Below are 72,089 nucleotides of genomic sequence, written 5' to 3'. Positions count from 1 at the left end.
GTGCAGAGCACCCCTGTAGCTATTCCCCTGAATAATAAGTTTACCGTCCTGGATACCATTGGCGAGGACAACCGACCAGGTGTTACCCACGGTGGCAGGGCCTCTGGCACTGAGTCCGACGCTGTGGTGCAGAAGGATGGGACGGAGAAGAGGAGAGCTGTCGTCATTGGAGACTCAATAGTCAGGGGAGCAGACAGGAGATTTTGTGGACGTGAAAGCGACACCTGCATGTTTTGTTGCCTCCCAGGTGCCAGGTTCCGGGATGTCTCTGACCGGGTGCATGACATCCTGCTACGAAAGGGAAAGCTACCAGAAGTCGTGATACATGTTGGTACCAACGACATAGGCAGGAAGAGGGATGAGGTCCTGAAGTGTGAGTTTTGGGAACTAGGAAAAAGGCTGAAGAACAGGACCTCAAGGGTGGCGTTCTCAGGATTGCTGCCAGTGCTACCTGATAGTGATGGTAAGAATTGCAGGAGATGGCAGTTGAATGTGTGGCTGAGGAGTTGGTGCAGGGGGCAGGGTTTTAGATTTTTGGACCATTGGGATCTCTTCTGGGGAAGGTGGGACCTGTACAGATTGGATGGGTTGCACCTGAACTCGAGGGGGAGCAATATCCTTGCTGGTAGGTTTGCTAGCATGGTTCGGGAGGGTTTAAACTAATTTGCAAGGGGGATGGGATCCGGAGCGATAGAGCAGTGAAAGAAGTGCATAGAGTAAAGCCAGATCTAACATATAGAGAAGCTTTGAGGAAAGAGAAGCAGAATAAAGGGTATAAAAGCAGTAGGTAGAAGGGCTAAAGTGTGTGTACTTCAATGCAAGAAGCATCAGGAACAAAGGTGATGAACTGAGAGCTTGGATACATACATGGAATTATGATGTAGTGGCCATTACGGAGACTTGGCTGGCACCAGGGCAGGAATGGATTCTCAATATTCCTGGATTTCAGTGCTTTAAAAGGGATAGAGAGGGGGGAAAAGGGGAAGAGGGGTGGCATTACTGGTCAGGGATACTATTACAGCTACAGAAAGGGTGGGTAATGTAGCAGGATCCTCTTATGAGTCAGTATGGGTGAAAGTCAGGACAGGAAGGGAGCAGTTACTCTACTGGGGGTATTCTACAGGCCCCCTGGTAGCGGCAGAGATACCAAGGAGCAGATTGGGAGGCAGATTTTGGAAAGGTGCAAAAATAACAGGGTTGTTATCATGGGTGACTTTAACTTCCCTAATATTGGTTTGCATTTGATTAGTTCCAAGGGTTTAGATGGGGCAGAGTTTGTTAAGTGTGTCCAGGATGGATTTCTGTCACAGTATGTTGACAGGCCGACTAGGGGGAATGTCATACTAGATCTAGTATTAGGTAACGAACCTGGTCAGGTGACAGATCTGTCAGTGGGTGAGCATCTGGGGGACAGAGATCACCGCTCCCTGACCTTTAGCATTATCATGGAATAGGATAGAATCAGAGAAGACAGGAAAATTTTTAATTGGGGAAGGGCAAATTATGAGGCTATAAGGCTAGAACTTGCGGGTGTGAATTGGGATGATGTTTTTGCAGGGAAATGTACTATGGATATATGGTCGATGTCTAAGTATCTCTTGCAGGATGTTAGGGATAAATTTGTCCCGGTGAGGAAGATGAAGAATGGTAGGGTGAAGGAACCATGGGAGACAAGTGAGGTGGAAAATCTAGTCAGGTGGAAGAAGGCAGCATACATGAGGTTTAGGAAGCAAGGTTGAGATGGGTCTATTGAGGAATAAAGGGTAGCAAGAAAGGAGCTTAAGAAGGGGCTGAGAAGAGCAAGAAGGGGGCATGAGAAGGTCTTGGCGAGTAGGGTAAAGGAAAACCCCAAGGCATTCTTCAATTATGTGAAGAACAAAAGGATGACAGGAATGAAGGTAGGACCGATTAGAGATAAAAGTGGGAAGATGTGCCTGGAGGCTGTGGAAGTGAGCGAGGTCCTCAATGAATACTTCTCTTTGGTATTCACCAATGAGAGGGATCTTGATGATGGTGAGGACAATATGAGTGAGGTTGATGTTCTGGGGCATGTTGATATTAAGGGAGAGGAGGTGTTGGAGTTGTTAAAATACATTAGGACGGATAAGTCTCTGGGGCCTGATGTATATTCCCCAAGCTGCTCCACGAGGTGAGAGAAGAGATTGCTGAGCCTCTGGCCAGGATCTTTATGTTCTCATTATCCACGGGAATGGTAACGGGCGATTGGAGGGAGGCGAATGTTGTCCTTTTGTTCAAAAAAGTTAGTAGGGATAGTCTGGGTAATTATAGACCAGTGAGCCTTATGTCTGTGGTGGGAAAGCTGTTGGAAAAGATTCTTAGAGATAGGATCTATGGGCATTTAGAGAATCATGGTCTGATCAGGGACAGTCAGCATGGCTTTGTGAAGGGCAGATCGTGTCTAACAAGCCTGATAGAGTTCTATGAGGAGGTGACCAGGCATTTAGATGAGGGTAGTGCAGTGGATGTGATCTACATGGATTTTAGTAAGGCATTTGACAAGGTTCCACATGGTAGGCTTATTCAGAAAGTCAAAAGGCATGGGATCCAGGGAAGGTTGGCCAGGTGGATTCAGAATTGGCTTGCCTACAGAAAGCAGAGGGTCGTGGTGGAGGGAGTACATTCAGATTGGAGGGTTGTGACTAGTGGTGTCCCACAAGGATCTGTTCTGGGACACCTACTTTACGTGATTTTTATTAAGTTTGCAGACGACACAAAGGTTGGTGGTGTTGTAGATAGTGTAGAGGATTGTCGAAGATTGCAGAGAGACATTGATAGGATGCAGAAGTGGGCTGAGCAGTGGCAGATGGAGTTCAGTCCGGAGAAGTGTGAGGTGGTACACTTTGGAAGGTCCACTCCAAGGCAGAGTACAAAGTAAATGGCAAGATACTTGGTAGTGTGGAGGAGCAGAGGGATCTGGGGGTACATGTCCACAGATCCCTGAAGGTTGCCTCACAGGTAGATAGGGTAGTTAAGAAAGCTTATGGGGTGTTAGCTTTCATAAGTTGAGGGATAGAGTTTAAGAGACGCGATGTAATGATGCAGCTCTATAAAACTCTAGTTAGGCCACACTTGGAGTACTGTGTCCAGTTCTGGTCGCCTCACTATAGGAAGGATGTGGAAGCATTGGAAAGGGTACAGAGGAGATTTACCAGGATGCTGCCTGGTTTAGAGAGTATGGATTATGATCAGAGATTAAGGGAGCTAGGGATTTACTCTTTGGAGAGAAGCAGGATGAGAGAAGACATGATAGAGGTGTACAAGATATTAAGAGGAATAGACGGAGTGGACAGCCAGCGCCTTTTCCCCAGGGCACCACTGCTCAGTACAAGAGGACATGGTTTTAAGGTAAGAGGAGGGAAGTTCAAGGGGGATATTAGAGGAAGGTTTTTCACACAGAGAATGGTTGGTGTGTGGAATGCACTGCCTGAGTCAGTGGTAGAGGCAGATACACTAGTGAAGTTTAAGAGACTACTAGACAGGTATATGGAAGAATTTAAGGTGGGGGGTTATATGGGAGGCAGGGTTTGAGGGTCGGCACAGCATTGTGGCCCAAAGGGCCTGTAATGTGCTGTACTATTCTATGTTCTATGTTTGTTCCTGCAGTCTCTCACTCCTTGTTTAACACGACACAGGAAATTGAAATTGAAACAAATGATCGTGAAATGCAGGTGCTGGTTCGGTTGTGGTTGGATGTTGCAGGAGTGGCAGTTGATGGCCCAGGCTGTGAATGGTGTGGGGATGTTGAAAAATTGTGTAGGTTCAGGTCAGGGTGAGGATCTGGAAAAGGAACCACAAGTGGAGGGTTCAAGTGAGCGTAGATTGGTGGAAGGAGGTTGAAATGAAGTTGAATCTAGATCTGAAAAACAGAAAAAAGAAACATATTATTGGCATGATTGAAGACTTTACTTGACAAAAAAAGATACTGTCTGTGTTGCCTAATGAAAATTATGGTATTAGAGGCTGTTAATACAGGTGTTCCGGTGGAGATTTTGATCAAAGAGGTTAACTCTCATTTATTGGGAGGCAGGGTTCAGGATGTAAAAAGATTGCAAGTAGTCAGAAATGGGAAAAGGATGGATAAATTATCTGTATTGATTTATTTTGATGAAGTGAAGCTCCCTGATAAAGTTAGTTTGGGGTATGCTAGTTATAATGTATGAGCCTGTATTCCACACCTGCTTAGATGTTACAAATGTCAGAGGTTTGGGTATGTTGTGGCAAACTAAGGTGTGGTAAGTGTGGCGGGGAACTTAAGTATGAAGGTTGTGAAGGTGTAAAGTTTAAATGTAATTGTTGAGGAGAACATAGTGCAGCTTATAGAGGACGTGAAGTGCTTAAGAAGGCAGCTGAAATTCAGTGGGTTAAAGAATAATTGGGTGTGTTTTATGCAGAGGCCTTGCAAAAAGTTAAGCCAAATGTTGATAAAGCATGACCAGTCAGAGAACAGGATGTGAAGTCAAAGTCTATTTTTCAGCATCATACTCCTCTTACTAAAGATACTTCACTGGTTAATTGAGGAAGTAGAGATCACTATACCATCGACATCCGGCACCACCGGCGAGATGGGTTGTGTGGTTAATGGCCCGCAGGTCCTGGATGAAGCGCCACTCCTCAGGCCGCCCGGGTTTCGGCACTGGCCGAATATTGAAGGGGCTTCCTCTCGCTCAGGGAACCACTTGCTGGAGTAGCGTCACCACCACTGGTCTGATTCCTAACAAGGCTTCTGGCTACAGGCAGTCCTGTCGATGGAAGGCAGGCGGCAGTTTCGCTTCTGGACTACTTGCTGAGGGGCCAAGCTCTTGAGTACTTCTTTTTGTGTTTTGCCCGAAGTTCCGGATTTACCTAAGATCTGCTGGCTCCATCCACTGGCCAGGGGCTGGGGGCTGCCGGCACGAGAGCATTTCCTCTCCCCCCAATAGTTGTCACAACGATTCCAGAATCTACACTGAGGAGTCTGGGAGGAAGGGATCGGCCGGGCGATATGCCAGCTCGCACTCTCTTTACCATAGGCCCCAAGTCTTCGGGTGAGAAACGGGGATTTCAGAGTGAGTGAAGTCCTCCTGGTTTCCTTGGCTACGTAAATCTAGGGAATACACATTCGGTCCCGCCAAACCCGAGGGATCGAGACGGCTCTCGCACCCCGAACCGCGGGATCGTGTGGATGCTGCATAATTTACAATTCAGTGCCAAGAAATAACTGATAGCACACTGTACAGGGTTAAAGGATTTTAATTGTGAAAAGCGGCCATTATAATCAAGCAGTCAAACGTGCACAAGGTAGAGGTCAACTCTTCCCGAAATTCATATTCACCGATCCTCAGACGACCTCGGCACCTTGTTCCACCGAATCACGGTCCCCCCACCGGTCGCCTCCCAGGACCGGTTCTTTCCAGCGTCTTCTCTCATCTCCCGCCGGACAAAGGACCCCAGCTCACCCCGCTGTCAGGCACACAACACACAAACCCGCTCCCTGGATTGGATAGCTCACACTCCAGAGCACCCGTTATCTCTAACCCAAACACTGCTTCTACATAAAGACCATTACGTTAGCAGTGAAACTTTTTCCGAACTTTTGGGGAGTGCAGCAGGGGGACTTGCCGGAATCAATCGGGATAGATAGTCTTTTGTCTGCTATTTCAATTTCCAGGAGCGGGTCCTCTCTTGGATTTTCTAACAGCGATCATAGCCGCCGGGATCGTGACTGTCCCTTCTTGGCTGCTCTATTGGGGTCCGAAGGGATTACGGGGGGGGGGGGGGGGGGGTAAAAGAGATACTCTGTCGTGTATTGCTGTGATCTGGGCCCTCAACCTGGCCCAATGTCCCCTCTTTCCAGACTTGCTGCAAACCCCCTTTCTGTAGGCCGACTGTCCTCTTCAGCCGCACCGTCTGCGCTGATCCTGCGACCCGTTTCGGGTTCTGGGTCGGGACCCAAACTCCGTCTCCTGACTACCGGTTCTGTACGCATACTGCCTCCTTTTCACAGTCCCTTTAGAGAGTCCATTGCGCTCCATATTAATCAGATTTGGGTCACCCGGGGCCAGGTCTGGGTCTGCCAATTAGGAGTAGTTAAAGAAGTGAAGTCTCGGGTCTGGGGCAGTTTAGAAAAGTCTGCTCTGCCAGCTGGGCATTCTGAGAGTCTCGGGGTATGCCGGCATTGGACTCCCAAGCATCCGCAAAACGAGCTATAAAGTCCGCAAGGGATTCTCCTTTTTCCTGTAGACATTGAATAACCTCGCCAAAATCCCCATACTGTCCACTGTCAGTGATGCACCATCAATAACTCACTCTGAGACGTAAAAGCGAGGTATCGGCTTTTATTTTTTTTTTAAATTTTAGTTTCCATATTTATTCAAAAATTGTTGGATACACAAATCAGTAGGCGACAGCATAATGAATAATTCCACCCACTTCAGAGCACTTGTCTTTATATATCATTATTGCAGGATACAGAGGAAAATCTCCCCAGAAGTGGTTGTCTTTTGATGTTCTGCATGTAGTCTAGTTGTGTTTGCTTCCTTTCAGAACTCCCATGAATTCCCTGTCAGCGCCCAACCAAGTTTTTTTTTCCAGAAAATACTAGTTCAAAGCTATTAAAGTTAATAAATTAATTATTGTGCATTTTCTTTCATATAGGGTTTGGCAACGTTTTGATGGAAATCGATTACTTTCTCTAAAGCCACTGCAGGACTTTGGATAAAAATGGACTTCAGAGCCATTAGTGCTTTTGATTAGCTTGACTCTTGGGTCAAAAAAAAAATGACATTCATTGACTCCACTTCGAGCATCAGCCTGTGGAGTGGGAGGAAATAAGCTAATTAGTGAGGAACAGAGAGGAAGAAACAGCAATGAGGAGAAAGAAAAGAACCTGACAGTTCGACTTAGCTTGGTTCATTAATGAGTCTTGTTTATGCATCCAATATGGTAAGCACTTCAAATGTATTACTGTCAAACATGCCACAATTTCTAAATTGTTCAAGATATCTTTTTTTAAAAACTTTTTTTATTGTTTTTAAATAGTTACAGAATAAATGTGGGTATCGGCTTTTATTGACTGGAAGAAGGAACGAGCAGTGAGTGACCACCATACTACATCCTGGAGACTGAGAGGCCGGGCTCAGACTTCCATCACCTTTATACAGGGGTCTGTGGGAGGATCCACAGGGGCAGTCATCAGGGGGCGTGTCCAGACAGGTATATGTCGTTCACCACAGTCAGTAAAATAGGTTTCCTAACCTCAGCGACCCACAGTTACATCGCCCTCCTCTGGTAGTTTCCAGTCGCCTTCAGCGGTCTGTCTGGGATGGGGGAAGCTACTCTCTGTCCCTCCCCGTGGTTCTGTATATAAGCCTGAGCGGTGCGCGCAAATCCCCGGGCAGGGGATAGACATTTGGCAAGACTGTGTGATCCAATGATGGAAAGCCGCTGGTTTTCTTAGCGGGTCAGGGGCATCACTAACCATATTCCGTACCTCAGCCAGGGTCCAGAGCTTTAGAATCGGGATTTCCCCACCATTATTGGGGAAACTGACTGATATCTCCCCCGGTAGAGCTACCTGCCTCTTCAGCTCTTATTCCCTTTGATTTTGTTGCCTGCCGTGCAGGGCCCGATTAAGCTAGTGCGGGGCCTATAGCATATTTTATAAAGGGGCCCTAAGTTTTAAAAAATGCACATACGTATTAAGACATAAATTATTTACTTGCATAGTAAAGTAATTCATTTTTTTCATTTGCTATACAGCCAGATAATATGACAAATGTCTGACACTTCAGTAATGGTATTACTTATATATAGGTATCAATTTCAAATGTCAAAAGTAACAAAACTACAATTTGAAAGTTAGATTTTATAGATTTAGCATTAGCAAATTTGTTGATGGTACTGGAAATGTCTATTTCACACAGAAATTCATGTTCAACGCTCATTAGAGTGAGATTGTTCAATCTGTTTTGTCCCATGGTGCTCCTTTGTTCATTTTTAATCTTTTACAGTTTTGAAAATTTTGAAAATTTGAAAATGCGTAACCGAGTTCCGCAACTGGATCCCGCCCGGTATTTGTGGTAAACCATGTCTATCTGTCTGGACACGCCCCTCTGCAGACTGCTTCTGTGCCTCCTCCCACAGACCACAGAATAAAGGCCACTGTGTCACTGCTCCTCCCACTGTCCAGGGCGGACATCCAGCATGGACGTGGATCCGTTTTGTTGTTAATAAAAGCCTTTCAGTATTTACTCTACTTCCAGTCTTTTAGAGTAATTGATAGTGCAGCCTTTACCCGAAATGCAGCTCCGAATCTCCGACCGCTCCGGGTGCGTGCGTACACCGTCCCGCCTACTGACACACCTCAGCCAATGAGAACATTCCTCTCCCAGCAGTACTCGCTGATTGGCTGTGCTTGTGTCTGAGGGCGGGCTGCTACCGGGAGCTGGATCTGTCAGTCTCAGTTTATTCTCAGAATTAAAGGAAATTCCCCGAAATTCAAAGAGCGAAGTAAATGTTATCATCAGGATGAAAATGGGTTCACAGCTTTTAGGAAATGCATTGTTATGAACTCAATCCACAGTACTTTATCAAAGAACAGAAGACTGATGGCTGAAGTCATTTCTTTAAGTGTAAATGAATCGTCTACCCAAAACTCACTCGAACAGTCGTGAGAATACGGTGAGATTGCCGATTTCACCAGACTGCAGCTTGCAAGCACTTAGTGCGGGCGGAGCCCTCGAAAATGCGGGTCCTGTAACATATGCTACTTTTGATACTAGGTTAATGCCGTGTCGTCGCCGGCTAATAGGTGTTAACTCGGGGAACCGTTCAGTCCCGGCCCCTCCAGCGCGGAAATAATAGCCGACGCAGAGGGCACCCCGGCAGGTGGTTGTCGAAGCCGCTGTTGGACGGCTGCAGGTACTTCAATGGCCTCTGAGAGGTCCTGAGATGGATTATATGGGGGGGGTCTGAGAGAGCACAAGGAGTCGGCAATTGTGAGTGCTGACCTCTGGCGGTTCGCGGAGCCGCGGCCATCGGTGTCATGGGTTTTGTTTTGTTACAAGTAGGGTTTTAGGTGGTGGATATCCTTGGCCATCAGATAGGAGCAGAATTAGGCCATTCAGCCCATCGAGTCTGTTCCGCCATTCCATCATGGCTGATTCCGGATCCCACTCAATCCCATACACCTGCCTTCTCGCCATAACCTTTGATATCCTGATCGATCAGGAAATGATCAACTTCCGTCTTAAATATACCCATGGACGTCGCCCCCACCGCAATCTCTGGCAGATCATTCAAGAGATTTACTGCTCTCTGGCCAAAAAAAAATCTTCTTTTCCTCTATTCTAAAAGGTCGCCCTTCAGTTTTGAAGCTGTGCCCTCCAGTTCTAAGTAAACCCAGCATAGAAAACATCCCCATCCATATCCACCCTATATAATACTTTCAACATTTGGGAGATTTCAATGAAATCCTCCTGCATTCTTCTAAATTCCAGTGAGTACAAGCCCAAAGCTGACAAACGTTCCTCATATGTTAACCCCTTCTTTACCTGAATCATCTTCGTGAACCTCCTCTGGACTTTCTCCAATGATAACTCATCCTTTCTGAGATGTGGGACCCAAAACTGTTGACAATACTCTTTAAATGCAGCCTGACTAGTGTGTTATAAAGGCTCAGCATTATCTCCTTGATTTTATATTTTATTCCCCTTGGAACAAGTCAAGAAAAGTCACTTTTATTGTCATTTTGACCATAACTGCTGGTACAGTACATAGTAAAAATGAGACAACGTTTGTCAGGACCATGGTGTTACACGACACAGTATAAAAACTAGACTGAACTATGTAAAAATACAGCACAGAGAAAGCTACACTAGACTACAGACCTACACAGGACTGCGTAAAGTGCACAAAAACAGTGCAGGCATTACAATAAATAATAAACAGGACAGTAGGGCAAGACGTCAGTCCAGGCTCTGGATATTGAGGAGTCTGATAGCTTGAAGAAACTGTCACATAGTCTTGTCGTGATAGCCCGAATGCTTCGGAGCCTTTTCCCAGACGGCAGGAGGGAGAAGAGATTGTATGATGGGTGTCAACATTGCATTTGCCTTCTTTACTACAGACTCAACCTGTAAATTAGCCTTCTCGGAATCTTGTACGAGGACTCCTAAGTCCCTCTGCACCTCTGATGTTTGAACACTCTGCCCATTTAGATAATAGTCTGCACTATTGTTCCTTTTACCAAAATGCATTTTCATACATTTACCAAAACTGTATTCCATCTCTCAATTTTTGCCCATTCTTTCAATTTGTCTGTCATGCTGCAATTACATTGCTTCCACTGCACTACGTACCCCTCCACAAAGTCGCTATCAACTCCTTTATCTAAATCATTGACAAGCAATGTGTAAAGCAGCAGTCCTAATACTGATCCCTGAGGAACACCACTAGTCACTGTTAGCCAGCCAGAAAAAAACCCTTTTATTCCCAATCCCTGCCTCCTGCCTGTCAGCCATTCTGTTATCCATGCCAGAATCTCTCCTGTAATGCCTCAGGATTTTATCTTGTTAAGCAGCTTCATGTGTGGCACTTTATCAAATGCCTTCTGAAAATCAAAGGAAATGATATCCACCACCTCTCCTTGTTGTTACTTCTTCGAAGAACTCTTAACAGATTTGACAGGCAAGATTTCCCTTTACAAAAACCATGCTGACTTTTATTTATTCTATCATTAGTCTTCAATTACCTTGAAACCTTAATATAGACTCCAACACTTTCCCAGCCTTTTGATATTTGCCCTCACATTACATCTTTTCCCTTCATGTAGTTTTTCAGTTGCCTTTTGTTGGATTTTTAAAGTTTCCCTATCATCCAACTTCCCACTCACTTTTGCTACCTTACGTACCCTTTCATTGGCTTTCATGCAGTCCTTAACTTCCTTTGTCAGCCACAGTTCCCTACCCCTGCCATTTGATAGAGCTGTGGGACTTATCTCTCTTGTGCCTTGTGAACTATTCCCAGGAACTTCAGCCATCTTTGCTCTGCCATAATCCCTACCAGTATCCTCCTCCAATCCACCTGGGCAAGATCCCCTCTTATGCCTCTAATTCCCTTTATTCCATTGCCATACGGATACATGTGACTTATGCTTCTTCCCCTCAAACTGCAGCATGAGTTAAATCATATTATGATCACTGTCTCCTAAGGGTTCCTTTACATTAAGCTCACTAATAAGATCTAGGTTATTACACAACACCCAATCTAAGATAACCTTTCCCCGAGTAGGCTCAAGCACAAGCTGCTCCAAACAGCCATCTCATAGGCATTCAACAAATGCCCTCTCTTGTGATCTGGCACCAACCTAATTTTACCAATCCCCTTGCATATTAAAGCTGCCCATTACAAGTGTGTCATTACCCTTAATACATGCCTTTTCCAGTCCCCTTTGTGATCTCAACCCCACATCTTGGTTACTATTTGAAGGCTTGTATATGATTCCCATGATGTTTTTTTACATTTGTAATTTTATAACTCCACCCACAAAGATTCGACAATCTCTGACCCTGTCACCTTTTTCTAAAGATGTAATTTCATCTCTTACCAACAGACCCATATCACCGCCTATGCCTTCCTGCCTGTCCTTTCAATACGAAGTATATCCTTTGATGTTAAGCTCACAACTTCTTTCAGCCACGATTCAGTGATGCCCACAATATCATACTGACCAATCTGTAATTGCACCATGAGTTCATCCACCTTTTTCCGAATGTTACACGCACTTAAGTACAGTACCTTTAGTCCTGCATTCTCGGCCCTTTTGAATTTTGCCTCTGAGGTACAATTTAACTCTTTGCTCTGTCTGCATTTGACCCCAGTCATTGGATTGTCCTTCCTTATGTAACGGGGTTTTTTTTCTTTTTCTTTGTTACTGTGTATGTAATCAAAATGGCGTCTTTGTTTGTTACAAGTAGGAATGCTGGCGCCTGTATTAATAGTAGGAATGCTAGGTTCTTTGTTATGATAAGTGCTGGAAGCTTGTTTGGGACTGTAAACTGATTGTTGGCGGGGCTTTTGGGGAGTCGGCGCGATGGAGTGAGAGAGAGAGGACGGGGTGCTGGAAGCTGGGCGACGGTACGGACCCCGAGCGGGGGTCCCCGGCCCAAGGTTTTCGGTGATGAGAGGAGACGGAGACAGAGGAGTGTGGAGCGACTGGTCGACCACCGTGGGGGTCCCAGGAGGCGGGTCGAGGAGTTCGGAGGGGGATCGAATACCAGAAGACTTCAGTAATTGAGCTCCAACGGTTGTGCACGAAGTGGTTTGGACTTTGATAAGTTTGGCGCCTTTTCTTTTTTTTCTCTTATTCATATATACTGTATCGTTAGTAATCGCTTAGTTATAGTAATCTTTATAAATTGTACTCATTTAATCGCATAAGGTGTACTGTCTCTTTTTGGGCGAGGCGGGGACATCACACAGCATCCACACCAGCTGATTACCCAGTTTGGCAGGGCCGAAGGCTGCTCCCCCTAGACTAGAACGAGTTTGAGCGATGCCTGAGGTGACCCAGGGGTTACACTTACATTCATGTTGCATCCGTCATCTACTTGTAACCCTGCTGGCTCACCCTCAGCTCTATCATCCTGGTTCCCACCCAAATGCCATATTAATTTAAACCACTCCCAACATCTCTAGTAACTCTGTCTGCGAGAATATTGGTCCCCCTCAGATTCAAATGCAACCCATCCTTTTTGTACAGATCCCAATGATCCAGAAAACTGAATCCCTGCCCCAAGCTCCAGTTCTTCACCCACACATTTATCTGCCACCGTATTCTATTCCCATCCTCACTGCCATGTGGCCAGGAAGAAATTCCGAGATTAACACCTTGAGGTGTTGCTTTTCAGCTTCCTTCCTAACTCCCTATATTCTTTTTTCAGGATCTCCTCCCTTTTTCTTCCTACGTCATTGATACCAATATGTACCATGACTTCTGGCTGCTCACCCTCCCTTTGCAAGATATTGTGGATGCGTCCAGAAACATCTCAGCCCCTGGCACCTGTGAGGTAAACTACCATCCGTGTTTCCTTTTTGCATCCACAGAATTGCCTATTTATCCCCCGACTATAGAGTCCCCTCTCACTGCTGCCATCCTCTTCAGTATCCTACCCTTCTGAGCCACAGGGCCAGACTCAGTGCCAGAGGCACAGCTGTTTTTGCCCCCAACAGTACTCAAAATGGAGTACTTATTGTTCCGGGGGACGGCCACAAGGGTGCGCTTTCCTATCTGACATCCCCCCCCCCCCCCCACCCCCACCACCCTTCTCCTGTAGCCTTGGGAATAACAGATTCTTCCCATTTATTAAAACACCACATCATATAATCCAGGTCGCAAGTGGGATCCCTGTTACCTGAATCAGTCGTTTCCAATGTTTGATTTTAACCTCCATAAGTACAATCCCCTTGACTCCAACCATACAAATCACTAGAAAATGTAACAGAGTACCCGCTGCCCTCTGTTTCCAACCAAACTGTATTCACTAGAAAATGTAACAGAGTACCCGCTGCCCTCTGTTTCCAACCAAACTGTATCGGCGGGCGATCCCGGAAAACCAGCAATTTCTTTGTCTTCTTTAACTTTTCGATTTTAGAATCACTGGAACGTCACCCGTAAGGCGCTGTTCTCATCGGTTTACCTGTAGACGGGGCTGCCAACTTACCAGGATGGTTACCCCTCTTTTTTCCATCTTAAATCTTATTTATCAGATGTTAATGTATTCCTGAGCCCCAGCTGATTATGAGAGTGAACATCTGGGTTCCAAAAAAATCGGTTTTATTGTAATGCAATTTTAAATTTCAAGATTCCTTGGCCCTTCTCCCACTTTGTGGCTTGTTTTTACCCGAACTCAGGAACACTAGTCATTGGCTCAAGAGGTTTTAGCAGTTTTGGCAGTTTGATTGTGCAATGAAGTCAATCAAGATTTGCATAGCTTAGACTCAGCAGAAAGCAGCTGATTGGGCAATCGAAAATTGAAAAGCTCAAATAAATAAAAAGAGGGGTAGCTCAAGCAGAGTGGCCAGTGAGTGAGTGGAACTTTGAGGCTTTGACTCGAGAGGCTTCGGCAAGAAGAGGGGGAGGATGTGCTTGCTCCCAGTGAGGTAAGGCTAGGTAAGTTTCTTTAATTAATTTAATTAACTTAGGAGTTGGTAATGGAGGCAGTAGATAGGGCAGTCCAGTGCTCCAATTGTAAGATGTGGGAAGTCAGGGACAGCAGAATTGTCTCTGATGACTACACCTGCAAAAGGTGCATCCAGCTGCAGCTCCTGACAAACCGAGTTAGGGAACTGGAGCTGGAGCTGGATGAACTTCAGATCATTTGGGAGGCAGAGGTAGTAATAGATCGGAGTTTCAGGGAGACAGTCACCTGTAAAAGTCAGGAGACAGGTAACTAGGTGACTGTTAGAAGAGGAAAGGGGAATAGACAAAACGGGCAGAGCGCCCCTGTAGCCATTCCCATCAACAATAATTATACTGTTTTGGATACTGTTGGTGGGGACGACCTACCAATAACATAACTTGTCCCTGGAGTAGGGATGAGGTCCTGAAGAAGGAATATAGGGAGTTAGGATAGAAGTTAAAAAGCAGGCCTTCAAGAGTGGTAATCTTGGGAATGCTGGTGTGCCACGAGACAGAGAGGGTAGGAACAGGAAGTTATGGCAGATGAATGCGTGGCTGAACAGTTGGTGCAGGGGGCAGGAGTTCAGATTTCTGGATCATTGGGATCTCTGCTGGGGAAGGTCTGATCTGTACAAAAGGATGGGCTGCACCTGAACTGGAAAGGGACCAATATCCTGGCGGGCAGGTTTGCTAAAGCTGTTGGGGAGGGTTTAAACTAGTTTGGCAGGGGGGTGGGAATCAGAATGTGAGTGCAAGGATTAAGGTAGAAGGACAAGGGTATGATGCTGTGTGTTCTGAGTTGGTGAGGAAGGACAGTCAATGGACAAAACATAAATGTAGCCAGTTAGAGGGGTTGAAATGTGTCTATTTCAATGCCAGGAGTATTAGGAATAAAGGGGATGAACTTAGAGCATGGATTAGTACATGGAACTACGAAGTTGTGACCATTACTGAAACTTGGCTAGAGGAAGGGCAGGATTGGCTGATGCAGGTACCGGGGTTTAGGTGTTTTAAAAGGAATAGGATGGGAGGTAGAAAAGGTGGGGGAGTAGCATTACTGGTCAGGGATAGTATCACGGCTATAGAAAGGGAGGACGTTGCAGAGGGAGTGTACACTGAGTCAGTGTGGGTGGAAGTCAGAAATAGGAAGGGATCAATCACTGTGCTGGGAGTAGTCTATAGACCCCCAAATAGCCCTCGGGACACCGAGGAGCAGATAAGCAGGCAGATTTTAGAATGGTGCAGGAAATACAGGGTTGTAGTTATGGGTGATTTCAACTTCCCTAATATTGACTGGCACCTCCTGAGTGCAAGGGGGATAGATGGGGCTGAATTTGTCAGGTGTGTTCAAGAAGGATTCCTGACACAGTATGTTGACCGGCCAATGAGAGAAGAGGCTATACTGGATCTAGCTCTGGGTAATGAACCTGGTCAGGTGACAGACCTCTTGATGGAGGAGCATTTCAGTGTGATTGACCTCAACTCCCTTAGCTTCAGCATAGCTATGGAAAGGGATAAAATCAGACAAAATGGGAAAGTGCTTAACTGGGGAAGGGCTAACTTTGAAGGGATGAGGCAGGAACTAGCGAGAGTAAAGTGCAAACAGATGTTCAAGGCTGAAAGCACAGAAGTAATGTGGAGGAAGTTTAGGGACCACTTCTGCTGGGTTCAGGATATGTTTGTCCCACTGAGACAAGGAAAAAACGGTAGGAAATGGGAACCATGACTGACGAAACACGTGAGGCAACTTGTCAAGAGAAAGAAGAAAGCATATGTTAGATATAAGAAGCAGGAAGCAAGAGAGGCTCATGAGAAATACAAGAGTAGCCAGGAAGGAGCTTAAGAAAGGACTTAGGAGAGCACAAAGGGAACATGAGAAGGCCTTGGCATGTAGGATTAAGGAGAACCCCAAGACGTTCTATGTGTACGTGAAGAACAGAAGGATGACCAGAACGAAGGTGGAGCTGCTAAAGGATAAAGAAGGCAACATGTGCCTGGAGGTGGAGGAGGTTGGGGAGGTCCTAAATGAATACTTTGCTTCAGTATTCACAAGTGAAAAGGACCTTGATCAGGGTGAGGTCGAAATAGAACAGGCCTGTGTGCTGGACAATGTGGAGATCAAGGAAGAGGAAGTGTTGGATCTTCTTAACAACATCAAGATTGATAAGTCTTCAGGGCCGGATGTGATATATCCCAGGTTGCTGTGGGAAGTAAGAGAAGAGATTGCTGGTGCAGTAGCGATGATCTTTGAATCCTCTTTGGCTGCAGGGGAGGTGCCAGAGGATTGGAGAATGGCAAATGTAGTTCCCTTGTTTAAAAAGGATAATAGGGAGAATCCTGGGAACTATAGACAGGTGAGTCTTACATCGGTGGTTTGCAAGCTACTGGAAAGGATTCTTAAGGATAGTATCTATGAGTATTTGGAGAACAGTCTACTCAAAGATAGTCAACATGGCTTTATGAAGGGAAGATCATGCCTCATGAGCCTAATTGAGTTTGTTTTGAAGAGGTAACAAAAGATAGGATAGTTCGGAAGGCATATGGGATACTAGGCTTCATTAATAGGGGGATTGAGTTCAAGAATAGAGAGGTCATGTTGCAACTCTACAAATCTCTGGTGAGACCACACTTAAGAGTTTTGTGTTCAGTTCTGGTCACCTCAATAGGAAGGATGTGGAAGCTATGGAGAGGGTGCAGAGGATTTGCCAGGATGTTGCCTGGATTGGAGAACAAGTCATATGAAGCAAGGTTAGCAGAGCTGGGACTTTTCTCTTTGGACCATAGAAGGATGAGAGGGGACTTGATAGAGGTCTACAAGATTATGAGAGGCATAGATAGAGTGGATAGTCAGTACCTGTTTCACAGGGCACCAATAACAAACACCAGAGGGCATATGGACAAGGTTTAGGGAGGGAAGTTTAAGGGAGACATCAGGGATAAGTTTTTTTACACAGAGGTTTGTGGGTGCCTGGAATGACTTGCCAGGGATGGTGGTGGAGGCTAAAACATTAGGGATATTTAAGAGCCTCTTGGACAGGCACATGGATGAAAGAAAAATAGAGGGTTATGGGGTAGTGTGGGTTTAGTACTTTTTTTTAAGGATTATATGAGTCGGCGCAACATCGAGGGCTGAAGGGCCTGTACTGTGCTATAGTATTCTAGTGTCCAGTAACCCAAACATTGCTGCTACAGAGAAACCATCTCTGAGCACACAGCCAGCATCTAGTCTGCAGCTCCCAATGTTCCGTGTTCTTCTGCAAAGCCTCAGACAGGGGCACCAGCCTTGAATCAGCCTGTCTACAGAGCTATGAACAATCCTCATAGAGGGATCTGAAGTGGAGAGAATGAGCAATTTCAAGTTCCTGGGTGAGGACCTAACCTGTTTTTGATGCAGCTATAAAAAAGGCAAGACAGTGACTGCATTTCATTAGGAGGTTGAGGAGATTTGGTTTGTCACCTAAAATATTCAAAAACTACTGCAGATGTATCCTGGAGAGCATTTTGACAGGCTGCATCACCATCTAGTATGGTGGGGGGCGGGGGGGGGGGAGCGCTACTGCACAAGATCATAGTAAGTTGCAGAAAATTGTAAAATTACTCAGCTCCTTCATGGGTTGAGCCTCTGTGGTATCCAAGACATCTTCAAGGTGCAGAGCCTCAAAAAGGTGGCATCCATCATTAAGGATCCCTGCCACCCAGGACATGCCCTCTTCTCATTGTTACCATCAGGACGGAGGTACAGAACCATGAAGGCACACACTCAACAATTCAGGAACAGCTTCTTCCCCTCTGCGATCCAATTTCTCGAAGGACATTGAACCCATGAACACCACCTCACTACTTTTATATTTTGGTTTTTGCACTAGGTACTTATTTTAACTTTAATAGACATACATATACTTACAGTACTTTACAGATCTTTTCTATATTCATCATGTATTGCATTGTACTGCTGCCGCAAAATTAACAAATTTCATGACATATGTTGGTGATATTAAACCTGATTCTGGATACTATTACAAGTATAATGACTGAGATAAGAGAGCTGATGGCTAAGAAATAAATGTAAGAAAGGAAATGTACAGAAGAGGGATCTTTTATAGTGATTATATTTGAGATCTCAGAAAATGGCTGTCAGCTTGACTGAATGCTCAAGGCACTTAACAGTCTTCAACCCTCAGCCTTAATTTATTCACATCTCCTCTTTGCCTATATTTTTCAGGATTTTCCTGGAGTGATTTCTTAACAAAGCTTCTCCTCAAACCAGCCAAATCAGCTCAGAATCGTTTTCAAACACTGAAAAGGATCACACTGTACAAGATGGACGTTCAGTATGAGCCAATGCATCATTAAAAAAGATGTGGCAATGGAGAGCCGACCATGGCCCACCTGGTTTGCCTGCATGTGCTGTTTCACTGAGAACTTCTCAGCTAGTCATCAAAAAGAACACCCAGAAATGGTGTACCTCTACTGTAAATGCCACCCAAAATGCCAATCAAGGGTCCCTTCTGAGATCATTAATCAGTCCAGCTCTTCAACTCTACCAACTTAATATTAAGGGCAAGTGTAGATCAAACAGAACATTCACACTCTTCTAGAAACACATTCCTGACCATAACTCACAGCAGATGGAGGTTAAACACGAGGAAATCTGCAGATGCTGGAAATTCAAACAACACACAGATGAAGGTCGGTAATTTATACTTAATACACACAAAATGCTGGGGGAGCTCAGCAGACCAGGCAGCATCTGTGGAAAAGGGTAAACAGTCATCATTTCAGTCCAAAACCCTTCATCAGCACTGGAAAAAGAGATGAGAAGTCAGAGTAAGAAAGTTGGGTGAGGGGAGGAAGAACTACAAGGTGGTAGGTGAGAGGTGACACGGGGTTGGGGGAAGGGGTGAAGTAAAGAGCTGGTGAAATAAAGTCAATCGATGAAAGAGTTAAAGGACTGGAATCTGATTGGAGAGGACAGAAGGCCATTGAAGAAGGGAAGGGGGGAAGTATACCAGAGGGAGGTGATGGGCAAGTAAGGAGATGAGGTGAAAGAGGAAAATGGGAATGGAGATTAAGTCATTAGCAATTATATCAGTGTCTTGCCAGTATGTTTTAATAATACTTGGTTTTCCAATCTCCCTTTCATTTTATTGACATTTTCTGTTCCTTTCTGCCAGCAGTCAGACACATTTTCACTAAATTCCCTCACACAAATGCAAGCTTTGGGAGTTAACAGTTTTCATTTAAAATCTTTACTAAGCTATAGAAGTGACTTTAATTTAATTCAGAATATTGTCTTCCATTATTGACAATCTATGGGCTTTGGGGGTAATTTCTTTTTCATTGGCTAAATTACTGTACTAGTGGGGGTTTTATTCTCTAACTCTACACACCACACTCCAGTCCAGTTGATGGTGGTTATGCACCTTTAAATTGGACTGCCAGCCTCCATTAAAAGTCATGAAAAGAAATGTCCATGTTCGCTAGCAGGCAGATTAACCATAGTTAAGTATCAACCTGAAATAGTTCTGACTGTGATTAGATCAGTTATTGGTTATGGTTGTATTGCTTATGGTTCCATTGCCACGGCAGTACCTGAAAAATTAGACACTGTGCAGTCCAAAGCACTTAGACTCTATGGTGGAGCTTTCTGAACAACATCAGTCCCCGCATTATGTGTGGAGTTGGGAGAAGTGCCTCTACAGTTAAGATGACTTAAGTTGGGCCTGCAGTATTGGGCAAAACTAATTGGCTTTAATCACAGCTGTCCATCAAAATTTGCTTTGCAGGAGATGTCGGAGCGCCAAAGTAAAATGAAAAGATATCCATTTTCAGAATTAGTTAATAACTCGGCTGTGAAGTTGAAACTGAGGAAGACATAGCTGACCAAATTTGCTTGCCACCTATTCCTTTTCGGCTTTTGCCAGAACCAGAAGTAGACCTATTCCTCCTTTTTCAGCTTCAAGGAAGCAGAGCAATTTCAATGGTGTTGATCGTAAACGAATAAATAAATAATAAATAGGGATCTTATCTGAAGATTTTTACTGATGTCTCAGTGGACCCGGAGAGCAGTAAGGCAGGATTTGGGATGTACGTGTCTCAACTTGGAGTTGAGATTGGGCACTGGGTTTCAGATGGTGTTTCTGTCTTTGCAACAGAATTATTAGCAATCCTCTGGGTCTTATGGTGAATAGAAGACTCTCGGCCATGCAGAGTTATCATCTGTTTGGATTCTGCTGCTGCCTTAGAGGCTATAAAAGGGAATAAATCAAAAGCTCATCCTGACATAGTTATTGAGATTCTCTTAGTTTTGTTTAGAGTGGGGAAGGTGGGCTGTGAAGTCAGACTTACATGGATACCTGGGCATGCTGGGGGGCAGGGAAATGAAATTGTGGTGGCATTGCGAAGTCTTCTTTACAGACCGGGCAAGTAGGAATTAGAATACCCCTAGGCAGAGCAGAATTGAGAAGCAAGATAAAAAAGGTATAGAGAAGGAATGGCAGGAGGATTGGAAAAATTAAAGGGAAGGCATTTCTTTTCTAGTCGCCCACTAGTTAAAAAGGTCTCAAATTGTTACTCTTTAAATCATAGAGATATGGTGAAATCAACAAGACTTAGGTTGGGGCATTGTGGGCTAAACTATTACTTGAAGATAATAGGAAAACATCCTACTGGATTATGTGACTGTGGTAGTCAAGAGACAGTTCAGCATGTTCTGCTGAGGTATAATCGATGTAAAGTTTAAAGGAGCATATTGTTCAAGGGGCTGTCTGACTTAAATGTATTTTGTTTTTCTATTAAAGCTTTGTTTGGCCACCAAGAGAACCACCATCTGATTGAAGAGTTTATTATTCAGTTTCTACGTGCGACTGGTTTATACTCGAGAATTTGAGTGTTTTGAGATTCTATAATTAACTTTACATCCTGCGGAGGGCAGTAATACGCCTAGATGCGTCTCAGCTGCCGGAAATAGAAGAAGTTCTGACCATGTGCAGTTTTACCGTTTGCCAATCGTTCTGAGTTCACTCCACATCACTCTCCTCCACTTCCCGCTGGTGAGCTCCGTGACCCGGTGTGCGGACTTTCCTCTGCTCTCTGTCCGCCAGCGAACGGGGTCAGTATCCCGGAGCAGGTCCGGCACCGATCGGTCGGGATCGGATGAGCGTCGGACCCAAAAATCGTCAACCCCGGGTTGAGAAGTTTATGTCGCTTCTCAGTCTCCGGATATTTTCACTCGTTCACCTTTTCTTGCTTCTGCTCCAGCTTGGTGTGGTCGGTGCCGAAGGTAAGGGAATGACTTCAGATGTGAATCCGAGAGCCACAGTCTCCATTTCCGCGCTCGGAGACTGTGCTGTCACCACAACAGATTGCTGACGGAACAAGTTTTTTTCTTTTGGGGAACTGCAGCTGAAGTCTGTTGTCCGAGGCATAAGTATACAGAGTATAAATAAATGACACGGCCATTAGATTTTTAACGGTACAGTACATTACAAACATGACAAAGATGTTCACTTTGTTCACGTGACTGAAATGAAACACAATAACCCACATCTGCTCTCACCCCATACGCCATTCGATGATCATCTCCATCTCCTCTTCCTCCTCCTCCACCACCTCCACATCACACCAAACGAAACCAAACAATAAAAAGCTTCACAGACTCTCCCCCAACCCCCATCCTGTGCAGTTTCATTATTAATCCTTCCTTCCACATCATATCATAGGCTTTTTCTATGTCAAAAACACTGCAACTACTGATTCTTTATTTGCCTGGGCCTTTCTTATTTCAGTCTCCAACCTTCTCACTGAGTCCATGGAATTCCTTTCCTTCCTAAAACCACTCTGATAACTTGCCAGCATTCCCCTCTTCTCAAGATCATATGATAACCCTTCTGTTATCATCCTTTCCATTATCTTACATATATTTGATGTTAATGCTATTGGCCTGTAGCTCGTGGGTTTTGACGGATCCTTGCCAGTTTTCCTCATTGGAATTACTACTGCTTCTTTCCATGCACTTGGTAATCTTCCCTCCTCGCACACTCTGTTATAAAAATGCAGTAACTTCAAGAGTGCTCCTTCTCCTAGATTTTTTAGCATAACATAGCATATTAGATCTTTCCCTGGGGAGGTTGGTCTCAATCTCTTTATTGCTCTCACCATTTCTGCCAAAGTAAATGGATCATCAATTATATCATGTTTCTTCCCTCCTGTTTAACACACCTGTTTAACACTCATTGTTCTTTCCCTTCTCCTTCTCCCTTCTTCAGACAAATTTTCTGAACTATGTATCTTTACAAAGGACTTGGCCATGATCTCAGCCTTATCCCTGCTGGAGACTGCTGTTTCCTCCTCAGATATCATTACTGGATATTCCCATTCCATTCTATCTCCCCCTATCCCTTTAATCATTCCCCATACCTCTCCTACGGGCGTTGTTCTTCTTATTTTGTTGCAGAAACTCCTCCAATTTGCCCTTTTAGCTTGACGTATAGTTCTTCTCACTACTGCCTGTGTCTTCTTATATTGAATCAAATGCTGCATATTATGGGTTCTTTTAACTAACCTGAATGCTCTATTTCTGTTTTTTTACAGCCTGACAACATTCCTCTGTCCACCATGGTACCAGTTTTCTATTCATCCTATTTTTACTCCTGAGTATAGATCCTTCTGCTGCCATAATAATTGCTGAAGGCACCAGACTGTTTAATTCATCTATATTTCCAGAAATGTCAATCTTTGTCAATGCTTCTTCACTTAACTTCTGGAACTTACCCCAATCTGCTTTTCCAAACACCTACTTTGGGACTCCACCACCTGGTCTTACTTCAACTCTTTCACCCACTGAACATAAAACTGGGTAGTGATCACTGCCTACTGTTGAAGCAGTCCAAACTCCCCAGTTACTAATGCCAGCCAAGACATTAGACACTAACATAATATCTAATACTGACTCAGTTCCTGTTGTTGTGTTTATCCTTGTTCCTCTACCATCATTCATACACACCAAATCCCTTTCTTCCATCAAATCTTTCATTACTGTTCCATTTGAATCTGTAATCGGATCACCCCATATTGTGCTGTGAGCATTGAAATCTGCACACCACACTACTTTATGTCTGTTTTGTCCTTGTATCCTTAATAGGCTGTCCAAATCCAACCTTTTACATGGATTATAGTAGTTAATTATAACCACTCCCTCCCCTCTCTCCCATATTTCCACCACTATGTATTCCTGATCATCTCCTTTTTCCAGTACCCTATATGGTATACCTTGCTTGATTAACATAGCACAACCCCCTCTTCCCCCTAGATTTCTATCTTTCCTTATCATTATATACCCATATACCACAAACTCTAAAGCTGGTTTCAACCAAGTTTCCTGGGTACACACTACATCTGGTTTTACAACCATTTCCTTAATAAAGTGCTTGAATTCTTGGCCATTGGCCAGTAAGCTCCTTGCATTCCATTGCAAAAGAATCACCATAATGAGTATTAACCAACCCATGACACTTCCTGGCTTGACTGATTAGTGAGGTTCTCCCTCACTTCTTCCCATGTCAGTCCTACTAACCCTAAATGGTTTACTGCTGCTTTGACCACCAGCTGAATTTTGTCACTTTTTGACTTTACCTCAGCCGTACTATTAATCACTCCTGCAATGAATGTTACTAGAGCCTTTTTGTCTACATAAATCCTGTCATTTGTTCTTTGCTGCATCTCTTGCATCCCCATTGCTCCGTTCATTGGGAGCATTATTCTGCTCTCTTGACATTCTTACAGCTTCTGCATTAGTGATCTTTCTTTTCACTCTTATTTCTTGAATTTTATTCTCCCGACTCATAACCTCACACCCACTATATGCCACATTATGAGCTCCTCCACAATTGCAGCATTTTGGTTGCACTCCTGTTCCGCACTTTCCATATTCATGATCACTCCCACATCTCCTCTGCCTTTTACAGTTTTTAGCTATGCCAAACCTTTGACAATTATAGCACCTCAATGGCTTTGGCACATACACCCTTACTGGGTAACTCATGAAACCCAGGAACACTTTCCTTGGCACTCTTTCTTCTTCAAATTCAATCAATACTGTTTCACTTTCCTTTTTCATTCCCTCCTTTGTTGTTTTCAGTCTTAGAACATTAATTACTTTTCCCCCTTTGATATTCCTCTTTAACTGCTCCATGTTTATACTCATTGGTACACCCGTGATCACTCCTTTACAACCACCATTTCGTGCTCCCACCCTCCCTGTGTATTCCACCTTACATTTCCTATCTCTTTTCAAGTTGCTTTTTCAAGTTGTTCCTCATTCACACATCTTACCAGTAGGTTGCCATCATTAAGGACTATTGCAAATACTATTTCCCCTATCTTATTTGCCAGAGTTGTTGTTAGCACAAACAGGCTAATTTTCTTCATGTGCCCTTGAGCCTTCTCATTAAACCGAATTATGACAACACCTTCTCTCTGAACTTGTTCATGTTCCTCACTTTCACAACTCTCTCCACTGTCATTTCTTATTCTTTTATTCCCTTTGTCTCAGTTTTCATTCATCCACCCCCTCACTATCTCCTCATTTTCTTTATTTCTCCCTTCACCATAATCCATTTCTCCCCAGCTGCCTACCTCTGATCCCAAATCCCTATCCCGCTCCTTCTCCACATTCTTTCCCTCAACCCCCCGGCACCTTGTCTGCCATTACTGGACTCACGCAACCCCCTCCCAGCAATTCACACTCCTTCCCCACTCTCTTTCCATCAACAAGTTCCAAACCACATTCATGCATGCACCCCAGCAGTTCGCCACCCAGCATTCACCCTCTCCTCAACCGTCACACGCACTGCTCACCCCAGCCTGCGTCCAGTGCTTCCGGTGCGGCCTTCTATATATTGGTGAGATCCGACGCAGACTGGGAGACCGTTTTGCTCTGTCTGCCAGAGAAATCAGTATCTCCCAGTGGTCACACATTTTAATTCCACACGCCATTCCCATTCTGATATGTCTATCCATGGCCTCCTCTACTGTCAAGATGAAGCCACACTCAAGTTGGAGGTACAACACTTTATATTGCGTCTGGGTAGCCTACAACCTGATGGCATGAACATTGATTTCTCTAACTTCCATTAATGCCCCCCTCCCCTTCTTACTCCATCCCCTATTTATTTATTTATTTATTCCCTCCCTCCTTTTTCTCCCAATCACTCCTTGCCTGTTCCCCATCTCCCTCTGGTGTTCCCCTGCCCCTTTCTTTCTCCCTAGGCCTCCCGTCCCATGATCCTCTTCCTTCTCCAGCTCGGTATCCCTTTTGCCAATCACCTTTCCAGCTCTTAGCTTCACCCCACCCCCTCTGGTCTTCTCCTATCATTTCAGATTTCCCCCTCCCCCCACTACTTTCAAATCTCTTACTATCTATTCTTTCAGTTAGTCCTGACGCAGGGTCTCGGCCCAAAACGACAGTGCTTCTTCCTACAGATGCTTCCTGGCCTGCTGCACTCCACCAGCATTTTGTGTGTGTTACTAAAATGTCTTCCTTTTTTTCTTTGTTCACATGACTGAAATTAAACTTAAAGAACTTCCTTTTCTTCTTTTTTTCGGCAGTTCAGACGCATCTAGGCGTATTACTGCCCTCTGCAGGATGTATAATTAATTATAGAATTTCAAGAAACTCAAATTCTGTAATATAAACTGGTCGCTCATAGAAACAGAATAATAAACTCTTCAGTCAGATGGTGGTTCTATTGGTGGCCAAACAAAGATTTAATAGAAAAACAAAATACATTTAAGTCCAGGCAGTCTCTTGAACAATATGCGTCTTTCAATTTTATATTGATTACAACTCAGCAAAACACAATTTATATTAACAAATAAACACAACCACATTGGTGCCAGCTGAGAGAGAAAGAGGTAGTGTTCGGGGTTTTCAGTTCAATTCCAGAACCTGACTGTTTTGTTAAATTGGAGGAACATGTAAAACTTTTCTTTTACAAGTCATACAGAACTACCGCCTCATCAGTACATTGAGGTGGTACAAAGGAATATGTACAACAACGGAATGAGGTATGAAGTGTTACAGTTCCCCAGAAAGCTCAGTGCAAGCAGACTGTGAGGTGAAAGGGCATGATGAGGTCAATTGTGAGTTTGAGACTCCATTTTGTTGTAGTAAGAAACCATTCAAGAAGCAGATTTATTCACCATAAATATTAACGTGTGTTTGGAATTTGCTAACAACACAAAACAATCCTGATGAAGGGTCTCAGCCGGAATCGTCATTTCCATAGATGCTACCAGATCAAAGTCAAAGTGCATTTATTATGAAAGTATGTATAATTTATACAAAATTGAGCTTTGTTTGCTTACAGGCAGTCACAAGGCAAGGAATTTGAAAGAATCCAGTTGAAAAAATTAAGACCACCCCGCCAGTGCCCACAGTGAAAGAGAAAAATAAACACCAACACAAATCATATAAACAATAGAAGTGAGCAACAACAACAGCATTCCGAACCAAATTGAGTCTTTAGATCCAAATCCCTGGAGTAGGCCCAAAGCGTTGGTATTCACTTCATCATTTTAACGGGGTAAACAGCTGCAAAGTTCACAGACAAAAAGCAATCGGGGCCAGTCTCACAGCTTTAGCATGAGATAAGTATCTCCAGAATTCCTCCAGCATTTCATGTGTATTGCTAGGAATTTGCTGTTGGTGTGCTGGTGATCATGCAACAACAACAAAAAAAGATAATTCCATAATTATGAAGATTTATATAAATACATCAAAAGCCCCATCGTTTCACAGTGTAAGCAGCTTTATAAAAAGTAGTTTAAAGCGTTTACAGTGCAGTGTATTGACTGAGATAATCCATAGGGGTGGGGCTAACTCAGATTAACTGATGAGGAAAGATATTTTTTAAATAGTGTGAAGTTTTGCTTTCAAAAGTCTTATGACAGCGGGAAGAAATTGTCCTTGAGCAGGGTGAGATGTGCTTTCAGGCTTTTGTATCTGCTACACAAATAGTAGATACGATTTGTCAGCTGCAAATCTGATGACTGTCAGTCGTCAGTTGCAGTGGCTGGGGCACGTGATAAGGATGCCCCCATGTCGGCTACCCCGCAGAGTGTTTTACGGCCAGCTACATCATGGTCGACGCTCAGCTGGAGGGTGGAAGAAGTGCTATATGGATCAGATGAAGAATACTTTAAGGAAGTGCAAGATCAGACCCGAGGACCTGGAGGATGTTGCTGCTGACCGTAACACTTGGTGATAGCTCTGTAGGGATGGGGGTTCGTATTCTGGAGATGGAAAGAACAACCAGAAGATGGCACAAGAGATCCAGGAGAAATGCAGCCATGGTTGCCATCACTACCACCACTACCACATATACATGGCCCACCTGCAAAAGAACTTGTGGGTCTAGGATAGGACTGTATCGTCATCAAAGATCTCACTGTTAAAGGAGTGGACATTGTCATCGGATTCCAATGGACAACTGAAGAAGACAAATATGAGAAATATGCAGATTTTTGAAATCCAAAGCAACACACACAGAATGCTGATGGAACTCAGCAGGCCAGGTCGCATCTATGAAAATGAATAAACAGGTGATGTTTCAGGCCAAGACCCTTCTTGAGGACTGAGAAGGAAGGGGAAGATGCCAGTATAAAATGGTGGGGAAAGAGAAAGATGTTAGATGGAAGGAGATAGGTGAAGCTGGGAGGCAGGAAAGGCTGAAGACTGGAGAAGATAATATGAGAAAGGAAAGGAGTGAAGAAGTGAAAGGTCAGAGTGGGGAATAGGGGTCCTGAAGAGAGAATTCAGGGAGTTGGGTAGGAAGCTGAAAAGCGGGACCTCCAAGGTAGTAGTCTCAGAATTGCTGCCTGTGCCACGTGCTAACAAGCACAAGAATAGTATGATCAGCCATATTGATGTGTGGCTGAGAGACTGGTGTACGGGGCAGGGCTTTAAGTTCCTGAATCATTGGGGCATCTTCTGGGAGAGGTACAACCTGTACATAAAGGACAGGTTACACCTGAACCCAAAAGTGTCCAATATCCTAGCAGGCAGGTATAATAGAGCTGTTAGGGAGGGTTTTAAACTAATTTGCTCGGGGATGGGAACCAGTGTGATAAGGCTGAGGAAGGGGGAAACAGAAATAAATCAAAGATAGCAAGCAATAGGGATGGTAGAAAGGACATGCAGGAGATGAGGCATAATCACAGCCAGTGGGATGAGTTACAGGGCAATAGAGGCATAGTGCAGTTAAAACAAAAAACAACAAATACTGGACTGACTGTTATTGGAATGCATCCTGCATAAGAAATAAAGTGGATGATCTTGAAGTTCAGCTACAGAGTGGCAAATATGACATTGTGGTCATCTCTGAAACTTAGCTAAAGGATGGCTGCCATTGGGAGCTGAATGTCCAAGGATATACAGTATATAGGTTAGTAGGCAGAGGGTGTGGTGTGGCCCTGTGTATACAAAATAATATTAAATCATTAGAAAGGGATGACAGGATCAGAAGATGTAGAGTCTCCATGGGTTGAGTTAAGAAATGGCAAGATACCCTAATGGCAGTTGTATACGTAAAACAGCAGCCGGGATGTGGATTACAAATTACAGCAGGAGATAGAAAAGGCGTGACAAAAGGGCAACGTCATGATAATCATTGGAGATTTTAACTTGAAAGTAGACTGGGAAATCCAGGCCAGTGCTACACCTCAAGAGAAAGAACTTATAGAATGTCTAAGGGAAGGCGTTTAGGACCGGCTTGTTGCTGAGCCCTCTAGGGGACTGGCTGGGCTGGATTGGGTGTTGTGCAATGATCTGGAAGTGATAAGAGAGTATAAGGTTAAGAAACCTTTAGGGAAAAGTGATCACAATATGATTGAGTTCAGTTTGAAATTTGAGAAGGAGAAACTAAATTCCAATGTGTCGGTATTTCAGTGGAATAAAGGAAATTACAATGGCATGAGAGGGGACCTGGCCAAAGTTGACTGGAGAGCGATACTAGCAGGAAGGACAGCAGAGCAGCAATGGCTGTAGTTTCTGCGAGAAATGAGGGAAGTGCAAGACAGATATATTCCAAATAAGAAGACATTTTCGAATGGAAGAAGGAAACTACCGTGGCTAACAAGTGAAGTCAGAGCCAAAGTAAAAGCAGAAGAGAAGGCATACAAGGAAGTCAGAGCTAGTGGGAAGATAGAGGATTGGGAAGCTTTTAAAAACTTGTAGAAGGAAACTAAGAAGGTCATAAGGAAGGAAAAGATGAATTATGAGAGGAAGCTGGCAACTAATATCAAAGAAGATACTAAAACCTTTTTTAAGTATATAAAGGTTAAAAGAGAGTTGAGGTTAGCTATATGACCAATAGAAAATGATGTTGGAGATATTATAATGAAAGATGCAGAGATGGCAGTGGAACTGAATGCGTATTTTGCATCAGTCTAAACAGTGGAAGACATCTGCGGCATGGCAGACGTTCAAGTGTGTCGGGGAAGTGAAGTTCGTGCAGTGAAAATTACAACTGAGAAGCTGCTCAGGAAGCTTAATGGTCTGAGGGTGGATAAATCTCCTGGACCTGAGGGAATGCACCCTCACGTTCTGAAGGAAGTAGCTCAAGTCAAGTCAAGTCACTTTTATTGTCATTTCAACCATAACTGCTGATGCAGTACATAGTAAAAATGAGACAACGTTTTTCAGGACCATGGTGTTACATGACACAGTATAAAAAAACTAGACTGAACTATGTAAAAAGCAACACAGAGAAAAAAAGTACACTAGACTACAGACCTACACAGGACTGCATAAAGTGCACAAAACAGTGCAGGCATTACAATAAATAATAAACAGGACAATAGGGCAGTAAGGTGCCAGTCCAGGCTCTGGGTATTAAGGAGTCTGATAGCTTGGGGGAAGAAACTATTATATAGTCTGGTCGTGAGAGCCCGAATGCTTCAGTGCCTTTTCCCAGAAGGCAGGAGGGAGAAGAGTTTGTTTGAGGGGTGCATGGGGTCCTTCATAATGCTGTTAGCTTTGCGGATACAGTGTGTAGTGTAAATGTCCGTGATGGCGGGAAGAGAGACCCCGATGATCTTCTCAGCTGACCTCACTATCCGCTGCAGGGTCTTGCGATCCGAGATGGTGCAATTTCCAAACCAGGCAGTGATGCAGCTGCTCAGGATGCTCTCAATACAACCCCTGTAGAATGTGATGAGGATGGGGGTGGGAGATGGACTTTCCTCAGCCTTCACAGAAAGTAGAGATGCTGCTGGGCTTTCTTTGCTATGGAGCTGGTGTTGAGGGACCAGGTGAGATTCTCCACCAGGTGAACACCAAGAAATTTGGTGGAGAGACTGCAGAGCCATTAACAATTATCTTTCAAGAATCGATAGATTCTGGCATTGTGCCGGATGACTGGAAATTTGCAAATGTTACTTCACTATTTAAGAAGGTTGGGACGCAGCAGAGAGGAAACTATAGACGTGTTAGCCTGACATCAGTGGTTGGGAAGTTGTTGGAATCAATTGTTAGGGATGAGATTACGGAGAGCCTGGAGTCACATGACAAGATAGGCCAACGCCAGTATGGTTTCCTGAAAGGAAAATCCTGCCTGACCAACCTACTGCAGTTTTTTGAGGAAATTACAAGCAGGGTAGACAAAGGAGATGCGGTAGAGGTGATGTACTTGGATTTTCAGAAGGCCTTTGACAAGGTGCCGCACATGAGGCTGCTTAGATAAGAGTCGATGGAATTACAGGGAAGTTATTAGCTTGGGTGCAGCATTGGCTGATCAGCAGAAACAGATAGTGGGAATAAAGGGAACCTATTTTGGCTGGCTGCTGGTTACCAGTGGAGCTCCACAGGGGTCAGTGTTGGGACCACTGCTTTTTACAATGTGTGTCAATGATTTGGTCTATCGTATGTATTTCTGTATTTAGCCAGAATGTATTTCTGGCTAAATTTGCCAATGATACAAAGATAGGTGGAGGAATGGGTTGTGTTGAGGAAACAGAGAGCCTGCAGAGGGACTTAGACAGTTTAGGGGAATGGGCAAAGAAGTGGCAAATGAAATACAATGTTGGAAAGCGTATAGTCATGCACTTTGATGTAAGACTATTATTTAGATTGGGAGAGAATTCAAAATGCAGAAATGCAAAGGGACTTGTGAGTCCTTGTGAAGGATACCCTAAAGGTTAACCTCCAGTTTGAGTCAGTGTCGAAGAAGGTGAATGCAATGTTGGCATTCATTTCTAGGGATATCGAACATAAGAGCAGGGATGTGATGCTGAGGCTCTAAAAGGCACTCGTGAGACCACACTTGGTGTATTATGTGCAGTTTTGGGCTTCTTATTTTGGAAAGGATATACTGATATTGGAGAGGGTTCAGAGAAGATTCACAAGAATGATTCCAGGAATGAAAGGGTTACCGTATGAGAAACGTCTGGCAGCTCTTGAGCTGTATTCCCTGGAGTTCCGGAGAATGAGGGGGGGATCTCATAGAAACATTCCAAATGTTAAAAGGCCTGAACAGATTAGATATGGCAAAGTTATTTCCCATGGTAGGGGATTCTAGGACAAGAGGGCATGACTTCAGGAGTGAAGGACATCCATTTAGAACAGAGCTGCGGAGAAGTTACTTTAGTCAGAGGGTGGTAAATCTGTGGAATTTGTTGCCACGAGCAGCTGCGGGGGCCAAGCTATTGGGTGTATTTAAGGCAAAGATAGATAGGTTCTTGATTAGCTAGGGGAAGGGGAGAAGGCAAGGGAGGAGGGATGACTGGAAGAATTGGATCAGCCCATGATTGAGTGGCAGAACAGACATGATGGGCCAAATGGCCTGGTCTGCTCTTGTATCCGATGGTCTTATGGAAATTTGTTCAGTGGAAGGAGAAATCGATATTCATGCCACTGAGTTGGAGGCTCGGGCGTGTGCTCCTCCGCCCTAAGGGTGACAAGTGGACTAACACTTCAGAATGGGAATGGAAACCGAAATGAAAGTGTTTGGCCACTGGAAGGTCCCGCTTGTGGCGGATGGTGTGGGTGTGTTTCATGAACCGATCCCCCAGTTTACGATGGGTCTTACCAAAGTAGAGGAGGCTGCATCGGGAGCACCAGACATAATAGACGACTCCAGCAGATACACAGGTGAAGTGTTGCCTCACCTGGAAGGAGAGTTTGGAGCCTGGAATGGAGGCAAGGGAGGAGGTGTGTGGGCAGCTGTAGCACTTCGGCCTGTTGCAGGGATAAATGCTTGGAGGGAGATTAGACAGACAGGCAGACAGAAAGACATACTTTATTGATCCCGAGGGAATTCGGGTTTCATTACAGCCGCACCAAGAATAGTGAAGAAATATAGCAATATAAAACCATAAATAATTAAATAATAATGTTAATTAATGAGAAGGGATGAGTGGACAAGGGAATTGCGTTGGGAGCAATCCCTGTGGAAAGCGGGGGCGGCAGTAGTGGTAAAGATATGTTTAGTGGTGGGATCCCTTTGGAGATGGCAGAAGATGTCTTGGATGTGCAAGCTGATGGGGTGGTAGGTAAGGACAAAAGGAAATCTATCACTGTTAAGACAGCAGGAAGATACTGTGAGTGGAGATGTCCAGGAAATGGAGGAATTGTGGATGAGGGCAGTATTAATGGTAGAGGGAGGGAGGAAAACACTTTTCTTCAAAGAAGGAGGACATCTCTCATATCCTGGAATGGAAAGCTTCATCCTGGGAACAGATGCAGGGGAGGCAAGAAACTGAGAAAAGGGAATAGCATTTTTACAGGAGATAGGGTGAGAAGAGGTATAGTTGACTGATGAAGAGAGAGTGGAGGGCAGTGCATTTGGAAGAGGTCAGACAGAGAGAGGAGTGTTGAAATTGTGTTGGTGATGTCTTATTGCTAATTAGAGATGAGAAGGTCAAGAGCAGGCAGAGAACCAGAGTGGGGTTTCATGTCCATGATAGAATTCCCTGGGAAGGGGGGGTGGGGGGGGGGGGGGGTGTGTGTGTGTGTGTGTGTGTGTGTGTGTGTGTGTGTGTGTGTGTGTGTGTGTGTGTGTGTGTGTGTGTGTGTGTGTGTGTGTGTGTGTGTGTGTGTGTGTGTGTAGGGGGTTGGTGGTTGTGGATGGGAAAAAGGCTCTGAAGCTCGTTCCCACCCAGCAAAGCATTAAAACACCTTTGTTCCACCATCAGTCCAGTGCAATATCCTTTGAAACCCATCACTGACAGAATGCTTTGGTGTCTTGACATATTGTGATCAAATCTAATGGCATATTTGGAATGAAGAGAACGTAGTCCTGATTCAAGTTTATGAATGGTCTTGCACTGACTTCAAACTCTCCTATAAATATGTGAAGAGGAAAACGATGTGAGAAGGAGAATGAATGTTTCTTGTAGTCAGAAACGGGGAAATTAAAAATGGGGTTGAACAATATGACAAGCCAATTAAATTCATACTTTGGTTATGAGTTTACTAAGGGAACAAGACTGATACATATATGACAAGATGGCAGTCAGTAATTAATCAAATACTTGGGAAGGTATTCTTGAATAATATAATCACAAAAGATTCTGCAGATGCTGCAAATCCAGATGACTACACACAAAATGCTGGAGGGATTTAGGAGGTCGGTGAGCATCTGCAGAGAGGAATAAAGTGGTCAATGTTTCGGGCTGAAACCCATGATCAGGACTGAAAAACAAGGGGAGAAGAAGTCAGAAGAAAAGGAAGGGGAAGGAGTACAAGCTGGAGGATGTTAAGTGAAGCCACAGTCCACTCTCGTCTCCTATTCCTGGAAAGGAACGGAGTGGTCCTTCTTATCCTGCCTTCTGCCCTCTCCCTGCCTTTCCAGTCCTGATGAAAGGTCTCAGCCTGAAACAACTGTTTATTCCCATCCACAGATGCTGTCTGACCTGCTGAGTTCCTTCAGCATTGTGTCTGTTCTTGAACAATATGTTCTTGGTCATTACTGTACTTGGTCAGGGATGGCAGATAATAGCAATGGAAAGTCGGAGTAAAGCAAAATGACAAAAGAAAGGTAGAAATAAAATACTTTAAAAAGGCATCAGTATCACAAGCTGAGCTTCAGAAGAAATGTGAATGAACAGAAGAGAGCAGAGGGTGATCCAGTAGGAGATAGAAAACCAACAGCTAAAAATACACTTGGAGGTGCTGTGTCATACAGTCAAGGAAATAATAGATAGATACTTTATTGATCTCAAAGGAAATCACAGTGTCACTGTAACATTGTAGGTGCAGGGGTATACAAATATTAGAAGTAGGAAAGAATAAAAATAAGTTACCTTAAAAATAAGATGTTTAAGATTTTCAAGTCAAAGATTACCAGATCACTTCCCCAGCTATAGGTTGACTCATTACCAAGGGTAAGAATGATCTCATATTTTGCTGTTTGGAGCAGCACAGTTGTTTCAGTCTGTTACTGAAAAATACTCCTCTGTTCAGCCAAGCTGGCAAGCAGAGGGTGAGAAACATTGTCCAGAATTGCCAGGATTTTCTGGAAGGTCCCTTGATCTACCACAGCCTTCAGTGTGTCCACTTTGATTCCTATAACAGAGCCAACCTTTCTAATCAGTTTATTGAGCCTTTTGGCATCACCTGTATTGGAGCCATTGCTGTAGCACACACCACAGAGAAGATTGTACTGGTGACAACAGACTGGTAGAACATGTGAAGGAGAGGCCTGCATACTTCAAAAGTTCTCAGTCTCCTCAGGAAGTAGAGGTGACTCTACATGGCCTCTGTCTTCGTGCTCCACTCAAGCCTGTCATTCACGTGCACATCCAGGTACTTGTAGGTTCTCAACACATCCACGTACTCACCATCAATAGTACCAGGAGCAGTGCAGGCTTGGTCTTCCCAAATTCCATCTCCATCTCCTTTGTTTTACTGATGTTGAGCTGCACTATTCACAAAGTTCTTCCCCAGAACCCTGTATTCATCCTCCTGTTCTCTCTTTATACACCAACTATTGCTAAGTTATCAGAGAATTTCTACAGATGATGTGACTCTATGTTTTGTCTTAAGTCCCAGCTATACAGAGTACACAGGAAGGTAGCCAATACAGTCCCCTAGGGGGCCCCCAGTGCTGCCGATAGCCGTGTCTGACACAGCCGCACAAACTGTAATCTGCCAGTCAGGTAGTCCATTATCCAGGATACAATGGAAGTACCAACCTGCATTGATTGGAGCTTCCCCCACCCACCCAGCATGAGGGCTGTATGGTATTGAAGGCACAAGAAAAATCAAAAAACACGATCCTCTCGGTGTTGCCCTGCTTAAACAAATGGCAGCAGACTTTAATAGTTGTAATGTGGAAATAGTTGTACAAGTACCAACAGGTTTCTGGGGTAATACCACTGGAACCAGTATGAGGAACTGCAGATACAAATACGAAGAATAATAGACAGGAAGTGAGCAAACTGGAACTGAAATAGCACATGAATGACTAATTGGAGAGCAAATGATATGCCAGCTGTAAGTTTTAAAAAATGCAGCAGTTAAATATTCAGCAACTACAAAATGATCAGCTGGAGAAGCTAACTTACCAAGTCAGGTGACATCTGTGGAGGGAAATGGGCATTTGTCCTTTTAAGTCGGGACCCTTGACCTGCAGCAAAAGATTGAGGGGACATGGCCAGTAAAAAGAGGTGAAGGGAAGGGGTGGGACAAAACCTGGAAGGTGATTGGTGGAACTGGTTGATGTGTGGTTGATCAGCAGACGGATTGAGTTGGGGGAAAGCTCGATGCTGGGTGGTGATCGGTGTGGACAAGCTGGTTGTGGATTGCGTTGAACAGCACAGAAACGGGCCCTCTGGCCTAACTCACCCTCTGGAAAAAGTTCCTATTAAATTTTTCCCTCTAAGCTCTCTAATTTTCAGGTCTCCCACCCTGGGAAAATGTCTGAGTGCCTTCACCTTATTTCTGCCCTCATGATTTTAAACTCCTCTTTAAGATCATCCCTGGTTGCCCTGAGTGTCAATGTTTAAGATTGCTTAATGTCATTTCCTGTGCATGGGTGTAAGGAGCATGAAATAATTGTAACTCCGGATCCGATGCAGCACAAAAAGATCAAAACCACAATAATAATAATAATAATACTAAAAACATATCAATATAATTACTTTACATAAAATAGCTTATATACATACATTAATTGTATGTCCATAAAGTAGCACTAGGTTCTATTTAAGCTGACATAAGGGAAATGATAAAGTAGTGGTGGAGTTAGTGGGTGGAGGTGTTGATCAGCCTCATTGCCCGGGGAAAGTAACTGTTTTTGAGTCTGGTGGTCCTGGCATGGATGCTACGAAGTCTCCTCTCTGATAGGAGTGGGACAAACAGTCTGTGAGCAGAGTGTGTGGGATCCTTTATGAATTTGTGTCATTACAGAGACTTGGATGTCTCAGGGGCAGGAATGGCTGTTGGCTGTACCAGGCTTTAGATATTTCAAAAGGGACAGGGAGGGAGGCAAAAGGGATGGGGGAGTGGCATTGCTAATCAGGAATATTATCTCAGCTGTAGAAAAGGAGCATGTCAAGGAGGGATTGTCTACTGGGTCATTGCGGCTGGAAGTCAAACAGGAAAGGGGCAGTAACTCTACTGGGTGTTTTTATAGACCCCCAATGGTAATAGAGACATTTAGGAGCAGATAGGGAGGCAGATTCTGGAACAGTGCAATAGTAATAGGGTTGTTGTGATGGGTGATTTTAACTTTCCTGATATTAACTGGCTTCTCGTTAGAGCAAGAGGATTGGGCGGAGCTTGTTAGGTGTGTTCAGGAAGGGTTCTTGACGCAATATATAGATAAACCAACTAGAGGAGAGGCTGTACTTGATCTGTTATTGGGAAATTAACCTGGTCAGGTGTCAGATCTCTCAGTGGGAGAGCATTTTGGAGGTAGTGATCACAACCCTATCTCCTTTATCATAGTGCTGGAGGGGATAGGATCAGACAATTTGGGAAAACATTTAATTGGGGTAGGGGGACTATGAAGCTATTCGGCAGGGATTTGCAGAAATAAATTGGGAGCAGATGTTCTCAGGGAAATGAGTGGCAGAAATGTGGCAAATGTTCAGGGAACATTTACATGGCATTCTGCATGGGTATGTTCCATTGAGGCAGGGAAAGGATGGTAGGATGAAAGAACCATGGTGTACAAAGGATGTAGAAGATCTAGTAAAGAAGAAGAGAAAAGTCAAAAGAGGTAACAGCAATACTTAATGAATACTTTGCTTCAGTATTCATCAGGATAAAGACCTTGGCAATTGTGGGGATGACTTACAGCAGTCTGACAGGCTTGACATTAAGAAAGAGGATGTACTGGAGCATTTGAAAAGCATAAAGTTAGATAAGTCACCGGGACTGGATGAGATACACCCCAGGCTACTATGAGAAGAGAGGGAGGAGATTGCTAAACCTCTGGCCTTGATCTTTGTGTCATCAATAGGGACAGGAGAGGTACTGGAGGTTGGAGGGTTGCGAATGTTGTTGCCTTGCTCAACAAGAGAGTAGAGATTACCCAGGAAATTATAGACCAGTGAGCCTTACTTCAGTGGTAGGCAAGTTGTTGGAGAAGATCATGAGAAGCAGGATTTATGAGCATTTGGAGAGACATGATCTGATTAGGGATAGTCAGCATAGCTTTATCAAGGGCAGGTCGTGCCTTACAAACCTGATTGAGCTGAGGATGTAGGGAAAAACTTTGATAAAGGTAGAGCAGTGGATATAGTGCATATGGATTTCAGTAAGGCATTTGATAAGATTTCCCATGCAAGGCTTATTCAGAAAGTAAGGAGGCATGGGATCCAAGGAGACCTTGCTTTGTCGATCCAGAACTGGCTTGTCCACAGAAGGCAAAGGGTGGTTGTAGAGGTTGAGTAAACTTGGCCTTTTCTCCTTGGAGCGATGGAGGATGAGATATGACTTGATAGAGGTGTATAAGATGATGAGGGGAATTGATCATGTGGATAGTCAGAGGCTTTTTCCGAGGCCTGAAATAGCTATTATGACAGGGCATAGTTTTAAGGTGCTTGGAATTAGGCACAAGGGGGATGTCAGGGGTAAATTCTTAGATAGAGATTGGTGGGTGAGTGGAACGCACTGCTGGCGACAGTGGTGGAGGCGGATACAATTGGGCCTTTTAAGAGACTCTTAGATAGGTACATGGAGCTTAGAAAAATGGAGGGCTATGGGGTAGGGAAATTCTAGGCAGTTTCTAGAGTTGGTTACATGGTCGGCACCACGTTGTTGGCTGAAGGGCCTGTGATATGCTGTAGGTTTCTATGGTTCTATATTATTGACTCTACTGGTATTTCAGGTGACAAGAAATATGACTAAAAACATCACTAATTACACCTTTTCTGAAACAAATTGGGGTCAACTGTCACCACAAACATTAAAGAAGTAAGTAGAGGTGGCTGATTCGAAGGATGGGCCGTGCGGGTGCATTGCAGAGCCAAGGGGCAACGTGTTCGAGACAGGGTCACAGACAGAGTTTGTATCACTGTTGCTGTTGGAGTGAACAATTTGGAGAGGAGTCGATGCCCGTTCACCTGACCCGGGTGCGAGGTTAGATCACTCCAAGTGCTGAGCCGATTTGGTGAGATGGAGAACGGCTTTGAGCTGTGTGGACCAAGCACTGGGAGTTACAGTGTGCTATTGCTCGGTGCTTGAAAAATTTAAACGCTGGCCCAGATCAACAGGAAAGCCCAAATGTCGGCACTGGAGGCGAGGGTTAGGCTGATTTAGCTGGCTCTCCTGTGATGTCCATTCCCATCTCTGGCGGCTGTTGTCTCTGCGAGTTTCTCGGTGTTTTTGCCCCTTTAGCATGATGAACGGAGATGGCTTATATGAGTAGGCTTGGGTTTACTGTGGCTGCTCCGGGGAGCTGATCTAAGGACTCAATCTGGTTCTGAATGCTGCCTTGCATTCCGAATGTGTTTGCATGCTCTGTGTGTTTTCTCCTCTTTTATGGTCCTTTTCTAAAAATTGGCTTATTCACTTTCTTGTTTTGTGGCTGCCTGTAAGCAAACAAATTTCAAGGTGTATAACTTGTGCATTCTTTGATTATAAATCGACTTGTATGTTAACTATGTCCTTGATGACAGATAGGCTGGTGCCAGTGATGTGTTGGTCAGCTTTGTCTACCCGTTGTACAGCCTTCCTGTCCACTGCAGTCCAGCTTCCCTACCAAGCAGTGATGCAGCTTGTCAGGAGGCTCTCTGCTGCGCATCTGTAGAATGACATGAGTATGGACGTGCAAAGTCCAGCTCTCTTCAGCTTCCTCAGAAAGTAGTTGTTGGTGAGTTTTCTTGACTGTGTAGGAAGTGTTCTGGGACCCTGAGAGGTTGTGTGTGATGACCACTCCTAGGAGTTTGAACCTGCTTGCAGTTTACACTATTATACCGTCAATGTAAAGGGGGCTGTGACTGGTGTGACTTCTCCTGAAGTTGATAAGCATCTCTTTGTCTTGTTGATATTAAGGAAGAGGTTATTTGCGTCACCTCTGTAGGACATCTCGTCGTTGTTGGTAATGAGCCCCACTGCTGCCGTGTCATCAGCAAAAGCATGTTAAATAAATGCTTACCAAATTCAGGAGCTCCCCCTCTGCAAAAAGAAAGCTGAGCTGTTTTGGAAAACTAAACAGCCTTGATCTGGCTTCACATTAAAATAAGACTATCGACCACCCAATGAACAGAGAATGAAAACACAAACGATAAAAGCAAGCAAAGAGCATTCAGAACTGAAGCTGATGAAATGCAAATCCACAGCCAGGCATCACTGCGGCCGATTCACATCAAAGTTCAACAAAGTTCAAAGTAGAATTTATTATCAGAGTACAAACATGTCACCACATACAACCCTGAGATTCTGCAGGTGTACTCAGCAAATCTATAGAAAGGTAATTGGAAACAGGATTAATGAACAACAAGTTGTGCAGATGCAAATTGTGCAAGAACCTGATAGTTGAGGGATAGTAACTGTTCTTAAATATGGTGGTGTGAGTCCATTAGTTGCAGGCCACAGTCTGAGCTCAATGCAAAAATGAGTAAATCTTGTGGAACAGTGAGCTAAACCAGCCCGTCCATCACTTCGGGCTCTGACACCCTCACCTTTTCATTCATCCCTGCAAGAATACAGCCAATCAGAACAGCTCTACTTCAGCTCCAAGCTATGAAGCACAGTACCGATAGCCAAGCAGAGCAAAAGGCACATACAGTGGCACGCAAACATTTCTTTAATATTTTAAGCAAGATTACTTTTTTATTTCCATCTTTTATAGTTTAAAAATAACAAAAAAAGGAAAGGGCCTGAAGCAAAAGTTTGGGCACCCTGCATGGTTAATACTTAGTAACACCCCCTTTGGCAAGTATCACAGCTTGTAAACGCTTTCTGTGGCCAGCTAAGAGTCTTTCAGTTTTTGTTCAGGGGATTTTTGCCCATTCTTCCTTGCAAAAGTCTTCTAGTTCCGTGAGATTCTTGGGGCATTTTGCATGCATTGCTGTTTTGAGGTCTATCAACAGATTTTTGATGATGTTAGTTTGGGGGACTGTGAGAGCCAGGGCAAAACCTTCAGCTTGCGCCTCTTGAGGTTGTCCATTGTGGATTTTGATGTGTGTTTAGGATCATTATCCTGTTGTAGAATCAGGATAATCTTTTCATCTTCAGCTTTTTTACAGACGGTGTGATGTTTGCTTCCAGAATTTGCTGGTATTTAATTGAATTTATTCTTCCCTCTACCAGTGAAATGTTCCCTGTGCCACTGGCTGCAACACAAGCCCAAAGCATGATTGATCCACCCCCGTGCTTAACGGTTGGAGAGGTGTTCTTTTCATTAAATTCTGCACCCTTTTTTCTCCAAACATACCTTTGCTCATTACGGCCAAAAAGTTCTATTTTAACTTCATCAATCCACAGGACTTGTTTCCAAAATGCATCAGGCTTGTTTAGATGTTCCTTTGCAAATTTCTGACACTGAATTTTGTGGTGAGGATGCAGAAAAGGTTTTCTTCTGATGACTCTTCCATGAAGGTCATATTTGTGCAGGTGTCACTGCACAGTAGAACAGTGCACCACCACTCCAGAGTCTGCTAAATCTTCCCGAAGGTCTTTTCCAGTCAAACGGGGGTTTTGATTTGCCTTTCTAGCAATCCTACAAGCAGTGCTCTCGGAAAATTTTCCTGGTCTTCCAGACCTTAATTTGACCTCCACCGTTCCTGTTAACTGCCATTTCTTAATTACATTACAAACTGAGGAAACAGTTACCTGAAAACACTTTGCTATCTTCTTATAACCTTCTCTTGCTTTGTGGGTATCAATTATTTTAATTTTCAGAGTGCTAGGAAGCTGCTTACAGGATCCCATGGCTGCTGATTGTTGGGACAAGGTTTGAGGAGTCAGGGTATTTATAAAGCTTTGAAATTTGCATCACCTGGCCTTTCCTAACGATGACTGTGAACAAGTCACAGCCCTAACAAGCTAATGAAGGCCTGAGACCTTGGTGAAAGTTATCCGAGAGCTCAAATCTTTTGGGGTGCCCAAACTTATGCATGGTACTCCTTCCCTTTTTTCCCCACTCTAAAATTGTACAAAACAAAAGTAATACACTAATCTTGCTTAAAATGTTGAAAAGAATGTTTCATCTTTAACTTTATGACTCGTGGAGATCAGTTCATCTACTACTCACTTAACTATTCACAGTAACAGAAATTTTGACCAGGGGTGCCCAAACGTTTGCATGCCTCTGTATAGCAGATATAAGACATCTGTAAAATAGCATCACACAAATAGAGTCCAAGACCCTAAGACCATGTCTGCAGTTAAACACAATATGGCTCGTCTTCTGCTGAGCAAACACGGGGGTGGGGGGGGGGACATTGAGTGCAGCACTGCATGCCGACCCCAGCTTGGACACCACACCACACTGCCCCTGGCACTGCACCTCCCTGTTGGGCGGCAGCAAATCAGTGTCAGACTGCTGAAGTACTTGGTTATGATAAGTTATGAATGGAAAACCAAGTCACTATTGAAACTGAACTATGACATCTAGACTGAAGCTTATCAAACTCATCAAATGGGTCCATGGTGCTTAGAAAAATGGAGGGCTATGGGTTAGTCTAGTTAGTTCCAAGGTAAGGACATGTTCGACACAGCTTTGTGGGCCGAAGGGCCTGTATTGTGCTGTAGGTTTTCTATGTTTCTATGTAAATAAAAAAATAACTCTCCATGGGGAATATAAGGAAGGATGGAAAATCCACACAGATGCAACATCTCTGAAGAAACAAAGCTATTATAAAGAGATGACCCTCTACTATGTTAGTCATTGATGAAACAACACATTTCACTGAGTTTTTATGTTTTGATGTACATGTGACAAATAAAGCTAATCTTTAATCCTAAATTCTCTACATTTGGGGTGTGAGGGTAGTTTCATTTTCACAGTCGTTCTACGTCAGGGAAAAAGAGATCTGACCTACATAGTTCAACATTGTGAACTGGGCCGGTCATCTTGTATAACAAATTACTCACCTAACTTGTTTTAGTTCTTGTTTCATCAGCCTTAACTGTTATTGATCAGAATATTGATGTATTAAGAGACAATTAAAGTTTGAATATAGAATCCCTCTGCCTCGTGAGGGAGAGACAATCAGTTAGTCGGGATCGACCATAGATGTTGCACCCCGGCTGTCTATGTGATAAGCAAGCCAGGGTGGAGAGCAAGCCGTTGCCCATGTAGCAAGCTCCCCCTCTCCATGCAGCTGATGAATCCAAAGGAATGGCAGAGACTGATACAGTTTTGGCACCAGCAGCATGGCAAGAGTTGCCAGCAACATGGGACTTAATGCAGGACTGCCTTAGAGACTCCAGCTCCAGAGTTCTCCTCAGGGTTTACTCCAGAAGTGTTCCCCACATGTGTCCAGAGCTGCAAGGTAATGGAGGTTTGAGATCAGAGTTTTCCTCTGCCTAATACCTCTGTGTATCTGAAGTGTTCCCTAAGCCATTGAGGGTCAGTTAATACAGCAAGAAATAACCGAAAAAAAGATCCTGGGATTCATTTACAAAATATAAATGAAGGTAGTTGTGATAATCCCATGTAAAGACTTGGGACCAGCCCAAAAATTGTGCCCGATTCTACGCATGATAGGAACGGTGTGAAGGCTTTGGGGAGGACGCAGAGAGGATTTACCATAAAGGTCTTGTTGATGAGTGATTACTGTTTTGTGAAGAGACTGTGAACTGACATTGGTAGTAACTTGTTGCAGAGAAGGTTATCAGAAAGTTTGCAGATCTATCAACAATTATTAAAGACTGACTGGGAGAACTGAATCGGAAGAAACACAGGTACAAGTAATTTTGTCTGCAACTCGAAGAAGGAACAGTGTTCAGTTTTGAAACGCTCAAAAAGAAACACTTATTAGAAAAACAAGACTTTTATCGGTATTTACAGATGCGACAGTATGATAATAGGACAGTTAAAAATGTAACCAAGTCACGTACATGTCTGATAGAGCTATTTAGAAAAGCATATAATTCAGACAACGGTAGTAGAATCATTTCAAGCGTGTATAAGGGTTTGTCAGATCTTAAAACACATTGGACTTCATACATTAAAACAAAATGGGAGAAGGAAGGAGGGATAATTATATCTGAGGAAGAATGGACAACAATACGGAGGTATCAATGGAAGTTTACCAGTTCACAGAAATGGAGGGAGTTCAGGTGGAAAAACTTGATAAGATATTTTATTACACCCTCTCAAAAATCCCATTATGATAGTAACATCCCCGTTTCCTGGAGAAATTGTGGAAATCAAAATGCAAACCATTATTATATTTTCTGGGAATGCCACTTTATCAAAGACTATTGGAGTGGGATACACAATGCCCTGCAAGACATCTTTAAATGTGAAATACTCTTAGAGAGTAAGACCATATATTTTGGATATATACCTCAAGAATGGTTAGAAAGAGATAAATATTTAATGAATATACTGCTGGTCGTTGGTAAAAAGGCCCTTACTAGGAAATTGTTATCACAGGAGAGCCCAACTTAAAATGCATGGATAGAAATTACAATGGACATTTACAAAATGGAGAAGATAACAGCATCTGTTAATCATAAGTTGGAACAATTTGATTCATACTGGGAATGGTTTAAATGTTTTAACCACATAACACCTCATAGGCCTGATTTTATTCTCACAAATCAACGAATATGTTGTAAAAAAAAATCACTCCCTAGTTTGTACATAGTTTTCTTATTTCGATTGTTCTTTCTCTCCTGTCCTTTCTATGAGTGTATACCTCAGATAATTATTATGTGGAGATTTGTGACCAATATGATTATATGATATATATTGTATCTGAAATACATCTTATGGAAATGTTAGTTTGATGACAAACTTCAATAAAAAATAAAGTACAAAAATTTTTTGTCTGCAACTCACTTGCATTTGAGGTGCCTTCACCTTTGACCTTTTTCAGTCAGTTTATTCAGAATTGAATTGACGTTATAAACTTAATTGCATCCGAACAGCCCCCACATACCCCCAATAACCCATTCCATCTGCCCATGCAATAGGTGCTTGTTTACTCTCCTGTTCATTTTAATATTTCATGTCTGACACCAGTTTCATCGGTTATATTTTCCTATCCTAAGCAGGCAGCACAGTAGCAGGTGCCCGTGGTTCATCCGTTTTACTGGATCCCGGTGTCAAAGTTAACCCCGAGAAGAATGAAATTCTTTGGTCGTTCATCTCCAGCCACAAAAATCCTCTCACCATCTTGCATTACATCCCAAGTTTCCAGAAGTGGGCAGAGCCCAGTGAACAGTTCAGCTCCCGGCTACAGTTTATTCAGTTCAATGGCTCTCTGATGGTGAACAGATTACAAGCCGGTGATCAAGGAGATTACAGCTTCACGATGGATAGACGACAGTTGAAAGTAATAAGCGTGCTCGTCTTTGGTGAGTATTGCACTTATTGGTGATGTGGCAATGAGTCATTTGTGGCAGAATCTGTGGTTGTGGGATCCATTAAAGGCCTCACCTACCAGGGTAAAATCTGAAATAAAGGATACTGTCCTAACAGGCAAATGGGGAAAGCAGTCAACATGGATTTGCTGGGCTGAAGGGCCTTTTCTGTGCAGGAGGACTCAGAATCTGTGACTAGATCTCACAGTGACTGTGAGATACCTGCCTTTCCATGGTAACAGATTCTCTGTCCACTGCTCTGCAGCTGGGCTCTTTGTTACATCAGAAGGTTGGAATTTCCTGTTGGGCAGGTCACTGGAGAGTGGGGCTGAAGGGGCAGAGAGAGCAGGTGGGGGAGAAGTAATGTGAGGATGAGAGAAGGATCTTCAGTTCACCTTGGTAAGTTTCAATATGTCGTATTAAGCTTTTCTACTTGCTGAATAGATACTGAGATCGAGGCTGGGAATCCAGATGTCTGACTAGGGTAGAAGATGGAAGGGGTTGAGAGGCTGCGATTCTGGAAGTATGCCCAGGGCAGAAGATGGAAGGGATTGAGAGGCTGGGATTCTGGGAGCCTCTCCAGGGTAGAGGATGGAAGGGGTTGAGAGGCTGGGATTCTGGAAGTATGCCCAGGGCTGAAGATGGAAGGGATTGAGAGGCTGGGATTCTGGGAGCCTCTCCAGGGTAGAGGATGGAAGGGGTTGAGAGGCTGGGATTCTGGGAGCATGCCCTGGGTAGCAGATGGAAGGGGTTCAGAGGCTTTATAGACTCTCCATCAAACCACAAGCAATCATAATTCCATTAGTTCATCTGCATATAATTGGTATGTTTGTATTATGGTCAGTCTGCTGTGTTTAAAGTGGTAGGTGGCATTTTCCTAAACAATATTCCCAAACAGATCCTAGAGATCTGAAGAGGGACTGCTGCCTGTGGAACCTTGGGCATCATTGCCCAAATGTTTCAAGAAAAATGAAATTCTCTCCTTCAACCTGAGTCATTTTCAGTCTTGATGTGAAGTTCAATGTCAAGTGTGTTGCCATATGGACAAGTACATGTCTCTGTAGGTTTAATAAAAAACATGCAGCAACATCACGGGCACACGGCATCAGATAAGCAACATTCACAAGAAAAACATAGATGATAGACATTTTTCAATGGAGAACGCAATTAGAACAAAGCAAACATCCATTTTAGTGCAAAGTGATCATTGTTTTACTGAACCAAGACAGTGATTAAAATTTTGTCGGTTGGCTCACGAACCAAATGGTTGAAGTGCTGTGGTTGTTCTCGAGCCTGGTGGGGTGGGACTTCAGGCTTCTGTACCTCCTGCCTGATAGTAGCTGTGAGAAGATGGCATGGTCAGAGTGGTGGGGATCTTTGATCAGGGAGGGATGTGCCTGTGATGTACAAAGTAAATCCACTTCAACTTCAATATGAGAGAAAGGAATGTGCAACCTAATGCATTTTCCTTTTCTTATTGGTGTCTATTCCAAGGTCCGCATTCTCTAACCACAGTGATTCACAAGTAGCTCTGAAATCTCTGATCAGAACCAATAACTAACGCAACCTGTCGTACAAAACAGCTCTTTAAACTTCTGTCTAATTTTATGTACAGAAGTGATTCGTTAACTTTCATTTCTGAAAGGCTCATTTTTCAAACCTGTGAAGTCCAAAAGAGTATTTGAGAAGTGTTTACAGTATTTACAGTGACTGTACATTGATGCACACAAAATCAATCTCTGATTTCAATGGACCGTTCAGGTTTATAGTTGTTTATATGCAGGGTCTGAATGCTATGAAAAATAGCTTTCTGCAGCAGCAGCACAGAGCGTTGCAAGATAAGGACAGAGATAAGTTAACATAAATTATACACAACTTGCATGTTTATCATTGACCACGACAACACTAGTGCAAGTTGAGAGTAAAACAAATATGACCAAAGATAGAGTTACTACTGGGGGTGGGGCTTAACCTGTGATGGACTGGATCATATCCACTATGTTTTAAAGAATTTTTTTGTTCAAGGTCATTGGTGTTTCCATACCAGGCTATGATGAAGCCAATCAATTTACTCTCCATTACACATCTATACAAGTTTGTTAAAGTTTTAGATGTCATGCCAAATCTCTGCAAACTCCTGAGGAAGCAGAGCTGCTGCCGGGCTTCCTTCGTAAATGCACTTGCGTTCTGGGCCCAGGACAGGTCTTCCGAAATGATGACACCCAGGATTTAAATTTGCTAACACTCTCACCTCTGATCCTCCAATGAGGACTGGGTCATGGACTCTGGTTTCCCTCTCCTGAAGTCTACAGTCAGTTCCTTGGACTTGCTGGCATTGAGTAAGAGGTTGTTGCTGACTTCACTCAGCCAGATTCTCAATCTCCCTCCTGTATGGTTGAAAGGTTCCATTTAATATCAGAGAATATAAACAATATACAATCTGAAATTCCTACTCTTCACAGACACCCACAAAAGCAGAAGAGAACACCGAAGAATGAATGACAGAAAAAACCTCAGAACCCAAAGCCTCTCTCCCCTCCCACACACAAGCAGCAGCAAAACATCAACTCTCCCTCTCACCCTCCCCCACGTGTTCTAGCAGGAAGCGTCAGCACCCACCACCCACCAGCAAAGCAACAACAAAACCCCCCAAAGGGAGACCATGCTCAGCAGTCCAACAAAAACTATCTTCACTCGACAAATCGACATGCCACAGTCTCCCTACCCCCTGCATCTGCCCCCTTTCTGTACCCCCTGCATCTACACCCCCCACACACCACCCCTCTACAAACATACCTTTCCCTCCCCCCTCCCCAGCCCTCTCTTGAAACACCCCCACCACTCTCTCCATCACCTCTCTCCCTCTACACACCACCCTCCTCCCCTCCCCCACCCCCTCTCTCCCTCCCCCCAAAAAGAAAAGAAACAATTGGGAATGACACACTGCCGAGGTTACAGATCTCAGTGAACAGGTCTTTCATCCCTGGTCTGGATACTTCTCACGGGTTCACCCTCGTGAAGGTTGCTCGCTTCGGCTTCACAGATGGAAATCATCAGATCGCCGGGAGCGGTGGGACTTTGTGGTGGTTCCTCCATGTTCTGATTGTCAAAGCCAGTATAGAAGGCATTGAGCTCATCTGGAAGTGAAGCCCTGTTGAAACTTATGACACTTGATTTAATTTTATAAGTGGTAATAATATTCAAGCCCTACTGTTGAGCAACCTTCATTGATTCAAGTTTAGTTTAGAATTGCAATTAGCCTGTGAAATGGCTTTCCAGACATCATTCCTGGACTTCTTGTAACTTTGCTGGTCACCCGACTTGAATTTCTCTGATCTGGCTCTCAGCAGATTTCGAATCTCATGATTCATCCAGGGCTTCTGATTGTGGAGATTCTGAATGATTTTGTGGGGACATACTCATCTACAGCTGTTTTAATAAAGTCCTTGACAACAAGTGTATTCATTCAGATTCCCAGATGAGTCCCGGAATACAGCCCAGTCCACTGACTTAAAGCTATCCCATAGACACCAATCTGCCTCCCACAACTATTTCTCTGTAGAGCTGTTTCCATTGGTCCCATTATTAAATTACCAGTGGGGGGGGGGGGGGGGGAAGAGATGTGTTGGATCTGAGACACCAGTTGTATTTCTCCCTCTACTGCACCTACCTGACCTGCCGATCATTGGTCTCTTTGTCACAGTGAGAGAGCTCGTTGCTAACATTGCATCTCATTAATCAGTAGTTTCTCTCTTAGATAAGCTGTCCAAACCTTCCATCTGGATCAACAGCAGCTCTCTGCATTCCACCATCCAACTCAGCTGTAATGTTGATGGAGATTCTCTGAGCTACCAATGGTGGAAAGATGGAAGAGAGGTTTCCCAGGATCAGTTGCTGGACAGTAACCAATGTCTTGTCATCCCGAGCGCTTCCAGAAGTGACTGTGGAACTTACACCTGTGATGTCACCAACCCCGTCAGCTCTGTCCAGGCAAACTACCTGCTAACTATTCACGGTAAGCTTGTTTGTGGATGACATCATGAGGGTACAGTTCATCATCAGCTGCTGGTGCTGAGCTTCTGAACACAGTCGTAGTGGAGCAGAGAGAGCAAAAGTTAATTAAAAATCTTTAAATATAAGTCATCAGCAGTTTGGTTGAATGAGAAAAGGAAGAATTATTTCCCCTGAAAACAAAGGTTTTGGTCTCTTATTTCTTCAATGTATAGAAGTTGTCCCTCACAAAATGATGTGGGTAGTGAGGGAATATTTTGTATTAGGTTACTGAAGCCTAGATTGTTCTTATGCAGCAGCACTGTCATGCAAAGAGTTAAAAGTTACTAGAAGTTATAGTACAAATCAAATGAATAAATGTGCAAAAGAGGAATAAAACACAGATCAGTACAGGCCCTTCGGCCCATGATGTCCTGCTGAATTTTTAACCTACTCTAAGACCAATTTAACCATTTCCTCCCACATAGCCCACCATTTCTCGATTATTCACATGCCTACCGATGATTTCCTTTACCTCGCTAATGTATCCACCTGTACCGCCACTGCTAGCAGCACGTTCCATAAACTTAACACTCTTTTTAAAAAAAACTCACCTCTGACATCCTCCCAATACTATCCTCCAATTACATCAAAGTAATGCCCCGTCACATTGGCCATTTCTGCCCTGGAACATAATCTATGCCTGTTACCTTGTACACCTCTGTTAGGTCACATCTCATCTTCCTTCACACCAGAGAGAAAAGCCCCAGCTCACTCAACCTATCCTCAAAAGTCATGGTCTCTAATCCAGGCAGTATCCTGGCAGATCATTCTGCCTGTTGAAGATGTCCTTGATGCTGGGGAGGATCTGCATATGATGGAGCTGGCTGAATCTACAACCTCTGTAGCCTCTTTTGTTCCTGTGTGTTTAAACCTCCGTGCCGGACAGTGATGCAATCACCGTAGAATGCTCTCCACCATACAGCTGTAAAAAACCCTCATATTTAGTGACATATGAAACATCCTCAAATTCCTAATGAAGCATTGGCATTGGTGTGCATTCTTCATGTTTGAATTAATACATAGGGCCCAGGATAGATCATCTGAGAGGCTGACATCCAGGAACTTGAAGCTGCTCACCCTTTCCACTGCTAACTCCTCAGTATGTTCTCCTGGCTTCTCCTTACAGACATTGAGTGCAAGGTTCTCTGCTACAACACCACACAGTCCAGCTGATCTATCTCTCTCATCGCCATCTGAAATTCTCTCAACTACGGTGATGTCATCGGCAAATTTATGCATGGTGTTAGAGCTGTAGCTAGCCACTCAATCAAGTGTGTGTAGAGACTGGAGCAGTGGGCTACGCGTGCAACTCTAAAGTGCATCTGTATTGATGGTCAGCGAGGAAGGGATGAGGAATTTAAAAGAGTCTTCACAGGTACAAAGAATTGGATGGAGAATAGACCTATGTGAACATGGTGTACACAGAAGGAATTAGTTTAGTTAAGCATTTAATTATTAGCTTAGTTAGTTCTGCATAACATCATGGGCCAGTGTCTTTTCCTGGACTGGTCTTTGTTCTTCTTCATTGCTAACAGATCTCAGTCCTGGCACTGTGGAAACACCTTCACCAAAAGTACTGCAGTGTTTCAGGATGACGGCTTATCACCACCTTCTGACAGGCAATGAGGGATGGGTAATTAATGTTGCCCTTTTTGGATGTATCCAGATTGAAAATGAATTTATTAAGAAAAATCAGAAATAGAGAAATCTACAGCACATTACAGGCCTTTCGGCCCGCAATGTTCTGCTGACTATGTAACCTCATATGGAGCCAGTGATCATTAATGGAGAATGTGTGGAGCAGGTTAAGACCTACAAGTATCTGGGAGTACAGTTAGACGAGAAGCTAGACTGGACTGCCAACACAGATGCCTTGTGCAGGAAGGCACAGAGTCGACTGTACTTCCTAAGAAGGTTGGCGTCATTCAATGTCTGTAGTGAGATGCTGAAGATGTTCTATAGGTCAGTTGTGGAGAGCGCCCTCTTCTTTGTGGTGGCGTGTTGGGGAGGAAGCATTAAGAAGAGGGACGCCTCATGTCTTAATAAGCTGGTAAGGAAGGCGGGCTCTGTCGTGGGCAAAGTACTGGAGAGTTTAACATCGGTAGCTGAGCGAAGGGCGCTGAGTAGGCTACGGTCAATTATGGATAACTCTGAACATCCTCTACATAGCACCATCCAGAGACAGAGAAGCAGTTTCAGCGACAGGTTACTATCGATGCAATGCTCCTCAGACAGGATGAAGAGGTCAATACTCCCCAATGCCATTAGGCTTTACAATTCAACCGCCAGGACTTAAGAACTTTTTAAAGCTATTATTAATGCTTTTTGAGATGGTGATTTAGATGCATATCATATTTTTTTTACTGAGTTAAGTATTGTATGTAATTAGTTTTGCTACAACAAGTGTATGGGACATTGGAAAAAAGTTGAATTTCCCCATGGGGATGAATAAAGTATCTATCTATCTATCTAACCTACTCTAGAAACTGGCTACTATTTCCCTACTGCATAGCCCTCTATTTTTCTAAGCTCCATTTGTCTCTTAACAGACCCTAATGTATCTGCCTCTACCGCCATCCCTAGTGCATTCCACGCACCCACCATTCTCTGTGTGAAAAACTTACCCCTGACATCCTCTCAATACCAATTTCCAAGCACTTTAAAATTATGCCCCCGTGTGTTAGCCATTTCAACCCTGGGAAAAAAGCCTCTGGCTATCCACACAATCAATGTCTTTCATCAACTTATACACAATGCATGTCCTGTGTTGGTTTAACCAAATACAAGGACTTCAATTGAACAGGTGGTTGTGACAATAAGAAGTTGGTTATTTTCTCTGAGAATCCCTTTGTTACTCTAATGTGGAACCTTTCTGTTGGCAGGTCTTCCTCTGGTGGAGACTATCATTGTGGTCACATCAATTATCGGAATAGTATTCTCTGTCGTGTCATTTTTTGGTTTGCTGCTCCTGTGTTTCTTTAGGAGGGAAAAGGAAAGAGGTAGGTGTCAAATCTCTGCTCTCATAAATCCATGGTAAATTAATCTGATCTAATTTGAAAAATTTAGTGTGGTGGTGGGAATTTCATTGCATTCCCAAAGCCCTGTTGAAAGTAATTATAAAAATTCAGAAAAACGAGAACAAGTGTGACAATACATCTTATCATTGCCCCTCACATATAAAGCTCCATATGTTCATCCATCCTTCACTCCAGGGAAAACTGCTCCATTCTAACCAGTATGTATTTGGCCTTTATCCCTCCTTTCCTAACCTATCTGTTTAAATGTTGTAATTGTACTGGAACCTAATCCTTTCTCAAGTTCCATGTACCCACGACCCCCAGTGTCAAACAAGTTCCTTCTCTAACCCCCTTTAGATCTGCCTTCTCATCTTGAACCTCTGCCTTCTAGTTTTAGGCTCCCCTACCCTGGAAAAAGAGGGAGACTATTCATCTTGTTAATGACCCTCATGATCTTGAAAACCTCTAGACCACCCCTCTGTCTCCTACGCTTCACGGTTAAACAACCTGTGGCCTATCCAGTCTCTTACAGTGGAGTATGGAGGTTTCCAAGTATCTTAACATTTGTCTTATTTTCTCCACAGATTCACTGAGGCAGCTCAAATACTTGTTTTTGCTGCTATTTATCTGTAACACACTGTCTCTTCTTGTTGTTTCCATTGCCCTCATTTCCTGGATTGCAATAAAAGGTATGTGCAAAAATAGTATTTGTTATTGACGTGAACGTGATCTGCTCAGGCAAGGAGGGAGGGAGAAAGCCGTGTGCCCTCTCCATCACGGAGTGTATTGATCTCATTAAAATTATGGGTGACGTGGTATGTTTAGGCAAAATCTCTTTCTTTGGGTAGAAATGTTGAATGCTAGGGGCTATCACTTTAAGGAGAGAGGGGGAAAGTTTAAAGGTGATGTGGGGGACATTTTCTCACCCAGCGGTGGGCTGCCCGGGATGGGGGTGGAAGCAGTGACATTCCAAAGGCTTTTAGACACAGGGAATGGAGCGATATGGCTCATGGATGGCATGGTGTTGTAGTTGTTATCTGAGTTCAAGGAGTTTGTATATTCTCCCTCTGACCACGTGGGTTTCCTCCAGGTGCTCCTGTTTCCTCCCTCACTGCAAAGACACACAGGCTAGTAAGTTGAGGGTGTGCTATGTTGGCGCTGGATGCAAGGTGACGCTGGCTGGCTGCCCCTGGCACAATCCTCGGAATGTGTTGGTCGTTGATGAAAACCCTCATTTCTCTGTATGTCTTGATATTTTGATGTTGACAGACCTCCACTGGTCAAGGTCAGCCATGGTCATTGCATCATGGCTGTCTATGTGATACGCAAGCCTGTACACATGTTCCTGCACGTCAATGTCTCAGACGGCCTATTCTGGGCCCAACAATTATAAAGAAGACTTGGTGGTGGTTCCACTACATCAGAAGTTTGAGGAGATTTCATATGTCTCCAAAGACTCTTAACGAATTCCTACAGAGAATTCTGACTGGTCTCATCACTACCTGGTATGGAGGCTCCAATTCACAGGATCTAAAGAGGGTGCAGAGGGATGTAGACTTAACGATTACAAAACTAAAAAGAGCATAAGAGGAATTATGAGCAAGTGTTTGTGGGTTTTTTGATCAATCAGAAACCTATTGGTGGAGGGAAAGAATCCATTACTGAATCAATTAATATCATTCTTCAAGGTGAACAAACTAGTTCGATCCCCATCCCCACTTCACCATTCAGCAAGATCATGGTTCACCTTTCATATCTGCCCCACTCTCTCACCTTGACTCTTTCCCTTGGTATGGAGTAGGAGTTATGGAACAGTTACATGTGGAGCTATTTAGTCATGGAACTGACTAATTAGTCTTCTCCATCATGGACACCAGCCTCCATAGTATCCAGGACATCAATAGACAATAGACAATAGGTGCAGAAGTAGACCATTCGGCCCTTCGAGCCTGCACCGCCATTTTGAGATCGTGGCTGATCAACTACTATCAATACCCGGTTCCTGCCTTGTCCCCATATCCCTTGATTCCCCTATCCATAAGATACCTATCTAGCTCCTTCTTGAAAGCATCCAGAGAATTGGCCTCCACTACCTTCCGAGGCAGTGCATTCCAGACCCCCACAACTCTCTGGGAGAAGAAGTTTTTCCTTAAATCTGTCCTAAATGACCTACCCCTTATTCTCAAACCATGCCCTCTGGTACTGGACTCTCCCAGCATCTGGAACGTATTTCCTGCCTCTATCTTGTCCAATCCCTTAATAATCTTATATGTTTCAATCAGATCCCCTCTCAATCTCCTTAATTCCAGCGTGTACAAGCCCAGTCTCTCTAACCTCTCTGCATAAGACAGTCCAGACATCCCAGGAATTAACCTCGTGAATCTACGCTGCACTTCCTCTACAGCCAGGATGTCCTTCCTTAACCCTGGAGACCAAAACTGTACACAATACTCCAGGTGTGGTCTCACCTGGGCCCTGTACAAATGCAAGAGGATATCCTTGCTCTTGTACTCAATTCCCTTTGTAATAAAGGCCAACATTACATTAGCCTTCTTCACTGCCTGCTGCACTTGCTCATTCACCTTCAGTGACTGATGAACAAGGACTCCTAGATCTTCAAGGAACGGTGCCTCAAAAAGACAGCATCCATCGTTCAGGCCACCCGACACTACTTTTTGTTTTTATTTTTACACTAGTTATTTAACTATTTAATATATATATAATATACACACTCACATATAGTTAGACTGTGTATGTATATATATTTACTGTAATTCAACATTTTTCTCTATTATCATGTATTGCATTGTACTGCTGCTGTAAAGTTAACAAATTTCATGACATATACTGGTGATATTAAATGTGATTTTGATTATGATTCATACTTGAAGGACTAGTGTTTCTGCAGGCCATAAATTAGAAAATACAAAATAAATGGTCAAAATAATAGCTCGGTTCAAAGGGTCAAATTATGACCAGAGACTGCACATTTAAGGGCTGTGGCTAGAAGTTTTTAGAATTGGGGATATTTCAAAGAACAATACAGCACAGTACAGGCCATTCAGCCCACAATGTTGTGCCGACCCTTAAATCCTGCCCCCCCCCCATATAACCTTCCACCTAAATTCCTCCATATACCTGTCTAGTAGTCTCTTAAATTTCACTAGTGTATCTGCCTCCACCACTGACTCAGGCAGTGCATTCCACGCACCAACCACTCTCTGAGTAAAAAACCTTCCTCTAATATCCTCCTTGAACTTTCCTCCCCTTACCTTAAAGCCATGTCCTCTTGTACTGAGCAGTGGTGCCCTGGGGAAGAGGTGCTGGCTGTCCACTCTATCTATTCCTCTTAATGTCTTGTGTACCTCTATCATGTCTCCTCTCATCTTCCTCTCCAGAGAATAAAGCCCTAGCTCCCTTAATCTCTGTTCATAATGCATGCTCTCTAAACCAGGCAGCATCCTGGTAAATCTCCTCTGTACCCTTTCCAATGCTTCCACATCCTTCCTATACTGAGGCGACCAGAAATGGACACAGTACTTCAAGTGTTACCTAATCAGAGTTTTATAGAGCTGCATCATTACCCTGCGACTCTTAAATGCTATCCCTCAACTTATGAAAGTCTAACACTCCATAAGCTTTCTTAACTACCCTATCTGCCTGTGAGGCAACTTTCAGGATCTGTGGACATGTACCCCCAGATCCCTCTGCTCCTCCACACTCCCAAGTATCCTGCCATTTACTTTGTACTCTGCCTTGGAGTTTGTCCTTCCAAAGTGTACCACCTCACACTTCTCCAGGTTGAACTCCATCTGCCACTTCTCAGCCCACTTCTGCATCCTATAAATGTCTCTCTGCAAAGTTCTGAATACTTCATGGAAACTGGTGGCATAGTTGGGGAGCAAGTATTTCTATTAGTTTGTGAGTCTTTTACCAGGTGAACAGAGTCGGTAAAAACAGCTAACGTTTCAGAGTGAAGGGAATGAAAACGAGATGCTGGAAGGAAAACTGGATAAAAGATCTGGTGTTTGCATTCAATGGAGATTAGCGGGTATTGGAGTAAAGGTATGAAGGAAGTGGAAGATGTGCATGAATGGAGTCAATTCTGGATCAGGCCTGTGTTCAGTCCATTCTGAGCAGATTCAGAGATTAACGAACCTGCTTGTGCTTTAGTGTTGTGTTCTTAGAAGGTCCCTCACCAATTTATAAAGGAACTTGGACTAAACTGTCCCAGTGTCAGACACAAGCAGAGCTGACATGTATGAACTATGAGTGAGTTGCTGAATGGTAATAATACATTATGTTCACTTAACATCCCTTCATTTATTGTGGGTGAAACCTCTAGGAGCTGCCTCTGCATCTGTGATTATCCTGTTCATTGTGGTTGTCCTGCTGCTTTTGAATGTGTGCCTGACCGTCACCATAGATGCTGCCTGACCTGCTGAGCTCCTCCAGCGTTTTGTTGTGTTGCAGAGGTTTTGGTACAACTACATAAAAGTGCTTGTCAATACCAACAGAGAACTGTATTTCTGGAGTCCAAACATGAAGAAGAAGCACAAAATAAATGGCTAAAATGATGGGTTCAAATGAGCAGAAACGGGGAATGGTCATGACAAAGAGATTTTCTTAATTTTGGAGGTATTTGACCAGTTCTTAGTACATAAAACCATGTGATATGGGAGGTAAATTAGACCATCCAGCCCCTCAATTCCATCATGGCTGATTTATTACCCCACTCCAGCTCATTCTCCTGCATATTCCCCATATCCTTTGAGGCCCTTATTAATCAAGAACATATCAACCTCTGTTTTAAATACACTCAATATCTTGGCCTTCACAGTCATTTGAGGAAAAAAATTCCACACATTCACTACTCTCTGGCTGAAGAAACTCCTCCTCATCAACGTTCTGAAGGGACGTTCTTCTATTCTGAGGCTGTGCCCTCTGCTCCTAGACTCCCCCACAATAGGAAACATCCTCTGCAAATCCACTCATCTCACCCATCTATGGCCTCCTCCACTGTTGTGATGAAGCCACACTTAGGATATAAGACCACAAAATATAGGAGCAGATGTAGGCCATTCAGCCCATAGAGTCTGCTCCGCCATTCAATCATGGGCTGATCCAATTATTCCAGTCATCCCCACTCCCCTGCCTTCACCCCTTTGATGAACTGGCTAATCAAGAACCAATCTATCTCTGCCTTAAATACTTCCAATGACTTGGCCTCCACAGCTGCTCATGGCAACCAATTCCACAGATTTACCACCCTCTGACTACAGTAATTTCTCCGCATCTCAGTTCTAAAAGGACGTCCTTCAATCCTGAAGTTGTGCCGTCTTGTCCTAGACTCCCCTACCATGGGAAATAACTTTGCCATATCTAATCTGTTCAGGCCTTTTAACATTCAGAATGTTTCTATGAGACCCCACCTCATTCTCCCGAACTCCAGGGAATACAGCTCAAGAGCTGCCAGACGTTTCTCATACGGTAGCCCTTTCATTCCTGGAATCATTCTCGTGAATCTTCTCTGAACCCTCTCCAATGTCAGTATATCCTTTCTAAAATAAGGAGCCCAAAACTGCACACAATACTCCCAAGTGTGATCTCACGAGTGCCTTATAGAGGCTCAACATCACATCCCTGGTTGGAGGGACAACACTCTGTATTCCCTTTTGGTTGCCTTCAACCTGATGGCATGAACATCAATTTCTCAAACTTCCAGTAATGCCCTCCCCTACACTCCTTCACCATTTCCCAACCCCATTTCCCTCATCACTATCTTCTTGCCCGCCCATTGTCTGGTGCTCCACTCACCTTCCTTGAACAGTTTGAAGTGTATTTCCAATTTTTCTTAAATAAGATCAAAACTGAGCACAACTAATAGAGTAGATTTATTATGTATTTATTTTGTTTATTCTTTCTGTATTTGCACAGTTTTGCACTATGGGCATTTGTCTTTGTGTGGAAATTTTCACTAATTCTTTTATGTTCCAGTGCACTGGAAACCTGACATTGGAGCATGGGTTTGCACTTACTGTAGCTTAAAAGAGTGAGAAAAAACTATATTTAAAAATGAAGCCCCTGAGATACATTGACAGTGTGGGTATGGAAATGATATTTCCTCACCGAAGAATGTAGACAAGGGTTTAATGATTAAAAATAAAGTGCCACCTATTTGAAACTAGGAGGTGAACAGTTTTTCTCTCTTCCTCAAGGCACAATAGACATAGAGTGAGTGTTTTTAAGGCAGTGGCTGGAGGTGTTTTCTTGAGTACGGCATTGGAAGATTACTGGGGATGGTCATGAGTGCAAAAAAACTACAAAAACTAGTAGATACAGCCCAGTCCATCACAGTAAAAGCCCTCTCCACTGTTCACCACACCGACAATGAGCACCACCACAAGAAAGCAGCATTCATCATCAAGGACTCCCCTACTATCCAGGCCACGCTCCCTTCTCATTGCTGCGATCAGGTACAGGAACGTTAGGTCCCCCACAACCAGGTTCAGGAACTAATTATCCTTGAACCTCTTCTGGATCCTCTTCAATGCCAGCTCATCTTTCCTTGGATAAGGGGCCAAGAACTGCTGACAAAACTCCTTGTGCTGTCTGCCCAAAGCTTCAGCATTACATTCTTGTGTCACTATTACATCCTCATTTCCCATTCCATCATGGGAACTGGTGGAATAGTTTGCTAGCAAGTATTTCTATTAGCCCAGATGAGCAGAGTCCAAACAAAATTATGCCAACATTTTAGAATGGATGGAATGTAAAATAGAGATGATTGAAGTATCACTGGATGGAAGATCAGCCATTAGTGTTCTATGGATTTTGGTGGATATTTTAATAAAGTTATGAAGGGATGGGGAAAGATGTGTGTGAATGGAGTTGGGTCCTGCTTAGGCCAGCACTCCTTCCAGGCCAAAGCAGGTTCAGGGGGTTAAATGGCGTGCTTGTATTTCAGTGTTTGTCTTTTTCGAAGGCCCCTCACCACTTACATTGCCCCAGTGTCAGACACAACTGGAGATGCTGTTTCAAAGGTACACTTAATGTCAGAGAAATGTATACAATATACATCCTGAAATAGTTTTTCTTCACAAAAGTATGACGTGTATAAACTATGAATGGTAATCGTACAGTATGTTCATTTAACATCCCTTGATTTATTGTGGGTGATAACTCTAGGAGCTGCCTCTGCATCTGTGGTTGCCCTGTTCATTGTGGTTGTCCTGCTGCCTTTGAACGTGTGCCTGACCATCACCATTTGGAATCAGGGCTGCCAGTGTATCAGAACGTTCTTAGACTGCACAGGTAAATAGAAGATGATTTATCAGAAAAATATCCCATTGTGAATGTTGAAACTGTCCTAATCCAATCCACCGTTCACACTTACCAGGTTTACGCGCTTCGATTGACTTATGTGGCATCATGAGTTCCATCATTGTGATCGCCATTTCCATCGTCATCCTCGCTGAGGAGATTCAGCAAAGCAGTGAGTTTACCAACAACCCCTCGGTGCCTTTTGTTTTAATTCTATGGATTGTGTTCAGCTTTGTGAAGTCTCCACTGTAAACAGCTGAATGAAAGGCTGTCGTCCCGGTCCAGGCTGACTGAGAGTTGGGGAGAATTTAAGTGATCTCATTATCTATTTAATCCCTCTGTCAGATTGAGGCAGGCAAGGCCACTGATTAGGACTGAAAGAGGAGAGTAACAAAAAGAACTCTGACTGTGTCTGATTAAAAGAGATAAAGGCAGATGTTGCTCATCAGGCCTAGGAATGGGGATTTGGACCATTGATTATAATGGTTATTGTCAGTAGCAAGTGGATTACAAGTAGATAGTCATAAACACAAGAGATTCTGCAGACTGGAAGTCTTACGCAACACACATAAGATGCTGGAGAAAGTCGAAAATTCAGGCGGCATCGATGGAGGGAAATAAACAGTTGACGTTTCAGTCCAAAAGCCTTCACCATGACTGGGAAGGAAGGGGCAGAAGGAGAGGAGGGTGGGGAGAAAGTATTATCAGGCAGGTGAATGCAGCTCAGGGGGCAGGTGGAGGAGATGGGATTAAGTAAGAAGCTGAGAGGTGATATTTCAAAATTCAAAGTAAATTTATTTATTATCAGAGTACATATATGTCACCACGTACAACCTTGTGATTTATTTTCTGTGGACACACTCAATAAATATAATAACCATAGTAGAATCAATGGAAGACCGCATCCACAGGGCAGACAACCGGTGTGCAAAAGGCAACATCTGTAGCAATACAAAATGAAATAAAAATAAATAAAGAAACATGCAATAAATAACAAGAACATGAGATGAAGAGTCGTGGAAAGTGAGGCCATAAATTGTGGGAGCATTTAAGTGATGGGACAGTGAAGTTGAGTGAAGCCTCTGCTTCAGGAGCCCTGATGATTGAGGGGTAATAACTGTTCCTGAACCTGGAGGTGTGAGTCCTGAGGCTTCTCCTGAGAAGGAAGAATGACCTGGATGGTGGGGTCCTGATGATGGATGCTTCTTTCCTACAACAGCGCTCTGTGTAGGTGTGCTTAATGGTGGGGAGGGCTTTGCATTGATGGACTGGAAGGTGTGAAGATGAAGGAATATGATGGAGAGGACAGTGGACAATGGAAGAAAGGGAAGGGGAGGGCACACCAGTGGGAGGTGATGGGCTGATGAGAAGTGGTTAGAGGGCAACCAGAATGGGGAATGGAGAACTAGAGAAAGGGAGGATGCTGTCAGAAATACAGTAAATACAGGTGCAGCTGTTCAGCTGCTTGGTTCAAGGTGAGGATCTCCCATCAGATTGCACACATGTGCAACATAAAACAGGCCCTTCAGCTGTTCTGAGTGCTGAACAGACCTGATGAAAATGGGGTCCAGAGTTGACCCCCCCCCCCCCCCTTGGGAACTATGCTGCTAATGAGAGAGAGAGATGAAGAACAGAGGTAGAGACATCTGCTACAGATAAGAGAGAGAGATTTATGTATTATGGCTTCTTCACTGATTATTTACCTTTTGCTACAAGGATGTTTCTTTGCTCATTAACATTCCTGAGGAGACAGCAGGGAGTGGCCTAGTTTGATGGACATGAACATGTTGAGTTGATGGATGGCTGATACCCCGTCAGTGGGGATAAAAGACGAGTCTGGGGAGCCACCCCTCAGACACACCAGTGGACACTGAAAGAGTGTTGTGCACCCACAGGAAGGTGGGGGCTTAGAGGACTAAATCAGAAGGTCGGTCTCAAGGCTCACAGTGTGACGGCAGGACCGGTGGGGGCTTGTGTGTGTGTCCACTCATGCCAGAGTGACAAGCCCACCACGGAAGAACGGTCTAGCCGAGAACGGAGGGGTCATAACCGAATGACCACAACAGTACAACGGAAGAAGACAACAGAAGGTTTGCCTGCTGCAGTTCTCAATCTCTTGCTAGCTCGCTCTCTCTCTCTCCAACAATTGCAACACAACAACTACCTCAGCACGAACTGAACTGAACTTTATATTCGTCTATGACAATTTGTTTACCCCTAGACATTGATAGAGCTTGTTTCTTATTATTGGTTATTATTTCTACACTTCTATGTTTATTATTGCTAACCTGTTTTATATGTATATTTGCATTATTGATACTGTATTGTGTAGTTTACTAATAACACCTTTAGTTACAGTACCACCAGACTCCAACGTATCCTAGGTAGATAGATAGATAGATAGATAGATAGATGGAATTTATTCATTCCCATGGGGAAATTCAACATTTTTCCAATGTCCCATACACTTATTGTAGCAAAACTAATTACATACAATACTTAACTCAATATAAATATGCATCTAAAATCACCCTCTCAAAAAGCATTAATAAATAGCTTTTAAAAAGTTCTTAAATAGTTTACTAAGAAATACATTGAATGGTAACTTAAGCTCAGTCCTAACCCCGGCACTTTAACATATCCTACCCCTGGCATTTGAATTGTAAAGCTGAATGGCATTGGGGAGTAATGATCTCTTCATCCTGTCTGAGGAGCATTGCATCGATAGCAACCTGCCGCTGAAGCTGCTTCTCTGTCTCTGGATGGTGCTATGCAGAGGATGTTCAGGGTTTTCCATGATTGACCGTAGCCTACTCAGCGCCCTTTGCTCTGCTACCGATGTTATACTCTCCAGTACTTTGCCGACGACAGAGCCCACCTTCCTTACCAGCTTATTAACACGTGAAGCGTCCCTCTTCTTAATGCTGCCTCCCCAACACGCCACCACAAAGAAGAGGGCGCTCTCCACAACTGACCTATAGAACATCTTCAGCATCTCACTACAAACATTGAATGACGCCAACCTTCCATTCATTCCTTCCTTCCTTCCATTTCTGCTGGTCTGTTAACCCAGTTACGGGGTACGTAACACAGCCCACTAGGTCCATGCTGACCTTTTGTCCATCTACACTAGTCCCATTTGCCTGCAGACGTAGAGGGGGTCTTTGGGCCAAGTCCAAAGCTCCCTGAAAGTGGTTGCACAAGTTGATGAGGCTTGTAGGGAAGGTATACGACATGCTCGCCTTTATTAGTCAAGGAACTAAGTTCTGGAGTCAGGACGATGGGTATGTAAATACACTTGACAATAATAAACCAATAATAATAATAATACTGTTAAATTTCACATGCTGAAATGTTCATTGTGATTTTGCACAATTCAATTTTCACTTTTTCAGATCAAGGCTGTCATGAGTCATATCTAACCTGGAGCATGGTGGCCCCATTGATCACAGTTGCTGTGATAATCTTCTTTTCATTTTTAATCGTATGGAAGAGTAAGTATTAAAGAGCTAAGTGTATTTGACACAAAGAGTATGTTGCTGTGTAACAGGTTGCCACTATGCCTAGCTCTAGCAGTATTTAGTTAGAAATGACTCAGTTCTGTTCCTTCATATCACACATTACCATTGTTTACACTGAGGGCCAAATGCCTGGTGTTCTGTGTGGGACGGGTTGTAATTCGGTGCAACAACGGAATGGAGCGTTATCTCAGGTAGACCTATTACAGCTGGGATATGATTTGAGATGTTTCCTGGTCCACAGAGATCAGTCTTGGGACCTTTGTCTTTCGGTGTCTGGGTTAAAACCACAAGATCATGAGACATATGAGCAGAATTAGGCTATCTGGCCCATCAAGTCTACTCCACCATTCCATCAGGCTGATTTCTTATCGCTCTCAATCCCATTAGAAGTAAAAAATAAAGTACAGCCCAGAAACAGGCCCTTTGGCCCATTTGGTCCATGCTGAACCATTTAACCTGCCGACTCCCATCGAACTGCACCAGTCCCATAGACCTCAATATCCCTGCCATTCATGTACTGATCCAAACTTCTCTTAAACGTTGAAACTGAGCTCGCATGCACCACTTGTGCTGGCAGCTCATTTCACACTCTCACAACCCTCTGAGTGAAGAAGTTTCCCCTCATGTTCCCCTTAAATGTTTTACCTTTCACCTTTAACCTACAACCTTTGTTTGTAGTCCCACCCAACCTCAGTGGAAAAAGCCTGCTTGCATTTACCTTATCTATACCCATCATAATTTTGTATACTTAAATCAAATATCCTCTTAATCTTCTATGTTCCAAGGAATAAAAGTTCTAACCTATTCAATCATTCCTTATAACTCTGGTTCTCCAGACCCAGTAACATCCTTGTAAAATTTCTCTGTATTAATTCAGACTTGTTTACATCTGTCCTGCAGGTAGGTGTCAAAACAGCCACAATACTCCAAATTAGGCCCCATCAGCTTTAACATAACATCCCATCTTCTGTACTCAGTACTTTGATTTACGGACAACAATTTGCCAAATGCTTTCTTTATGACCCTGTCTTACCACTTTCAATGAATTATGGGCCAGTATTCCCAATTCCCTTTGCTCTGCAATACTTCAGTTGTCTGCATGGTTGGTCCTATCGAAGTACAACACCTTGCACTCGTCTGCACTAGATTCCATATTCCATTCTCCTGCCCTCTCCCCATAACCTTTGACACCTTGACTAATCAGGAACTTATCTGTCTCTGCTTTAAATATTCTTGGGCTTGGCCTCCACAGCTGTCTGTGACAATGAATTCCACAAATTCACTATTCTCTGCATCTCTGTTCAAAACGGAAGTCCCTCTGTTCCGAGGTTGAGTTTACTGGTTCTAGACTTGCCCACCATTCGAAACATCCTTTCCATGTCCACTCTGTCTGCGTCTTTAAATATCTGATAGATTTCAGTGAGATTCCCTCTGATTCTTTTCAATGAAAAATGAGTGGAGATCTAATTTGTAGGGGACTACATGACAGAGACGTGATCGATTCATTGGGCAGCAACTCCCAGATGTTTGTTGTTGAATTACCATTCTGGGATCTTTTGGTCATTAGTGATCAAGAAATTCCAGTGCCCAACCTGCAGTGTATTTGGGAATAATTTGCTAGTACAGTGGATTTTGGATAATTCCTACACCTCGGGAGCACTATATTTTGGTCCAATTAAATGGCCGTTCTAATTAGCCAAAGTTGCATGGAAATAGATTAAAAGATACAAAAAGACCAACTACCATTTAAAATGAGTATTCAGTTGTGTATTAAATGGAATACAGTACAAATCAGAACACTATCAATATTACTACAGTACAATAAAACTATGTATTAGTTTCTAATAGTTATCAACAGAGGAATTCATCCAGTGTAAGCTGCTCTGTTCTTTTGATTGATTGTAAATGAACAAAGTGAGCACAGATGCCTGACACAGATAATGCACTGATTTCCTTGTGTGCAATTGTAGATTTTGGTACTCCAGTTACCTCTGCCAGTGATGATGAGTGGCATTAGGCAGATTTCTTTTAATTTGGTCCAGCAGGGTCATTTTTTTTCCGGCTAGTGTCAAATACTGTCATGGTGTTTTGGCAAGTGGCTGGATTTTTTTTTAACGTAAAATTTAAAAAAAAAACAATCAAATCACAGCTTTTTGAATCGGGATCCGTCGGCCCAAATGGATAATGTAACACAAGCACACACAACGGACTCTATTTAAAAACTGTTCACTCTAAGTAGTTTTGTGTCTGATGGCCACACAACTGCACGGGACTGAAGCTAGTTAGAAACTGGCAACAGGCTCCTGTCCTAGTTCGGTGGTAGAGTGTCCCAAACAAGTGAAGGGTATACCAGCTACTTTCTCGATTAGATTTTTGTTCTTTAAGAGTTGTCCCAAATAAGAGGCTGCCCTGATTCACTAATGGCCCAGTTAACCAGAATCCACTGAATGTATTTTCCTTTTCACTGCTTTCACATTCCCAGTTGTGAAGGGAAAATTCAGGAACATCCTGGAACCATCAGGTCCCTGAACTGAGTTGCATGAGCCTAACCCTGCCTTGGCAACAGAATGCTATGGACCAGCTTTTGCACTGTTCAACTGAAATTATTAACCTGCTCAGTTGAGGAAAAAACACCAGAGACACGAAATTACCTCTGAAGCAGTTTTTATTCAGAGAGGAGTTCGCAGCCCCACGCACTTCGGGCATAAGGTAGCCAACTCCCAATTTGTTGCTTTACAAAGGTCATACTTATACCCAAAAGCGGGGTACTAAATTCGCAAATATGGTTACCGATTCAAATTCATCGATTGATTGGCTATTGTTTTGTGGTGGCAAAGTTCCCCTTTCCTTGTGGTTGCCATGTCCTGTCTGGCATTCTATTATAGTTACCTGTTCTCTGTCCTCCTACACTTCCCCAATGACGTATTCTCTCCATGGTTCTGTCTACATATTTTGCTACACTTACCCCTCTTCCCCCCTTCTACACGTACCCCTTACCCTCTCCACATTCTCAGCACGACCATAAACTTATTTCTGAATGTGTCTTTGTTGTTTACACTAAGGTCTTGTTTTTACAGAGACTTCTCTCTCTCTCTCTCTTCACTCTCATACAATTTATTATCTACATTCTGTGTGTTTGTACGTGTGAGCCTGTGAGTAATGTTTTCATTGTACCTGTACCTCAATGTACTTGAGCAGATGACAGAGGGTTATGGGCTGAGTGCAGGTTGGTGGGACTAGGTGAGAGTAAGCGTTTGGCCCGGATTAGAAGGACCAAGATGGCCTGTTTCCGTGCTGTAATTGTTATATGGTTATATGTTTATAAACTTGATCTCATTACAGTCAGACAGGAGGGGGTGAGTGGTGGAAGTTCATGTTCGGAATTCTGGAAGCCTCAATAGGAGGACAGGAGGGATGTAGAGTTCTGGAAACAGGACGTTAAGTAAACAGAAGCACATATTCCATCTTCAGCACATCCTGGGGCAAGTGCAAGTTTGTGCGATGGGGCCAGTGGTGTGATTGAGTTGTGCCTCGTCCATGGTATCAGAGACCCCAGGTATTAAATGCTTATGAATTCTAACTGTTGGAAAATTTTTAAACCATGGATGCAAAAATATCCACTAATGATTAACATTTGAGAACACAAATGCATAAAATAATTCCCAGAAATCCACAGGATATGACTTTTTTTGTTCTTCTGAGGAAGTTTCATGCACGGAGGCCAGAAATGTAATGCAAAGAGAGATCTTCCCACTTCCACCAGTGTTTGGGTAGGAGACGGTATCCTGATGACTCCTCTCCAATTCCAGGAGATTCCATCCAGCCACCGTACCAGATTTCTAATGAAAAACAAATTTTCCTCAAAATCCTGTGCAGGACCTGGCAGGTGAAGTGATAAGATTTTTGAATGTTTTGTCCTTTCCACTGTCAAGACCTGCACCTTCCTTATGCCTGTTAGCTAGATATACCATCAGCTTTGACTGTTCAAATAACAATGGAAGACACTTGCCAATGGACAAAAGCAAAACAATAAATTGGAGGCAGTTATAAAACGTTTAATAGTATAAATGACTGAAGGACTAAGAGACATTTTATTTCATTTTAGGAGGTAGCAGTTCAAGCAGTGAATCAAACAATGAAGGAACACCACAGGTAATTAATCCTTTAGTTCAATGTTGTAGGTTTTTTTAAATTGAAGATCTAATGCTGGTTTATTATGAATTTAGAATGTCAATGGTAGACTGAACAAACCCAGAGTGTGCTTTCAGGCTGGGCTAATAATCTTATGGACACATACCGGGGGAATATTGGATTCTGTTTATAACATCATGCACCTCACACTACAATCGTAGATGCTGGAAATCTAGAGCAACACAGCAAAATGCTGGAGGAACTCAGCAGGTCAAGGAGCATCCATGGAAAGGAATAAACAGTTAATGGGTTAAGATTCCTTCATCAGCACTGGAAAGGAAGGGGGAATAAGAAGATGGGAAGGTCCAAGCTGGTAGGTGATAGGTGCAGCCAGGTAAGGGGAAAGGTTGGGGGGTGGGGGCAGTGGTGCAAAGTGAGAAGCTGGGTGGTGATCGATGGAAGAGGGAAAGGGGTGAAGAGAAAGGAGCTTGAAAGGAGAGGAGTTTGGACCATGGAAGAAAGGAAAGGAGTACACACCTACTGTATTTGCATCACACCAATGCATGTCTGGTGCTGATGCCACTGCACTACAGGCTGGCACTTATCCCAGAATTAGGGAGTAAATAATTACAGGGCACAGGTACGTTCGAGGAGAGAGTGGTCCATTTATGGAGTATGCTGCCAACGAGAATGGATAAGGCAGGAACATTAACAACATTTAAAAGACACAGACACACAGATGGATAGATTTGTAGGGATACGCATCAAATGCCGGCAAGTGGAACTAGCTGACTAGTTTGGGTGGGCGTCTTGCTTGGCCTGGACTAGTTGGTCCACAGGGCTTGTGTCTGTGCTCTGTGACTCTCTGATACTCCATTTCACTGTGTGTATTTTCCTGTCTATCCGACTCTGTCTAAGTACTGATTGTTTCTGTGGGGATATTGTTATTGCACCTTACAAATAAATTGTATTAATTTCAGGAACAGATAGGAATGAATCAGCTGGATCAAGGGCCACCTGAAAGTGGAGGCGATGAATGATATTAAGATAAGGAAATGGTGATTGGATCATAAAGACAAGAGAAAACAGTAAATAATTCTGATATGTCTATCCTTGGTCTCTTCCACTACCATGATGAGGCCTAACGCAGGATGGAGAAGCAACACATTCTGTCTAGGTAACCTCCAGTCTGATGGCACGAACATCGATTCCTCCATCATCCAGTCACTGCTCCCCCCAGCCTTCACTCTTTTTCCATTCCCCATTCTGATTATCCTCTCAGCCCCGTCTCCACACCTGTCCATCACCTCCCTCTGGTTCTCCTCCTCCTTCCCCCTCTCCATGGTCCACACTTCTCACCTTCTCTCTTTGTTCACACTCCCCCACCCACCTTCTCTCTCACCTTATCAACTGCCAGCTCGTACTCCATTCACTCCTCACTGGAGGAGAAGCACATTCATAACACTGAATTCCATTAAATTTCTCCCACCACTTTGCCAGAAAATTCCGAGCCAATAATTGTTCCCAGAGCAAAACTGGCTTTGTGGAACACTCCACTAGACATACCTGATGTCAATGGTTCCATTTAATATCAGAAAATGTGTACGGTATACAACCTGAAATTCTTACTCTTCGCAGATGTCCACAAAACGGCAGGAAAAAAATGCAAAAAATGGAACGACAGAAAATCGTTACAGCCCAAATCCCCCATTTCCTCCTCCCACACACAAGCAGCAGCAAAGCATCAACCCTCCCCTGAAATAAAAGCAGAGATTGGTAAAATCTCCCAACGTGTCCAGCCGCTTCTGTGGGGGGCAGAATCTGGCTGACTTTGTACATTTCCCAACTTATTCTGAAGTCAGTCAGAATTATATTCAAGTCACATTGGGTCATATTTTACTGATGATGTGTTGAACAGGTTTTTGAATGTTTGAACACCCCCGATTGGTTCCTCCACTTCTATACAAACAATATTAAGTGTCATTAAGTCAGTTGATAGAGCTGGGTTACATCGTGACTCAACTACATTACCCATCAGTAAGACTTATCGACACTTCCGCTTTCTAATTCACCTCTCCAGACTCCCATGCCTATTTTATATCCTCTTGTCACACTCCTGTGCCTAGAAACACAGTCAATCTAGGTATAATATGCCAGCTTGTGTATTTATATTTATTGTGTGTTTTTATTATTGTGTTCTTTACCTTATTGATTTTTGTGCTATATTGGATCTGGAGTTACAATAATTCTGTTTGCCTTAACATTTCTGTACTGGAAATGACAAAACAGTCTTGAATCTTGAACTATTAACACACACACACACACACACACGGAGGAACTCAGCAGGTCAGGCAACATCTATGGAAAGGAATAAAGAGCAGACATTTTGGGCTGAGACCCTTCATCAGGACTCGAAAGAAATAAGGGTGAATCTAGAATAAGAGGAGGAGAAAGAGTACAAGGTGATAGGTAAAGCCAGGTTTGGGGGAGGAACATGGCTGTGTGGAGAAGGGCGGGGTGTGAAGTGAAAAGCTGGGAGGTGATAGGTGGAAAAGGTCAAGGGCTGAAGAAAAAAGGATCTGATAGGAGAGGAGAGTGGACCACTGGAGGAAGGGAAGGAAGAAGAGCAGAGAGAAGTGATGGTCAGGTGAGTAGAGAAGCTGTGAGAGGGAAGCCAAAATGGGAATGGAAGTTGAGAGAAGGTGGAGGGGGGAAATTACCAGGAGTTTGAGAAATCAGTGTTCATGCTGTCAGGTTGAATGCTATGCAGACAGAATATGAGGTGTTGCTCTTCCGAACTCAGAGAGGCACAGGTGGCCCTGCAACCCCAGGACAGGCAGCCTCTGGGCTTCCGACCTCTAGGCCATGGTCCCAGACTTGCACACATTGGGCCTTTGGCCTCCAAACTTGCTGAGCTCAGTGTCTATAATCATTGTACCTCAGGACTGTGTATTCTGCTCTGGTTCCCTCCCACATTCCAAAAGTGGGTTGAAACCAAACATCAAGAGCCCTTTTGTCTGGCAGAATTTTGTTGGCCCTCCAGCACAGCGAGATGTCCATGGAGGGAATGCTGCAGAAGTGTGTATTGAGGGATGCAATGAAACTCAGCACAGACACTGAGCAGAGGCTCCATGCGGAAAGGTTCTGCTGCCACCAGACATTGAGGTGCCGAGTCCTGTGTAGCAGCTGTTCATACACCTGAAATGTATTTTATGTGATGTCTGTGAACAGTGGATTTCATTATACTTTATATTTATAATTTTCTAAATAAAACTCTTCACATGTCAATACTTTTAATTATGGTTTTTAGTGGGCGGTCAGCGATGCAGAGCGCAGAAACAGGCCCTTTGGCCCACTAACTCCATGCTGACCCATTTACACTAATCCCTGTCAACTTCCCCCGGATTCTACCTCTCACTCACACACTTGTGGGCAATTTTGTCATAGGCCAATTAACCCGCTGGCCCACATGTTCTTTGGTGGGATGTGGGTGGAATCAAAACACTCGAGGGGTGGGGGGAGAGAATGCGGTCACAGGGAGAGCGTTCAAACTCCACACACAGACAGCATGTGGAGATCGAACCCAGGTCTATGGTGTGAGGCAGAGTGATGATCAGCTGCACAACTGTGCTGCCTCACTTGAAAACATATCTTAACTTTGTAAATACCTGTTCCTGCAACATGGCATTGTTGCCTGTGGTCGTGCAATGGTGGTGCCTGAATACGCAGCGACAATTGCATGCTTCACCTAGCTCACCTTTAGTACGTTGGTTGTTAACACAATTAACACATTTCACTCTATGTTTTGATGTACATATGATAAATACTGCAAGTTTGAATCTGAATCTGTGATAGTCTGGGCTGTATCCACCACTTTCTGTATAGTGACAGTCATTGCTACATCAGTTTGGTAAAATAAATATAAGCAGATGGAGCTGAGTGCGGGAGAGTAGTGGGAGGACAGCTCCAAGGTTCGCTGAATTAGCTTAAATACTTCACAAGAATAGATCCACGAGACTGAAGAATGAAATTGTAGAGGTGTATAAAATAATCAGGGCCAGACATTTTTTAGGGTGGGAAACACTCAGGACAACAAACACTTTTTTATGGTCTTAATTCCTTTATCTGTTTTAGATGCTTTAATGCAGAAAGAGGGTATCAAAATAAAAACAACAAAATGAATTTAAAGAAATGCACAGTTCCTGCTGTTACAATCTCAGCTTAGCTTCAGTCCACACACTTGTTTGTCAACTAGTTACGTATGCAGTATGAAAATAAATTAAACAAAATATACAAAAGCAATACGGTAGTGGCAATTCTAAAAAAGACATTACAAACAACATCAGAGTCCCACCAACCCTGTACCTTGTACACAACGTCAAGAATATGAATAAATATATCTCATCTTAATTAAGATGTACACTCACTTTGGCACACATGTATTTAACTTCCAAACACATATAGGCTAGACCCTGAAACAATTTCTCCTAATGCATGATACTAGGCCAATGAGGAACTTGGCACGACCACGCTATCCAGCACCGACACCCTACTCGTGAAAATCTTTCCTCACCATAAGGGCAGTGTTCCTGGGGGGAAAAGAAGCATCTCCTGGGACTGGATGTCCATCCTTCTAGAACATTGTAACTCTTGTTTCTACTCCACACGTAGATAATGATGTCACCATTTTCTCTTAAAAGCACTGTCAGCTATTTTAGCTTACCGGGGTGCATACAGAAGGGCACTTTAAGAATAAAAATCAGTCAGAGAAATGGTAAGCATCCTCGATTATTCACTCACTTTAAAGGTACTTTTAACCTCTTTGTCTGCTTCTGAACTTGCTCTAGCCAGTATCTGTGACACGGCTGCAGGACTTA

The 72,089-nt window shown here is 43.6% G+C and overlaps 1 protein-coding gene across 3 annotated transcripts; it reads left to right on the top strand.

Annotated features, from left to right (window-relative positions):
- Positions 1-18,406: 18,406 nt before the first annotated feature.
- On the top strand, positions 18,407-70,500 carry LOC140717336 (uncharacterized). Of its 3 annotated transcripts, none has more exons than XM_073030841.1 (10): positions 18,407-18,868; positions 44,859-45,161; positions 48,925-49,182; positions 52,103-52,219; positions 52,822-52,926; positions 59,426-59,551; positions 59,637-59,732; positions 62,956-63,054; positions 67,187-67,233; positions 68,193-70,500. In XM_073030841.1, exons 1-10 carry the CDS (start codon positions 18,808-18,810, stop codon positions 68,250-68,252), a joined length of 1,272 nt encoding a protein of 423 aa, XP_072886942.1. In that variant the 5' UTR covers positions 18,407-18,807; the 3' UTR covers positions 68,253-70,500. The 3 variants fall into 3 exon arrangements, with proteins under 3 accessions (XP_072886942.1, XP_072886932.1, XP_072886924.1); XM_073030831.1 differs by lacking the exon at positions 18,407-18,868 and adding an exon at positions 21,115-21,461; XM_073030823.1 differs by lacking the exon at positions 18,407-18,868 and adding an exon at positions 21,115-21,461 and having other exon boundaries at positions 44,856-45,161.
- Positions 70,501-72,089: the final 1,589 nt, after the last annotated feature.

This window comes from Hemitrygon akajei, chromosome 2 (assembly GCF_048418815.1).
Source record: "Hemitrygon akajei chromosome 2, sHemAka1.3, whole genome shotgun sequence".
NCBI classification, from domain to species: domain Eukaryota; kingdom Metazoa; phylum Chordata; class Chondrichthyes; order Myliobatiformes; family Dasyatidae; genus Hemitrygon; species Hemitrygon akajei.
This window is presented reverse-complemented; position numbering and strand designations above follow the sequence as displayed.

Bases quoted from the DNA above. Each gene is read 5' to 3' on its own strand.
- LOC140717336 (XM_073030823.1), top strand. From the start codon at position 21,335: ATGAGCGTCGGACCCAAAAATCGTCAACCCCGGGTTGAGAAGTTTATG. The intron at 52,220-52,821 runs GTAGGTGTCAAA...TTTTCTCCACAG, and splicing joins TAGGAGGGAAAAGGAAAGAG to ATTCACTGAGGCAGCTCAAA. The intron at 59,733-62,955 runs GTGAGTTTACCA...TCACTTTTTCAG, and splicing joins TGAGGAGATTCAGCAAAGCA to ATCAAGGCTGTCATGAGTCA.